This window comes from Cupressus sempervirens, chromosome 10 (genome assembly GCF_028749045.1).
Source record: "Cupressus sempervirens isolate cs-2001-9-10 chromosome 10, ASM2874904v1, whole genome shotgun sequence".
Classification (NCBI taxonomy): Eukaryota; Viridiplantae; Streptophyta; class Pinopsida; order Cupressales; family Cupressaceae; genus Cupressus; species Cupressus sempervirens.
In genome coordinates, this window is record NC_143127.1 from 869,007,126 (window position 1) to 869,079,214 (window position 72,089).

Below are 72,089 nucleotides of genomic sequence, written 5' to 3' on the forward strand. Positions count from 1 at the left end.
ATCTGGCAAATGAATCAGAGTGTACAATAGAAGTGCTACCAAAAATATCATCCTTAATCAAACAAGCTACACCCCCTGAACCCCGCACACCCCCCAAAGTACGAACCTCGTCCCTAAAAATCTATAACCACTGATATCCTGTGATACCTGGCAGAGGACGCACTGGACTCTCGTGAGTTTCAGATATGACCAGAATATTAGCGGAACCCAAAGCATCAAGAAGAAGACCAGGTAAGGACCACAAGGATCCATTACCATTCCAGCAGTTAACAAGAAGGGAGCAAGTGGGGGCCTCCCTCTTGTTCGAATGTTGGTGAGATCGTCATTTGGCCTTGGGGGCCCGCCTGTCTTCCCAACCACTTGGGGCCGAATCTCTAATCACAGCTCTCAAATTTCTGATAACTGCCCATTTTCCATCAAGTCTCGCTTTAGCGACAATACCACGAGCATGTTTAAGCTCTACAACCTGTGTCTTCATGAGATCTTCATCCGAGAAGATCTTTGAAGGAAGAGAGAACAACTTCCTCTTAGCACGGAGAGCTTGAAGCCTGTCTGCAAGTGAAAAGAATCTGATAAAAAGGACATCTCCTTGTCCAAACCAGCACCTATCAAGCTTAATCTCGGAAAGACCAAACCGATCACCAAGGAAAGAGTGGCCCGCGGCGAGAGGATCATGGGTAGAGGGAAGTCCTCGAACCCGCAGGTTGAGCTCGCAGGACCGTCGCGCTCTCTCATCCACAATCTTACCTTGTACAATTTTATCAATGCTGGCTAGAGGTTGAGAATCCAAATTACTACAAAGAGAGGCCCATGTCTTGACTTTCTGTTCTGTTTTCGCAACCATTTCGGTATGTTGATCCTTGATTTTATCCAGTTCAACAAGTTGTTCTATAACTGCCTCAATATTGGATTTCAGCATTGTTGTTTCAGAGATGAAAGTATCTGAGACATGTTGGATATTCGATTCAGTAGACAGTTTGAGATTAGTGAGTTCTGTCGTCATATTCCCAATCTGATCTCTCAATAAGATGTTATCGGCTTCTAACTTGACCACTCTGTCACAAAGTTTCAGAGAGAGTGAGGATGCGTCCACAGCAATACCCTTTAGGGTTGTATTTTCACTCTCTATCATCTTCATACGATCAAGTAGTTTTTGGACTGTGAATGGGTCGGGTTGGGGGTCTGCCATTCTGTCAAACAGTAAACCCACCACGACGCTGCAATATAGATCTACCTAAGATCAATACAGATGACTATAAAGGTTTGACATTCTGTCAAACACTTCCCATGCAGCTAGATAAAAGACACAAGGGCCCGTGTGTAGAAGATAAAATCCGTGTAGACTTCCAGTTAGCAAAGCATTCAGTCAAACACCTGCCAAACACCTAACACTTGTAAGAAATCAACAATGTAACAATGCAATCTCTGGAAAACCCACGACTCACTATTCACGCGGGAAAGCCCTCATCTCACGGCTAAAAGAAGAAGAAGAAACAATGAGGAAAGCCCTGTGCCAAAACACCAAGAACACTGCACACACGGGAAAGCCTTCGCGAACGCACAAAGTGCCCTAGGGTCGCAGGTCTCGAACAAATCAAGCAACAGACGCACTGGAAAACCCACGGCTCACTGCTCAAACCCACAACTCACGACCAGAAGCTCATGATCAGAGGGATTGTCGAATGAAAATCAAATCCTGTTGTCAAACCCATGGCCCACGACTAGATGCTCATGACCATGAGAATCAAACCCTGTTGTCAAACCCACGGCTCATTAAAAAATATCAACATAAGAAACTAAAAAGAAGAAACAACTATTCCAACATAAGATCTGGCAGTGAAAGGTCTGCTCCATCAAATATGAAAATTACTTGCTTCATGGTAGGATAGGGAAAGCTGAAGGATAAGAATTTCTTTATACAAAAATTTAGATTTTTTATCACAACCAGGTTCCAATATCAATGACTTATGAGTTATTTAAAGATGTAAAAGACAAATAAATATATATCGTCTGCATGTGGAAGCAACTATTATTCTAGCCAAAACCTTTTTATGGCCTCATGAGAAAATTTATTAATTTATTATGTATAGCCTTTCATAATTCCCCACCATTTACAACAATGCATCTCTTCTTTTTCGAATTTAGATTTATATTTGCTTTAATCTAAAATTTGTTGATTAAATATGAAACAAAGTAGTATCCCATTTTAAGCTGTAGAGATCTAATTTTAGTTTTAATTGGTGAAAAAAATAGTTGTCTAAAGAGAGTTAAGGTGTTTGTAACAAAGTTGAGGAGAAATCTATAAATAGAAGGCAGTTTCAGTAGAAGCAATTGGTGAGAAATATTTTGTGCACGTTTCCTTTTGAAAGCCACTGGTAAATATTCTATTGTTGGGAATTAAAATACAGTGAACATTAGGAGACACACGTGAAATAGCAAAATGTAAAAATATAGATTCTCCATGTGAAATAGTTCATACTTATGCGTAATGCCACGTCTCCAACAATCAACTTATTTTTTTAACCAATTTTTCAAAGAGAAAATAGGAAAGACTAACATAAAAATAGACTTAAGCCAATAAAGAAAAATTAATTGTAAATTCAATATTCACCAAACAAAATTGTTCAAAGCATAGGATAGAAAAAAAAAAATTTGGTCTTGCACAGTTTTACTTAGGTCATTTGAAAACTATAGTTCAACTTCAATATGTACTTATTTGTGCTTAACCATTTTTCTAAAGTTCTTAGTCCATATTATGTACTACTGTCTAGAATAGGGGAGAAATGTATGGTTTATATACATTTAGCATGACAAATAGAGCTATTGCACTACTTATTTGTTTATGTAGGAATACATGTGTAAGGAATGGGGAGAATTCTTAAGCTTTCAAGTCCCATTTGGCTTAATGATGGAGAATGTTTCTTGAAAAATGTGTTTTAAAATTAAATTTTGTAGGAGCAAGATATGTATGTAGGTTGTAAAACAAATAAAGTTGAAATCATAATTTTGAGAGTTGAGGTCAGAGAAAAGGCTTTTGCAAGGATAGCTCGCCCCCAATTAAAGACTAAAAATAAGGTAGCCTTTTGTGTCGTTGTAGAAAGCTTTAACACTACAAAAAATGTGTTGCTTTTAGAGGCCTATAAAATTACATAAAAAATAAAAGTTGATTTGTAATGGTGGTCTTCCAAAATGAATACACAATAGGACATAAATTTTATGAAGCCTATTTTACTCAATTTGAGTTGTAGTAACAAATTAGAGTGCTACTGTGATGAATTGGACTTGTAATTCTCAAAATATTGGGATCAATATTCACTCATAGTATAATAATTTGTAGGTTTAATGTAAGTGTTCATCACATGTCTACAAAATTATCACAATTTCTTGTTGGCCAGGCAACCCTTGGAATGTCATTGTGCATTGTTAGAGGGCTGCAAAATGAAGTGTAGAATTGAACTTCACCTACTCTTAAATTGGGATCCTGGGGATTTTACAAACAAGTTTTTAGCTACACCCCCCTCAAAATATACACTTTAACAAGTCCCGTGATCTTTATTTATGGGGCTTGTACAATGTGGACCTCAACTCAAGCTTTTTAAATGTATAATGCAAAACTTATGGAATACAACTTTGGGCATTTCCTTGTAGTCAAATAAAATCTGAACAACTCAATTATCTATCGTACATTTGAAATATTAAAGTTTCGTACTTGCTTCTATTTCCTTATGTTGAAGGCTGAAGTGCAAATGTAAATGGGGGAGAGTCTTCCCATAGTCATCTACATTGTTTGAGCTATCAGAGTAGTATTTCTCAATCTTTCCTTTTGGATCACCATTAGTTCATCTTCACTACCATTCATGTCATTAAAATGTAAGTTTGTATGGTGCGCAAACATAGTATCCTTTTTAAAGAAAGATATAAATTGGTGAACATGATAAGGTTGCAAATATGTACATTTCTATAATAAGAAACATGCCAGATATCTATATTTTTCTCAGAAGTAGTAAATTGGCATAACTATTTCCAAATATCTCATTTTGAAGCATAAAACTGAATTAGAGATAATCAAGATTTGCATTTATAAGATTTTGAACTAACTAAATGCTCTCCTGAAAGTGTTTGTAGTGCTTTCAAAATATTCAAATTTGGTAAAGACTTATCATCTTTACTTGAAATAAGGTCCTTTAAAACCACTTTAAGCTATAGGCAAAATAGTCACATAGTCTTAGCTAATGAGAATGCTCGAATTAGATTCAAAGGCACAAAATTTCCAATGAAGCCTACATTGAGATTTGATAGGATCAATTCTTTGAAACCATATTACTTTGTCTACCATCAAGATTAATGATGAGATTGGTTATGATCCCTTGTAGGATATCAAATCACAATATGTGGTGGGAATTGCAAATTAATAATTGATTACCATGCAAACTAATTTTTCAATGCTTCAAGCATCCCTCCGAGAAGCTCAAACAAATCCATGGATCAATGCAATCAACCCTCTGTTAAATAATCTTCAAGCTTCAATGGTAGGAGAAAGAAAGAGATCCAAACATATAGAACCATTTATCACTAATCATGGAGGCATTTACCAATTAGGGTTGCACGGGCTACCAAAAAAAAAAAAGTCATCAATGTACATGCCCACCTTGAATTACTAGAGATCACTTAAACTCTTCTGATATTTTGCCTATTGTTGCTGAAATAGGACATTATAATTGAAAAACATATGTCAATGTCACATATATGTAGAAACAAATGGCTAGGCCCGCTAATAGCTTATTAGTACAAGGTTTTGTGGAATTTGCACATTTTCCTAAGAACGGATTAATAACAAAAAGCTACATGAAAAGGAAAATTATAGTCCTCCACCTAAAGGTAGGGACTAATAATGGTTAAATAATTTTCCTAAGAACATATTAATAACAGAAAGCCATAGGAAAAGGAAAACTATAGTCCTCCACCTAAAAGCAGGGATTAATAATAGTTTAAAAAATTATTTGATGTAATTTTATATTTTTCTATATATATTGAAAAAATATTTTTCAATTAGTTTGATGCTTATTTAAGATCAACAAAAGATAACATATGCTATATTTCTAATATTTATCAAATTTAATAAAATAGTCATATGTGAATTATATTATGTTCTTAATGTAAACTAAAAATATTTATATTCTAAAATCTTATTATTTCTTGAATTTACTTCTAAATAGATTATAAACTAATTTTTACATATATACTAATTATATTAATAAAAGAATTATATTTTATATATCTTCAACTAAATTAATTATATATTTATATATAATCTTTAAATTTGTTATTATATAATTCAATCAAGCATAATTCAAACTATTTTTAAAAAGAATGAAAATTCTTTATTTAAAATAAAAGTACTTATGAAATAATTTAAAAAGTTTTCAACTTTAATTATAGACATTTTAGCATATTTTTATAATAGAATTTCTTAAAGGCAAATTTATAATATAAAGGAATGAATGTCTTCCCAAAGATCCTAAATATAACAAAGGCACTTTTAAATAATCTCAATATGCCCCTTTAAACTGTGTATTAATGTATAGAACCTTTGTTCTTTTTTTTAATTCTTTCTTCTATTAATATAATTAATATGACTTCTTTTATGGATTAAATAAATTACTAATATCATAAAAATATTTTAAAATAAAACATATAAACATTATTTAATTTATTAAAAAAATTAATTGAATGAAAAATTCCTCAAAAATTTAAGATACAAAAATTAGATTTTACAATTTATAAGAATCATTTTGCATAATTTAAAACAATATCAAACCTATCAGCTATTGTTGCCAAATACGGCCCATCGCATGAAACGTTGGCTTGGATACATCTAAATTATACATCTTTTATCTTCTTTATAATAAAAAAATTGGATACCATATTACTAAGTATGCACAAATCATACTCGTCCTTTCGAATCGGTCATGACTTTAGGTACATCATGATTGATAGCTGTGACAACTATTTCATTTATTAAGATTCCGTGACATAAATGATATTCCACATTTTAAAGCGATGGTAATATTTTTTTGGAATTAAAATTGTAGAATATTATCAATTATCAAACTATACCACATATAAATAGGTTTAAAAATTCTGAAATTTGATTGAACAAAAAATAAATATAGATGGGCGTAATGAATCCAATAGTTACCTGCCTTAGACAGGAACTAACAAGTGTTTTGTATACATCCAACGGAATTGGAGTTTATGTTAAATATTTACCATCCTATAGACACACATCACCCCCCAGACACCTGAGCTAAAGACATGGAAGGACCAATAAGAGTTAATTATTTTTAATTTCATTATTTATGTGAGAAATGTGTAATTAATTAATTTTTGAAATGGTTAGTGAGTCCTTCACAGCTTTTGCAATCATGTCATACATAATCCACCGTCTTAAATTTGTTGCAAGAAAGCTTCTCATCTGACAAGAGCCATGGTTCTAAGAGATTGTAACCAAATTTTATCACAATCAAGTGCATGCAAATGCCAAATATGTCACCAAGTTCTTATTGTAACATTTTTGGCACAATGTTCATTACAATGTGCTTGCGGATAGTTTCAGTGTACTTGTCCAGCACTCTATTCAGTGGTAACAATACCCACGAATATCACTCGAGCATTTTGGTTCTTGTATAAAACAATGCCTTGCATTATCCAATAACAGTTTGCTACATCTAGCTTCTGATCTTTCTGTGCGGTGCAAAGAAAATTTGATGATCTTCCCATATGGACGACAGACTTCCATAGCAGTTTATCAAAATCAAATGTAACATGAAAGTACATATAGAAGTACAAGAAAAATAGAATTGTTACAGATAAGATAAGATAAAATTATTAATGTCCACGAAAAACCAAAACGGTGATCTCTCAATTTTAACATTGCTTTCCAACCCAAGTATTTGACAAATAATCGACCGGCTCGCTACATCTACTTTGATAACTTAATGTGATTATTTCTTATAACTGCTGTATCTTCAATTTTACTTCTCTCCTACGGTTCCTTTGTTTAAGCATTTGACAAATAATGGACGGGCTCACAACGTCTAGCTAGATAACTTAATGTGGTTATTTCTTATAATTTATGTATCTTAGATTTCTTATAATTGCTGTATCTTAGATTTAATTTTCAAGATAATTCACCTTCCGTAGATATAGAAGATTAGATGGAGAGTTTGATCAATTTTGGAAAGCAAGATGATAACTTCCTAAACACTATTGTCGATTTACCAAGGCATACCATTCTTCCATTGCAATCAATTAACAAGAGCTCAATTAATTTGAGAAATTTTCTGGTTTTCTTGATTGATTTGTGAATTTGGCACACTGAACAAGCCTTCATACTTTCTTGAAAATAATGCCTCAGTTCTTCAAGCTATACTAGTGATATACAGGATAAATATTACAGCTGAGAAATTACTCGAATTGAGCACAAAGAAAATTTGGATTTTAAATTACATAACATGTCAACAATATGTGATTTATGAAAATGCCCAAAGCTCTTGAGCACTTCCAAAAAACCAGGCAGACGAGATACTTCCATCTGTAATCACTTGGCAACAAACTTTCAATTGTTCAACCAGATAACCCAGCTTTCATAGCAAAAGATACGATAAATAATTCGACCTGCCTACTAAGTACACAACCCCGGCAGATTGGCGCTTACAAATAATATTTTGTTTAATAAACAGAAATGTAACTGTGATCGATTTGTGGCCAGTGAATTTCCAGGAGTAACACACTAATTTTGCACATGTAGGTCATCCTGGACCACAAAAGGCGTGAAGATACATTTACAGGGTGGCATGCAAGTCCTTGCAAGCTTTCTCTTGTTTAACACATTGAAATCGGAGGCTCCCTTCCCATGCTCAAGCCTCAAAACTTGTAGCTTTGTCCCGTTCACTTATCCTATGATATGTATAATGCTCCACAAGAATCTTCAATATGGAAAATGTTAGGCCCCTCCTTAAGTCACCAATCTCATCATCAATTAAGACTACATAACCTATCAGTCTGAATTGAGATGCAAAAATATTACAGGTGCACTAATGTACGGAGCCGTGATGAACCGAAAAATTATACGAATCCACCTCAAAAAGGAGCAGAGTGAAGCCTTCTAAGAGGATCCTTGAGCCTTCTAAGAGGATCCTTCAGATTTAATAGTGATAGAGGTGGCGGCATTTCTGCCATGAACTGTCACAGGAAAAATAATTGTCAATCAAATATCAACTTGTAGAAACAAAATATGAATAATGAAAAACTTATTATATGATCAATAATTTTAATGAACACGTACGCATTGATGTTTCAATGGCAACCCTGAACAAATTGTGATTTTTTCCACCAAGTTACCATGTCTACAGTAAGAGATCACTAACAAATCATAAATGGAGTACCTAAAATTTAAGAAAAATAAAGAAATTACTGGCATATGGATAAAGCACAAATCATATAACTTGAACCAGTCATTACACAGATAAACGGTATAATGATATACAGAGCAATTCCAGATATATTTCTGATAAAAAAAATGAAAAAAAGTTTCCATGGCCATCCATTTTGGCCAATAGTTTAACGTGAACTGTCCTAAAGACCTATAAATCACCACTGCAAAACTGTAGAATCTTCACTATTTTCAAACTGGTGTACCATCCTACTCGCATCAAGATTGAACTTGAGCAATCAAGGCAAGATCGAACCTGAAGTCAAATCCATCGAATATTTCCTCCACCTGTTTATCCTTGTGTAAAACAAACCATGCATCCTCGTGCAATTTTGTAAGCATGTCTTCGAAAATCAAGGATTCAATGATGAGATGATCTTCAAACACTTGTACAGGTATTCCTTCAAATGCCATATCAGATTGTCACACCACCCTGAGTTGTCCTTCATTCTCTTCTTCCACGAGCAATTTGTTCATCATCCTGCACATTCTCTCCATTGGTGCTTGGGGTTTCACCATCTGACATGAGATTGCCAATTGATTTTTCTTTAGGGACATCTTGCAATTCTTCATTTGTATATTTATCAAGCATGGTGTCCTTGAAAAGTAAGGATCACTAAAGTTGATGAATCACGCCACTTGCAACAACTTGTTTGTCTTGAGACATCTTCGGCAATGTTTCCTTTTGTTCTTCTTCCATGAGATCTTTTAGCACGCATCTTATAACTTGGACCAGTCATTAAACGATATAATGATACAGACAGCAATTCCAGGCATATTTCTGAAAAAAAAATCCATGGCCATCCATTTTAGCCAGAGTTTAACATGATGAACTGTCCTAAGGACCTAGAAATCATACTCAGCAAATCTGTAGAATCTTCACTATTTTCAAACTGGATCCCCCTAATTATGGCAGTTTTAGCCAAAGGAGACTCCTAGTATAGGTGTACACTGGCTTGACATGTTTCAACAATTTAAGGTGTTCATTAGATTGCCATCGAATTAAAGATCATCAAATCTGATACTCTTGCAAAAAGCTTCATTTCTAATCCCAATCGTAATTAGAGATGTGAGTATTTAAAAATGCCAGGGCATTCCAATTCCAATCCCCTTAAAACTAATTGATTTAGAAAAAAAAAATCAATGAAGAGCAGTGACTTCCACTTTAACATGGAATAAAGAGGCAAATTGTTACAGTGAAATACAACATGCATGCACCAAACATGTTACTGGTGGAGATGCAGGGACATGACTATGCCATTTTGAACAATGGACAGTTTTGAAATGTAAAATCTAGTTACCAGAACAGACAATGATTGCAACAGAGCACATATCCTTGCAACCAGGTTTCCTTGTGAACTAAAAGAGGGGTAAAAATTTTGTTGAATACCAAAGAGAACAGAACAACAGAGAAAACAAAGAGCACTAAAGAGCTTTATCCTGGTCAACAAGTTTAAGCCAGCTTATGAGATAAATCAGGGGAGAGCATCCTATGATCAACAATGATCCAATCCAGCGCATGCTCGGAGGCCCATTTAGCCAAGCAATCAGCCACACCGTTCCACTTCCAAGGGATATGCATAAAAGACACAGAATCCAGAGAATTGCATAACTGAGTGATCTGTTGAATAACCAGAGCCAAATGTCAGTCCACGTCCACAAGGTTCCGTCTATTCAATAAATTCACAACCACCAGCGAGTCAGTCTCACAGATAATTCTTCTTTGGCCACGTTGACAACATTGTTCCACTGCAACCAAGATAGCAAGGGCTTCCATGAGGTTATTTGTATGGTAACCCTTGTAGATAGAAAACAGAAACTAAACATCACCGGAGCTGTCACGCCCAACTCCCCGACCACTCGGTCCAAGATTTCCCCGAGAAGAGCCATCAGTGTTGATTTTAAGAACTCCAGCCTAGGGAGGAGTCCAATGCCCCCTCACAATCAACAGGCTACCTAGCTCTATTCCCAGAGCATTTGTGGGGGAGAGAGGGAGCACCGCCCTGAAGAGGAAAGGAGAGGCATGAGTAAATACCAACATCTCCAGGGTCCAAACCTCCACCAAAGTCACATTTAGCCAGGAGTGTTCCATGAAGAGAATGAGCAATTTTCCCCCACAGGTGCCTGATCCCCAGCTGCACGTCATGAAAGATCCTCTTATTTCTCTCAAGCCAAACATGCCATAAAATAAGGGGAAGGCCAATAGTCCAAGCAACCTGAAGAAAAGAGCTCTTGGAAGGGGGATGGCCCACACAGTCCCAAAACTCAGACAAGGAAGAAACATGCCAACACATGCATCCCCACACACTCCACCAAAAGTGCCAAATTTGCTTGACAAAGGGGCACTAGAAAAAAAGGTGGGAAATAGTCTCTTCACTATCATGGCATAAGACACAGATGAAGGGGGCCCCTGGAAGCCTCTCTTGCAAAGATTCTCCGAAGTAAGACAGCAATTGTAAACTAGAATCCAGGGGAAAAAGTTACACTTAGGCCAAGAAAAGCTATTCCAAGCTTTCTTCCACCAAGAGACCTCCACCTCCCCGAACAGTTGCTTACTTAGCGCAAGGTACCCTGAAGAAACAAAATACTTGCCAAAAGAAGCATCTCCCCAAGCCAAAACATCGAGTTCTTGCAAAGAGTTGCACTCCCTAGAAGCCAAGATCTGAGAATGCTCCAACCGATCCCTCAGAAAGCCACCCGGCAACCAATTAGAAGAATTCTTCCATCTGTAACCAACAACAAGGAACAGGTTATGAGCCTCCTTATAATGAGCCACCTTATTCCTTCCAGTAGAAAGGAAAAAATCACAAAGAGACTGTAAATGTGGATGAGAGGACAAGAGAGGAGGATGCCCACTCCAGGAATCACTCCAAAACAAAGCCTTTGTGCTTCTGTTACAAATCCAAAATAGACTTCTCTTCACCAAGTGAGCACCAATCTTGAGGGTATTCCACACCATAGAGCCTCTTCCCTCAAGAGGAAACCTGGAAACATCTAAAGGTTCTACACCAAGTAAATACTTGTGTGACAAGATACAGGCCCAAAGCTGAGACTGACTAGAACACCAGCGCCAATAGAGCTTGGCAGCAAGAGCTTGACTGCACAAGATAGTAGAACGAAGGCCGAGGCCTCCTTCCTTTTTTGGCTTGCAAACGGTATCCCAATTGATGAGGCTCCATTTAGTATTTTGCAAATTGCCACTCCAAAGAAATTGGTGAGAAAGTGCATCAAATTCCTTAAGAAAGTACATCAAGGCACCCTGAACCATGCTTCTATATATGGGAAGGGCCTAAATCACAGATTGCAAGAGAGTCACCCTGTCAGTAGTAGAGAGCCACCTATGAGTCCAATGATTGACTTTTTGCCAAAGCTTGTCAAGCAAGCTCTGCCAAAAGAGCCTAGGCTGTCTTTCCACCACAATAGGGACCCCCAAGTAAGTCAGAGGGAGAGACTCAATCTGAAATCTCAAGATATTAACAATCCTCCGTTGGATAGGCTCAAAAGTGTTGAAGAAAAAAATAAAGGATTTGTGGTCGTTGATTTTATGAACAAAGGCAGCCAAATAAGTATCCAAGGTGAGCCCAAAGGCTTCAGCTTCCCGAATCTGAGCTCTCTCGACAAGGGTCGTACGATCAACAAACTAGAGGTGGGAAAGAGTGCATAGACCATTTCCCCATGCCATCCCTAAATCAGATTTTGGGAAACATGAGACTTAATAAGTCTGCCAAGTCCCTCAACCATAATGATAAACAAATAAGGAGAAAGGGGATCTCCCTGACAAAGAACCCTAGAGGCTCCAACAATTCACCATTAAGGATCGAGAAGGAGGGAGTAGTAACACAGCTCAAAACCCAACTAACCTATTTCTGACTGAAGCCAAAAGCTAAAAGAACTTTCCACAAGAAACCCTGATTGACTCCATCATAAGCCTTAGCCATATCAAGCTTGATGAACATGGCACATTCTCTAGAAGTACACATAGAGTGAATGGCTTCAGAAGCAATAACCACCCCATCCAAAATTTGTTTTACAACGACAAAACCCCCTTGTTCCTCAAAAATAACCATGGGAAGCCAAACTTTAAGCCTCTCTGCTAGGAGCTTAGTAATGATTTTATAGACCACATTACAAAGAGCAATGGGCCTAAAGAAGTCCAGTTGATTAGCCTCTTCCTTCTTCGGAATAAGGACTAGGAAAGTAGCATTCAAAGCCCGGAGCATATCTTTGTTGGAATAGAACTCCTAAACCACATCCAAAAGGTCATGATTGATAATATCCCAAAATTCTTAGAAGAATTCAACAGGGAAGCCATCAAGCCCTAGAGCTTTACCCTTACACAAGCTGAAGACCACCTCCTCCAAGTTTGACATACAAATCAACCGCATAAGAGTCATTCATCTCCCTGGTCACAATAGAGGGAATACAAGACAAGATCATATTCTCCTTAATCTCCGTTGGAGGCAAGTCATCTGAAAAGAGGGTAGAGTAAAACTGAATAGCTTCCCTAGACACAGCTTGAGAGAAGGTCAGATGCGTCCCATCAAAAGTAACAAGAGAAGAAATGTAACTCATGTTACGTCAAACCTGCACAGATTTTTGGAAAAATGCGGTGTTCTTGTCCCCTTCTTGAAGCCAGTCAACTCGAGCCTTCTGTTTCAAATAAATTTCTTTTCTAAGATCCCACTCTGCTAAATCACTAGAAGCTTGGGATTCCACTATGCCAAGAGCTTCAGATAAATCCAAATCTGCCTAGTAATAACATCAAGACGATCTTGAGCCCTCTTCTTCATAATGTGAAGACTACCAAAACAATTCTTGTTCCAATTCTTCAACTTCCTTTTGACATATTGTAAATTTTTAGAGGAGAACATAGCACTTTCATAGGCAAGGCCTCCCTGTCGCCACCAGTGAGCCATTAAATCATGGAGAGAAGAGTCTCGAAGCCACATCAACTGGAACTTAAAGGGAGGCTTCTTCGGGACAGCAACATAACTAGCCGTGAGCTTGATAGGCCAGTGGTCAGAGCCTCTCCAACCATCCTTATCAGGACCAATAGTATTGGATGGCCCTTGCCCCTGACTTGAAGTGTTCATTTGAGCTTTCCCTTTACTAGTACTATCAATCTGAACTTTCTCTTTTCCAGTACTAACAGTTTGACCAATCCCCTTACCATCATTTGCCATCTTTGGGCCTCAGAACCCGCCAAGGGTGCCATTGCCTTTAGAGGCTTGAGGGCATTGACGCTATAAATGACCATACGCATGACAAATGTGGCATCGGAAGGGAAGGGATTCATAGTCTGGCTGTTGAATCCAAGAAGAAGGGCCTAGGCAGATTTCCAAAGAATCTGGCAAAGGATTATTTAAATCAATTTCAACACAAATACAGGCATAAGAAATTATCTTTTTATCCAATGATTGATGTGCTATAGCAATCAGCTTCCCAAGGACAGTGGCAATCTGTTGAAGGATATCCTCTCGCCAAAACTCCGAAGGAAGCCGCAACAAGAGGACCCAAACAGGAACTCTTGAAGGGAGATCCTTAGCGGAATTGAACCCCATATGCCAAGGTTTGACAAGAAGACCCACACAGTCCTAAAAATATGGGCCTCCCTCAAAGACTCGGTTCCGATCTGACATGCAAGAGAAAGCCACCAAAAAGTAGCTATTACCAGCCAGCGTAATATCCATATCACCTTCCACCTACCAAAAACGACGAATCCAAGCTTCCAGAGCCAACAAGGAAATCCAGATACCAAGAAACTTGCATATCAATGCATGTGTGGCCAAATAGTCCACATCTTCCATTACTGCCTCCAGAGGGATAACCAACACAGGCCGATCCTGACTATATGGAAGGCAGCCATTAACTTTATTTAACTTTGAGCATTTGCAAACATAAAATGTCTCCTCCTCCTGTGAACTCACCCCAGGAGAAGATCCACCACAAGTTGAGGCTCCAGCAAGAATGAGACTCTTGGTGACCCCGCTCGCGGCCATAAGAGCCCAGCAAACAAACTCCCTCACAACTAATCCCAACGGTAGCACTCAGCCCTCACAAACCTCTAAACACTCCCACGCACGCACACAGCCACACGGAATAGACCGTCCAAGTATTGTTACATTGTTGTTATACAACTTCATTATATTTGGGAGTCTCCATTACAGTCTTACTCTATAAATGTTTGTAGAATGAAGGCTTGCTAAATTTGTCAACCAAGTTTCCTTGTGACTATGATGTGGGTTCACTATTTTTGACATATAGGAGCATGTGCTACTAATATATCGGGAATGTTAAATTAAAAATTAAAATTAAATCATTTTATTTATTTACAGGTCTTCATATTCCAAACTTGTATAAAAAATATCAGGAAACATCATATTAAAAATAAAATGCTTTAAATTTACAAGCCTTCGTATTGCAAACTGTTCTTACATGTTCCAAAAAAGCAACTAACCTATTTTAACTTTAACAGTTCTTTGTTCACCTGGTCACTATCTCTCATAAATCAAGGTAAACAAGCTTTGATGCAGCCATCGTCACACTATTTTTTATTGGATGAAAATTACTTTGTTAACTGAAATATGCATCTCATGCAAACAAATAGACTATCCCATTTAGTATCTCATACTACGAATACCTAAGCAGCTCCCTCCATTTCTTCTGGAATCGCACCAAAAGTCACCATCACAAACCTTCTGATTGATGCTTTTATGCCAAACAGCAAGCTACCAATTCCATTTGTCCAATCCTGCATGGTCCCCAATGGCCCTTATAATCACATGATCTCCACTGTATTCTAATCACCTGAATCCTAAAACTTCGCATTTGTGTGTATGTATCCCTCTGCTTCCTAGCTTAACAGTTAGTTATCTCTTCCCCTTAGAGTTGCTAATAAAGCTCAATCACTACCACTAATCAAAAAGGACTAACATTAATCAAAGGAATTTATAATTCCACTAATACGTCTCAAACAGGATTAAAAAGGAGGGGTGATTAGAAAAAGCCTTGCAATTTCAAATGTTCATATGAAGTATAATTTAGACCATATCCCACTATACCACCCACATATCTCAATATATGCTTTGCTGCAACAAGATGAATCTGTCTAGGCTCATACATTAACTGACTGAGACTGTTAACAGCATAACATATATCAGGCCTAGTATTGACTAGATACATGTAACGTCCCCTCTTTAGTACGACATGGCATTGTTCGTGGATTTGCCTATTACAGACTCTTGTAGGCAGATGGGATTGATGAGAGTCATTGTGGCATTTATTTGGTGATTGGATGGCTCATTATGTTCTTGGAGATCTTATTTTATTATCATTTTTTATATGGGACCTACATGTTATAATTCTAAGTTGAGTTGCACTTTTTTTTATATATAAAAGTGCATTATAATGGATTTTACAATAGATGTTTCTAGAAGTTCTTAGTATCTTCTTAGAAAAGGATGCTTCTAGAAATTCTTCGTAACTTCTTAGAAAAGTAAATAAATAGAGGTCTTTGCCTCTCATTTGGACACTGGAATTGATGATTTTACTACCTTTCTCTATGAGCATTTGTGGCACCATCTAGGTCTGCAAATATTCAGCATAATCCTTGAGAACAATACCTCTCAAAAGATTGCATAACTGAGGAAGTGAAAGACCTTTTGAAGGGTTGTACATTGGATGTGGTAATCAGCCATTTCATGTTGAACTTCATTGGTGTATTCAGTTTTGGACAGAGACTTGATTTAGGGTTTGTGATTTGTGTTGCAAGAGGACTTGTGTTTCATTTATTCATCGAGAAGATCATTTTGGGAGCAATTTGGAAGGAAATCAGGGCATTTTTGAGGAGTTTTTGACAGGGCCTGTTATGCAATGGAGACACACATTTTTGCTCATAACTACCAATCAGCTGCGAGCCTGATTTTATAATTTTGGGGGCACATTCTTCTAACCTAGGCACCCCTTTTCTTGGCATTTTCGGCAGCTAAAACCCCAGCATTTATTTTTGTTAGAGGCCGTACAGTTAGTACAGGTACGGCTGCACCTGCTGGTCGTACAGGGACTGGTTTGGGAGCAGTTACGGGCTGCAGCACTGTTGTTTCATCATCAGCATTCGACCACAGCATTTTGAAAGTAATCAGGTTCCATTTTGATTGCACTTGATTATGAAAATTGCATATATTATATTCAGATATAAGGGTCTGAAAATTCAGTCAATGTGTAATAGTCTTTGCACAAATACAGTCATTTTGTATTCAGTTAGAACTATTGTGTGAGACAAGGAAATCCTAATCAGTCCATTCAATAAGGACTCTTAGCGTTGCATATTTTGTAATAGTTCAAGTGTAAAAAATCTGAAGCTGTAATTGACATCTATATTGAATGCATATATATATATTGGTACTGTTATTTGCATCATTGTAATGTGTGGATTTGGCATCAACAATTTCTACAATCAGTTATTTACTAACAGCAGTAGAGTTGCGTGCATGCCAAGTGTTTGACGGAATTTTCATAGTACATATTCAGTTTCATTCTTCAGCAGTACAGTCCAGATTGCATGCCAAGTGTTTGACAAAATTCCATACTTCAGCATTGGTAAGTCCTAGTGACTTTTTAGCAAGGGTCCTTACAATACATCAATGATCCAATCAATTGTCTATACATAGTGGGATCTACTAAATCTGAACTGGCTGCATGCTCATGTAACTTTTTCAGATTTGCTTCCGTATGAGTTAATATAGACTTGCAATAAAGCATACAATATCTCTTCAAAATGTCATTTCCCCTGACTCAGAATAATCTCATTAGGTCTTTGCCACACTTCTAATCCAAGAAAGTAACACATAAGAAGAGATCTTTCATCTCAAACATTTGGCAATGAGATTATCTTCTCCAGTAAGAAACAGATCATCAACATAAAGAACTAAAATCAATGCTTTATCATCAATTACCTTGAAGTAGAAACCCAAGCTCAATAATAACGATCAATCCTTTAATACCATGCAGACGGAGCTTGTTTACAGTCATCCAAAGTCTTTTTTCAATCATACATGTCATTCCTTCTCATGAATCACAAAACCATATGGCTACTCAATAAATACATCTTTGATTACACCATTCAAGAATGTGGTAGATTTGGATCTACATTTTTTTAAGAAACCCAGCTCAATAAATAGTGATCAATCCTTTAATACCATGCACACGGAGCTTGTTTACAGTCATCCAAAGTCTTTTTTCAATCATACATGTCATTCCTTCTCATGAATCACAAAACCATATGGCTACTCAATAAATACATCTTTGATTACACCATTCAAGAATGTGGTAGATTTGGATCTACATTTTTTTAAGAAACCCAGCTCAATAAATAGTGATCAATCCTTTAATACCATGCACACGGAGCTTGTTTAATGCCATACAAAGCTTTTTTCTATCTACATACATGTCATTTCTTCTCATGAATTCACAAAACCATATGGCCTCTTCTTCACTTACAGTATCAAGAATGTTGTCTTTGCATCCATTTAATGTAATTTCCAACTTTTAACAGTTGCAATAACAATGATAGTTCTGATAGAAGTATACCGAGCTACAAGAGCAAATGTCTCCTTGTAGTCTCCACCTTCCTTTTGTGTAAACCCTCTTGCCACATATCTAGCTTTATATTTTTCAACACTTCCAACAGTTGCATGCTTAATTTGAACAGCCACTTAGAAGATAGAACAAACTTTTCTCAAGGCCTTGGGACAATATCCAAAACATCATTCTTGATGATAGACTGATACTCTTCTATCATGGCATCTTTCCAACCTAGATGATTTGAAGTCTCTCAAAACTTGAAGGCTCAAATTCAATAATATGACTCATTAAAGCACAATAACCTACAAACTTACGAGGTCTTTCACTTTCTCTGTAAATACCACGAGGTGCTGCATATTTTTCAACCTCTTGCATAGTATGTCAAGCCCACAAAGGTCTCTTTTTGTCAAATGAAACATTACTTGGTCCAACAGCAGGATCATTAGGATCTCCTAATTCGAAAGTCTCCCTCTAAATCTCAGAAGGGGAATCAAGGGCAGCAATATCAATATCTTAAAAAGTCTCTGGATCTCCTCCTTTGTTCTCTATCAATTTCCATGAAAGTTTATTTAGATCTTTTGAAAGCTACATCTTCAAATTACACATCTTTGCTAATTTCAATTTACTTTTGTCATAGAATGTAGACCTTGTAGGCTTTGGAAGACTCCCTATACCCAACAAAAGTTACCTTCCTGTCTGAAGGTTCTAACTTAGACCTTCTATCTTTAGGTACATGAATGAAAACTGGACACCCAGAAATTCTGAAATGACTAACTTCTAGTTTGATACCTACGAATGCCTCTTTCTGAGTCATATTATCTAAAATTTGATGTGGACTATAATGTTAAAAGATAAAAAGTTGTTCTTTAAGATTCTGCCCAGATAAAGGTTTCTAGACCTTCATATGGATCATGGCTTTCGTTGCATTTTCGAAAGACACCAGAAGTATATTCCAATGTTAAGACTTGGATCTTTTTTTCAGAGAATTTCTCAACTTGAGCTTCGAACTATTTAAATCTAGACAGCACTTCGTCAGACTATTCAGATTCCAGGAAATAAATCCCAGGTCTTGCGTGAAAAGTCATCAATAAATGTTGTTTTTTCAAGAACTGTTGCAAATGTACTAAGCACTGCCATCATGTTTGGTATGTGTTTTCCAAATGGCAGCGACCTGTTATTTATAATGAGCAAAGGCTAAGAAGAGACATGTCCCTTCATGGGATATATATATATATATATATATATCCCTCATATAATAAACTTATATCTCATATGTAATTTTATATAGTCATAGGTTTATCCGACTAAAGCTACCAAACATCAAAACTCTCTTAGCTAGGGATGATATACACATGACACGTATTACACCATTGGTAATATTAGGTATGGCAAATTTTAAAGATATCTTTGATCAGAAGATAATCACCATTTTGATATCACACATGATATCAAGAGTATTGGCCTTCAGAATATCAACATATTATATTCACCAAAACTTTGAGTAATGGTCTCCAGATTATCAACACTTGATATTCACCATGTACTCAATAAGGCAATGGTCTCTAGGATATCAACATATGATATTCACCATTTTGATATCACATTTGAGTACTAGTCTCCAAAATAACAATATATGATATTCACCAAATACTCTTTGAGTAATGGCCTTCAAAATGTTGAGATGCAAGATATTCACCAAGTACTATGAGTAATGGTGTCCAAAACATCAAGTTGCATGATATTCACCAAGTACTCTGTGTAATGGCCTCTGGAACATCAATTTGCATTACATTCACCATTTACTCAAAAATGTTTATAAGGTATGTGCACACGCATTCTCATAATGCTTACCATATAAACATCCAACATGCAAAGTATAATCTATCATGATCTACATAGCTATCGAAAGATATCCTTCGTAATAGAAAATTAAGTTATTGCAAAAGCATCACCTTTCAATATCTGCTGCAAATACAAGTGGCGCCATTTGGAAGTCACCACTTCCTCATGATGTACACAAGGGGTAGGCCCATTAAAATCACATACAACATTTTATTGATCACTAGAGAATCCATCTCAACATGGTTTACTCCCTTTGAATCAATAAGACCGAGATCACCGAAGGTTGACTGAATCACATCCTCTAAACGCTCCCTCTCTTTCAAAGTTGCCTCTAATGAAATGCCAAGCTCCCTCTAAATCTCAATCTCCCTCTTCTTGCAGTAATATTCTCGGAGGAAAAAATCAAGGCACATAGCTCATATAGAAATATGGATAAGAGATAATACTCCAGGATAATAATTTTGCATAATAATATAAGACCATCCCAATCTAATATAGATAAATGTATACACTTTGAGCATATATCTTTCATTTTCTATATATATACAATGATCTATATTTTCAATATATTATTTCCTTTATTATTATCACATATAAAACTCTAAGGTAACCAATTTCATTTATATTCATAACATATTATTTAGAAAATATATTTAGCTTTTATACGAATATAGTCACCATATATTTTCCATTACACTATCTCATATAATATAACTAAGAAATAATTATTAATGATGACACATCCCTTAAACAATATTCTAAAAATCCAATAATGAAAGGAACAAACATATACTTACCTTAATGGGATCGGCACCCAAAACCGATAACTAACCCTTGTCTATCTTATGCACCACTTTATTATTACCATGTTCATTGTCCTTTAATGAGACGATGACCCTTCTCATTGTAAGATTTAATATATCTTTTCCATATTTTCCTTTCGAGACCAATAACATGCCTTTTATCTTCCTTTGACCATTTATGTGTATATTCTTCAGTGTCGATGGAGTTCTATCGTCAATATTTCTCAACTCTATCAGCACAATGGCCCACATAATTATATATCAGAATTTTGAAGCGTTTTGTATGCCACCAACCACGGTAAAGTCCAGATTATTGGACATGACAGTCGTGACTATAAATACATACACTTGAAGTTGTTTTGGCAATTGTCAACAACCAATGGATGAATTATGAGAGTTGTGGCCACCTTTGTCACACAAACTGGTATTGCTTTGATTTTAGCCATTGATAAAATCTTCAGCTCCCATCAACTTGATAATACATGTCAATGAACAAAAATAAGGTAACTTTCAATATTCAAAACCATCAATGGTTATGCCGATTCGATCACCAATTTCACGTAGATTCTCTCTCATTAATGTATTTACCATATTGTTTTCTTCCTATATAATTTTTCGTGTAAATCCTTATCCACTTTATCAAATCTCGCTAAATCCCTAATCTTACAAGCATGGTTTGGTCATAAATTACTAATTACAATCATGTCATTTCCAATAGCAATCCCTCCTGCCAAATTCGTGATGGATCTCATTGCCATGAACGGCTTGTTCTCACTCTTGCATGCCATTGCAGCTCCAACACTTGTATATCGATGGAGACCACATTCAGCTGGTCATGAGGGAAGTTTCTTGTTAATAATTTAAAAACCTATTTCCTAGGTCTTTGAATCACATATTACAATGATATCATTTTCTTCCCTCTTATGTCATGTGGGTTTGTGAGGGAACCAATCAATTCAGACGCCCGTCACGGTGAACATGCACGTCTTCACATACTCATTGTGGATCACCTCCTACACAAATCCCATGGAAAAGACTTGGAGCATCCACACAAACTTAAACAAAGGCATCAAAGACATGAAACACAATCGTGGACAAGGACATAGATCATCTCACAAAAGCGACTCCACCAAAACTGCAATCCAACCTTCAGCACCACTCAACCCGAGCTGAAACTTCAAAAATCACTGCAGAACTTGATACATGCAACAACCTGTACAAAAACCTTGACCCACCATTGTTGAGCACTATGTAACCACCGATCTATCGTCCATTTTTTAATTCTTTATAGATTAGCAACCTATGATTCCCCAAACACAACTTACATTAAGTTGACCTTCCCTCCACTCACAAAGTATGTGATACCAAATATTTGTTGCATAATAGTGCAACTTGCTTGGCCCCATCAGAGATCGTAATTGTTGAAGCTCATATAAGACATATAGTCCGTCAAAAACTGAAATTCTGACAAGAATAGGATGTGATTCATATTACCCAATATATTGCATAGGAAGATGTATTCCACACTTGAGCAAGATTCGCAAATATTGCAAGCTTGTTAGTATAGCTTAATCGTGTCACAATTGTATTGTGGCTCAGATTCCATTAAAGTTTGTAATTTGTTCATTCATGAACAAGCTTGGATCATCCTTCAACACATCCTATTACCACATTGGAAGCTAAAGGCATTGTTCAATTAAATTATATAATTCTTTCAAATATTCTCAACAAACGACCTGCTCTGATACCATGTTTTTTCAAGGACACTTGTAAATGTACTAAGCACTGCCATCATGTTTGGTATGTGTTTTCCAAATGGCAGCGACCTCTTATTTATAATGAGCAAAGGCTAAGAAGAGAAATGTCCCCTCATGGGACATGTCTATTCGTCAATTTGACAATTAATATAATAATAAATATAATCATAGTTATATTTATACATATGTATCATTATTATATTAAATTCTCTCATATAATAAACTTATATCTCATATGTAATTTTAATAAGTCATAGGTTCATCCGACTGAAGCTACCAAACATCAACAATAAAAGTAAACTAGTATCAAAAACCATAGATGTACTACTGGCGGGGTACTCTCCTAGTTGCAAAAATTGACCGAGTTTTCTGGCTTGGCGAGTTTTTATGACTTTTACTAGCACCAAAAACTTGCAAAATTTTTGGCAAGAACTTGTCTAGTACTTGCTGAGTTTTTGTTTAGTCGTAGTTTTATAACAACAGTTAAAGGCAAAAAAACGGCCCAAATCAGTTTCATTTCTCATTTCTTCACTTGTATTGTGTTGAGCGGGCAAAAGTCTTCCAAACACTTGCAAACTGATTTCGATCAATTTGAAGTGAACTGAGGCGGGTTTGAAGCACATTTGCAGCATGTTTGGAGCGGATGACATCAATGATTTGAAGAGGTAGGCTATGGAGGACATTGAGTTGAATGAGTAGTAACTGCTAATGCCAGGAGACGCCAGCGGCAGAGCTATATCTAGGATTAAGGACAAGCCACAAACTGAGTTAGACATACTGAGCAAGAAGGAAATCATGGCCAGCGCAGACTTCTAAGATCAGACCCTCTAGTTCTATCTCTCCCTTAGTTTTTATTAGAACTGAGAAGAGGAAGATGTAATTGAAATGATGTATTTATTTTTAGTTTTACATAAATTATTTACTATTTTGCTTCCAGCCATGAGTCTTCCTCAGGAGAATGCAATTTTGTACCTACTTTGTGTTTAAATATATCTAGACTAAGCTTGTTAGTTTTGTGTTCTCATTTATTGACTCATTGGATGTATCTTCTCATTGAATTTTACAAAAAAATGCATTTCTAATTAAATTTAAGCAATTTTTTAAGTTGCCGAGCTTTTGCTGAAAACTGGCCGAGTTTCCCCTTATTTTTCAGACCTTGGGAAGTTTTTGGCTTTTGCGAGTTTGCCAACTATGCCAAAAACCACTTAAAGAAGCGACAGACATAGGTCCATAAGTCAGAATAAATCAGCTCTAAAAAATTATTTTCCTCTACTTCCACAATTGTGAGGACTATTAACATTCTTACCTAGATAACATCATGTTCTTGATTGAGTGTAGAATAATTTGAAGCTTAAAGGGTTCTCGTTCTGGATCTTTTCCTTAGACCTGCTCTGATACCAGGTAAAATTTAGAACCAGAAGAACATATAGATGCAATAAGCAGTAACTCTAAAAAACACAAAGATCAAAACAACACTACAATTTTATCCTGGGAATACCTTCCAGCCTGGGGGAAAAAGCCCAGCTACATTCAAAGTAGCTCTTTTATTGAATAATCAAGTGATTCAATACAAAGCTTCACAAGCTTAGTCAGAAGAATGACTTCTTCACCAAGACTGTTATCACATAACGGACACTAGCATTGTGTCATACGATTAGACATCTCCAGAAAATAAACTGCTCTTTTTGAATCAAAGATAACATATACAAAACTAGTACCAAGATGATTTCACATAACATTATACTGCTGAATAACATTAGCAAAACTATCCTTTACTCCAGACAGAATAGATGCATGATGATCAAATCAAATCGTTTTTCCAATCAATCCGAATTCCAGAATCAAGACTGGCATACACAATACTCACAATAGAGAGGCCCCACGCATACTGAACTTGAGCATTTCAATTCCAAAAAAAGGGAATACCAATCAGATTCATTAACCACACAATGCTTGCACTCCAAACAACATTAGAATGGTTGGCAATGGTTACAGAATTGTCTCATTACATCTTCAAGACATCTGAAGCATCAAATGCGAAGACTCCCGCAATGAAGTGGAGGACAGGGTGGTATTATGTGTTGGCAACAGCAATACAGCTGCTCCATGAACACGAACATTAAGGCATAACAAAAATCCACTCCAACTACAGCATCAAAGGTTACAGATAATATTAGAACCATACAGCTTAACCTTTGCAGGAAGCAGGAAATGAAAGCACGGTTCAGCATAACCATAGCATACAACAGAGGATTGAAGAACAGTTCATTGTCATTCTGCAAACACAAACTTATAAACAAAAGCAACATCAACAAGAAAGAGATTACGAAGTTTGATACACACAACCATTGATGTAACAATTGCAGCAACCAAAACACTATCAGGCTTGACCCTTAAGTAGGCATGACTTGCTCTAAAAGTTGCTCAAACCCATCTCATTGACCTGGAACTTATAGAATGACTACCAGACTTAGGCTATCTGAGGGAATTACTACTCAATCGTAAGCAAAAAGTGGGGGTTCTCATTTGTAATAGGCCACATGTGCTTGTCCCCATTTGTAATGGGGCATGTGTGCTTTCACAAGACAACATTACCCTCCTAGTCAAAGAGGAATTAAAAGAAATTAGGGCAGGCTTCATCAACACCATCAATTAGTTTCATTAGATCTCCAACATTGGAATAGTCGACAAAGCAAAGGGTTCCGAGTGCCCACATACCACAAGGATGATCCCTTCCTTGCCCAATATGGACATCATAGTCAAGTCTAAAACAAGACAAATGCATTCTTCAAATACAATCAAATCCAAATAGCACCTCAAGATTTTAAAAAAAAAATTGAAAAATCCATAGTAACATGGAGACGTGTCCCCCCCCCGCCTTTTTGCTCCATCCCCAACGATGCCACCATATTTTGCCACCTCCGCCAAGGATGGGGGGACATCCTAGTGTTAAGTATTTGCTGATTTGACTATTTATGTTCAATGTTCGATGTTCCAATATTGCAATACGTCTTTTCATATCTAGCATTTTAAGTACCATATGTATAGGATATACAACCCCCTTGGATCCTCTGCCACCGTCCCCAAATTAAGGCCCATTTGTCCCCATGTCCCAGAAACTTGTCCCCTCGTTTTGTCATCCTCCAATCCCCCAGGGCAGTGTAACTATGAACAAATCATAAAGTACATTGTGTTATCAAGTTATGCCCTTCAAGTTGAAGGGCATAAGAGGCACCTTTCGAACATCTATGACATCATCATTCATACATACTCCATTATTATATCACTATATATATATATATATATATATATATATATAACATATGACATATTGGTCAAGGCTAGAATGAGCTAAACATCCTACAATTTCATAATGTTCAAGAACTCAAAGAATATAAGGTTCACTTGAATTCAAAGAAGTGTGTTTCTTAGTAGATTCTAACAAACTACTACGATGCAGTGTCTCTTTGACCATGTATTGAGGTTGATTCTACAAAAGTCAATGCTGTCATTGTAATGTCCTTATCCTCAAAAAACCAGAAATATTATTCAGATCTGAAAAACTAATTTAAAAATGTTAAACCATGCAAGGAAAACATTTAGCTAACTAGTTAACTCTACATAAACATTATTGTATTGATTTCTGGCATGGAACAACATTATTGGTTCTTTTTTTTTCCCTGCTTTGTGGCCTTCTAGGTATTTTCTCCTCCTCCCCATTGTCCCCATCTTGTTTTTCCCTCCTTCAGCCTACTTGCTTTGCATGTACCCTATCCTTCTCTTGCTCTGTTTATCCTAGCTAGATCTGCAACTAGTTACTTCCCTTCTGGAGCTCTCTTACCGTGGTTCTTCATCCTGATGATGGATCACACTGTGTGATCCGAAATGTTGATTCAAAAATTTGACACAATTGAAAACAGAAACACTAAAAATAAATCAAATGGAATGTGGAAAACTGATATTCTTAATATAAGAGGTCTGAAAATCAGATTTATAACAGCAAACCAGATAATAGCTTCACACATCAAACTTCTAGACCCAACTCGCCAAACTATGCCAAAATAACAATACCCCATCTACTCCTAACTTTTCCAACTGAAATAGTTTGGTCATCAAATCAAAATAATAATACATAGTCCTGATTACAGACTCAATAACAGCAGCATACTGCTGTAACATGTCCATAAGCCTCACACAATATACATATCAGGAAACTGTGCTTGAAAAGCAATCTAAACAACACCCTAAGTAAACTTGGAAACTGGATAGGAAGCAACCAACAATCTACCTAGTTTCCTTCACTCAAATGCAATCTCTAAAAGGGAATGCTCTATAAGAACAAGGGTTTCTGTCCTTTGCTCATACAATGCTCATGAGTTTCCGTCCACAAGCTTTCTCTAACAGGATTTCATGCACTCAGAAGCTTCTTACAAATCTGCCCATGTAGAGAAGAAAATTGAAAATCAGCAAACTCCAAAATTACCAAAATTGCAATATTTGTATCCATCATGCATGCAATGTTTTGGCGCCCAAATTTGAACTGTCTCCTTTAAATTCCTGCTCATTTAATGATATGACAATCGCAAAAAGCTTGTAACTGACTTATTGAAGATTCTCTGCCACTTGTAACAATAGAAACTTTCTAAAATTCATTCGGTAACAACTTTCCCAAAATGGCATAAGTTCAAATTCAAACTCCCTCCTTTTAAATTCCTCCTAATTTGATTATTACAGTTTCCAAAATGTCATTATGTTATCAAAGCTTCTCCTCCAATTGTAACAGTAGAAACTTTCTAAAATTCATCCTCAAATAAATTTCCCAAAATGAAACAAATTCGAATAACCTACTATGTGATTCTAAAAATTTAATTTCATATCCAAATGTCCTTTCAGTATATACTATTAATTACTAATTTTCCTTAACCTTGTCCAATTAACCCATGGATGAATAAATGGATTCATGTTCTCCAAAATCCAATTTTAATCAAAAGGGGACATGACAATCATGGAAATACTTCTCCCTTGCAACCTCCAACAACTCAAAGCCTACAAGTCAAGCTAAAGCTTTTGAGTGTTTCATCACTCCGCTCAATGATAAGTGAAATTGCATATCTTTGTAATTTCCCATTGTATTTTGTGCTCACTTTGGCATTTGCTTCTTTAGTGCCAATGGTATACTATCACACTTGTGTTGCTTCTCCTCCTTCTGTGTTCCAAGAGTCTTGTTCATGCTTAACTGTTTAAATCTAACATATCATACAGAGCGTTTCAAATTTTTGTTTAGCCTGAATTTTCCTAACCCCAGCACTTTGCGAGGACCTTTGTGCAACACACTTAGCCTCCCATGATGATTCAAATTTAGTTTATAGTTTATGAGTGGGTTTCAAATTTCATAATTCCTTGGCTTTCTGGCAGCTCAACTTCTTGAAGGATTCAATGCAGCTACCCGCACCTTTGATTCCCTCTTTGACTCAATTCAAACCTCTATTCTTCCATTCTAGTACTACCTAGGCAATTTTTCTAACCTTCCAAGTTCTCTGTTACAGATATCTAACGAAGTTCTTGAACCTTCATTGTTATCAACTTATTCCTAGTAATATGAAGACTGCCATTTTGCTCTTCCGTTTCATTAAAGTCTAATAGCAGCATTCCAGAAAGCAATTGAGTCTTCTCTGGCTCCAACACAGCTCCAATGAGATTAAAACGTTCTTGAAACTAGCTCCAACTTAATAGCATTAGAAATATTAATGCTGAAAATTGAAAATAATCTACTGCTGTCTTGCAGATTAGCCTGTCAAACTTAAACAAACAACTTATCCATTTTAACAATCCAAGCATTAATTCCTAAGTTATATATCAAGTCTCTAGTTCAGACAGCAGCAACTGCACTGAAAACTATTAAGATCAAGTTTCAACAAATATAAAACTAACCAGCAAATTGATAAAACAATATTACCCAACTACATGGCAAGATGTCTGTAAGAAATCAACTAATATTATCAAAGTAACCAATCCCTAATGTTGTATGGTTACACAGAAATGAGAAAAAAAAATTAATACTGGATAGGCACATCCTCGAGATATAAATAGCAGCACTAACTTAAAGGTGTAGCCTACCTAAAATTGGTCAAAAATACAATAAAATATTTCATACTAAAATCTCAACAAAATTTACATTCTAAAATCATCTTAGTATAATGCTCATAATTTGTCACAAACCAAAATCTAACACTTGACACAAATTTTGAATATCACACCAAGCTGTAAAATATTTTTAAAATACCACAACCAAAATAAGTGAAACTGGAAACATCTGCAAACCAACTGAAACCTGGAATTTCTGAATTTGTTAAGAACAGAATGAATATTGCATTAACAATGAACTCTTAAATAGAGTTTACAAACATTAATAATAACAATAACAAAGTTGTCTAAATAAAAACAACATCTAAATATAGGCTATATTAAGAAAACTAAAAAGATAGCCTAAATGACAATTAACTAAGATTCTAGAACTGGCTAAAAATAGCAAGAACCTAGGATGCTAAAAATATTCAAATATTCTAATACCCCTACTTAATGGTCACATTCTATAAACTACACCAAGTTGCCACCTAAACTTGAGAAACTTTTCTGGATTGAAAGACTTAAATGACAATTAACTAAGATTCTAGAACTGGCTAAAAATAGCAAGAACCTAGGATGCTAAAAATATTCAAATATTCTAATACCCCTACTTAATGGTCACATTCTATAAACTACACCAAGTTGCCACCTAAACTTGAGAAACTTTTCTGGATTGAAAGACTTAGTGAGGATGTCTGCAGTGCTGTTCTCAATGCGTAAATATAGAAACATCATGTTTCCATCTTCAACAAGCTAGCAGATGAAGTGACAATGAAAGTCTACATGCTTTTTCCATTTATGGAAGACTGGATTTCTTGGCTAACTTCAAAACTCCCTCATTATCATAGAACAGGGGAGTAGGGCATGCTTGAGGCATATACAAATAAGCAAGCATCTGTTGAAGCCAAATTGCCTCACAAGCGGCCTTAATTGTTCCTTTGTATTCAGCTTTAGTAGATGAGAGTGATACTACCCGTTGCTTCTTGGTGGTCCCATGTGATTGCACCTGTGCCCAAACTGCAACCATACCTAGAAAGAGGTTTCCAATCATCAATAAAACCTCCCCAATCTAAGTCTGTAACCAATGAGCTGAGGATCTTGATTTCTGCAATACAGAATGCAAAACTCAGGAGTGCCCTTCACATATCACGGCACATGATTCGCAATAACCCAAAGTTCAAGCTTAAGGGTTGTCATGAATCGAGAAATGTGACTAACGGCATAGCTGGTGTTAGGTGTAGTGGCGGTGAGATAGACAAGGCTGCTCACTAGTTGCCTAAATGTTGACTCATTCTCCACTGGTCAATCTGAATTAGCTGAGACCCTTTCTATAGAGGTGTAGAGATGGGATTGCATTCCTGCATCTAAAATTTGTCTAACAAAGTTTTGGCATACTTTGACTGAGATATGAAAATGGAAGTATCTGTCTACCGAACTTCTACACCAAGACAATAATGGAGAAGTCCCAAATTCATTATGTCAAATGTCTGGCACAAATTTCTATTTGGCGAGCTCAACCAAATATGTTTCACTACAGTAATGATCAATAATCAGCATACATAACAAGAACAAGAATCTCACTGCTAGCATGCCTGACATAAAAATTAGAACCAGAACGGTTGCGCTGAAACCCTTGATCAATCAAAAACTTATCAATCTTGATGTACCATGCACAGGGTACCTATTTGTGGCCATAGAGAACTTTCACCAATTTGCAGACTTGATATTCCTTACCTGAATGCTGAAAACCTAGAGGTTGTGTCATGTACACCTCTTCCTACAAATCACCAAAAAAGCACTGTTGGCATCTATCCGATGGATGCACCAAACAAACTGAGCTGAAAGGGCTAGGACAAGACGAATGGTACTCTTTTTGGCAGTAGTCAATGCCTTGCCTTTGTGATAACCCTTTAGCTACCAACCGTCCATTGTACTTATCAAGTGTACCATCACCCTTATACTAGACCTTATAGACCCATTTGCAGCCAATGAGTTTCTTCCTTGGTGGAAGATCAAACAAAACCCTAAGTGTTGTTTTGCATGAGACTTTGATGTTTAATATTCAGCTGTCATTGCTTGTTCCTACTCGAGTATATTGACCTTTGAATAAGTATGGGGCACAAAAATGCCATGAATACTGGTCATAAGAGCAAAATTCAATGTGGTATGTTGCTTGCTCTTATTTCAGGAAAATCTACCCTCAACTAACTCATCATCATGAAGATCACCAATGGTCTTGGCCCACCACTTTAACCGAAGTGTAGAAGAACCAAAATCTGTTGCAATAGGAACAATAGGATGGGACCTGGAATCACAAGATGTAAATTTGAATATCTTGTGAAGGAGCTGGTTGCAAATTGTCAACTAAATCCCTCCTTTCAAGAGAACCAAATGAAAGACAAACATCCATCTTTGTAGCCTGTGGAGATTGATCTTTTGGACTAGAAAATGGAGGTCAAAATGGACCTTGGTCTTCGTCAAACACATCTCAACTGAATATGAGACAATCTATGTCAACATCAATCAATCAATAACCCTTGTGTATCACTACATCCTGTGAACATCAATCGTTGAGTTTTGAAATCCAAATTGGTGTGCTTCGCATCCAAAATCCAAACATATGGTATAGAGCCAAAAACCTTCAGATTACTGATTTTGGGCTTTGGTCCAAACCAAGGTTCCTCTAGAGTCATCTTCTTAAACAAATTTGTAAGGGAGACAAATTTAGACAATAAACAGTTGTAAAAATTGTGACTACCCAAAACTTCTTTGGAACATTGTAATGCTCCAACATTAATCGAGCCATCTCAATCATTGTACGATTCCTAAGCTGAAAAAACCATTTTATTGTGTGGTGTAAGGTGTAGTAAGTTGATGCTTAATCCTATGTGATACAAAGATATCAAAAACCTCAAAGGAACAAAATTCTCCAACATTGTTAGACCTAAGAGTGACAATCTAACAATTGGACTCTTTTTCCACTAAGGCCTTGAACTTCTAAAACACACTGAAAACCTCTAATTTATGTTGAAAAAAAAACACCCACATTTTCCAGCTAAAATCATCAACAAGCAAGAGAAATGCATGCGTCCTATAACTGATGGAGTATTTATGGGTCCACAAACATCTACATGGTAACTACAAGGCTCGAATGCCCTCCAACCATCACCATCTGAAAAAGAGTCTGATGATGCTTCCCAACCTGACATGCTTCGCAAACCTCATAATTTTGTGTCTCACACATAGGTAGGCCAACAACTAGTGTATCTCTCACCAACTGAGCAAGATAGGGGATATTTATACACCCATATTGTTAATGCCAAAGATTGTTTATGGAAGTACTTTTAGCTTCCATGGCCTGGTCTAGAGAATCACCTATATCAATGAGTTTGTATAGACCATGATCCTCAAGACCAACTACAATTGTAATATGACTCTTATCAACAATAGTACATTTGTGCGCACTAAAAACAATATCCCGCTGAGGTGAGTTAAACATTATCTAACTGACTAACAATAGAATGAGCTTCATGCTTGGAACAAAGTACACATTGAGAAATGTCATATCCCTCCCACAAAATGAAATTTGTACACTTCCTTTACCAAAAACTATATACTCCTCTACTCTTCCCAAAATAATTGAATCAAAGAAAGGTTTGAACTATGTGAACCAATCCCAACGATGTGTGACATGTCAAGAGGCACCAGGGTTAATGTACCAAGTTAAGGATGTGTCATGATTTGATGGGCATTTAGCCATGAACACATAGGAGGTAAGCTGTTTCTAATCAAAATACAAAGCAACTTGGGCTGAAAGCTGAGACCCTTTTTTGTGAAGACTAGGCAATGGCCAACCACTTCTTGCAATCTATCTTCAGGTGACTATACTGGTGACAATAATTGGACTTCACACTCTTCTTCTTAAAAGAAGTCAAAGGTTTACCTGACCCTTTCTATTGGGTTGATTGAGGCTTACCTTTATTCTTGTTGGAGGCTTTAGCAGTAAAGGCCACCTATTCAAAAGAGGAGCTAGCATGACTTCCAAATAATTGCTTCCATCTATACCGCTGCAAAAGCTTGTTGCAAAGATCACAGAAGGTTTGGGCAACACTAGTAGAAATGATATTGAGCGTATCTATGCAAGTACTCATAGGATCAGGCTAGGTTTTTCATCGTGGTCACTATCATATCTTCTTCCTCCATCTTGCAACCAATGACCTCTAGGTCACATAGATCCTTAAACTATAGCATATTTGCTTGGAGATGTCTTCTCATCCATCATGATAGAAGACAACAAATTCTTCATAAAGAAAGCACAGCACTTCTCGAACATCTCATAAACATCGTTCAAGATGTCCCAAGATTTCTTTAGCTATTTTACTAGAAGGCACCTGAGGGAGCTAATCATATGTACTAGAAAGCTTGACTAGCATGACAACTTCCCAATTAAGTCCATCCCATTTGTCCTAAATTGTCTAAACTTGAGTAGGACGTGCCTCTATACCCAAAACGATATTTATCAAGACAACAATATTCAAATGTCGCCATCATGCACTACTTCTAGGTTTTGCAACTATGGCCTTTAAATCATTGATTCCCTTCCAACATAATGTTGCTCAAGTTACCATCACAAATATGAAGGTTGCAGGTCAACCTAGTGAAGGCTTGGAAATTAAGGCGAATAGAACACACTGGAAAAAAGTAAAATTGGATGAACTTTTAGAACTAACTCAAAAACTGAGGCAAATAGAACACATTGCAAAAAAAAAAAAAATGGGATGAACTTGCAAAATAATCATTTTTTTTAAAATATCATAAAACCCTAATCAAAGTTAGGGTTAAAAACTTAGGGACATAAAACTCAAAAAAATGGAGTAGGGCTTGATTGGAAAAATATCAAAAATTAATTTCATAAAGAGCAATTTTGACGAATGTCAAAAAAATCATCAAATTACTCTATAACAAATAATGCCTAATAAGATTGCTGAATTGTGGGCTTGAAACAAAAAAAAATCGTTTGTCTTTTGTGGTTGTGGTTGCTAAGTTGGCACAAATTGGGTGCAAGTTACAAATTGGGTGTTGGGCTTTTTTCGATAGAAAATACCACTAATGTGGCAGGGTTTTTTTGTTTTCACAAACGTCACTTCCCAATTCACAATGTTGTTGACATAGCCAAAAAAAGGCAAGGAAACTTGGGTCTCACCTGCTTTGCTAAGAGACAACAATAGGGAGCGCAAGTTGAAAATTATGCATTCTTTATTGTCGAAAATCACGGTTGTGAGTTGAATACATGGCACCAAAATACGTGAACATACAAGGAAAAACTTGCGTGAGTTTAAGTCACGAATTTAGACACCCACAGATTTTGCAATTAAGCCCTAATAGAGTTTATTGACAAACTCCAAAAATATAGTGATTAAAATAAAATTTAAATTTTCAACCCTCAAAGAAATTCGCCCAAAACCCTCACCACTCTAATACCATGAAATTGTTTAAAAAGAAATGAATATTGCATTAACATGAAACCCTTAAATATGTTAAGTTTGTAGTTACAGTTAGATTGATTCGATCATGAGATAATTATTGATGGTAAATCATCATTAGATATATATTATAATATATATATATAATATTTATTTATTTTGATAAGTAACATTTTGTATCATATTGATAAAAAGAGAGTTACAGTAAATTCGTATGGCTACATGCATTTCTACCTTAACTACCCATAACCTAGCCATACCCATGCCATTAAACAAAAATTCAGAGTATGTACACTCTGAAGAAGATAAGACCACCCATCCCATATACTAAGATGGACAAAATAGACAAAACAGGACATCTGCTTGTATGCACCAACATCACCACCGTCTGGTATTTGTTACTCCTTGAACCAACGGGTAGCTTCCTCTCGAGTAAAGGTTGGTGTTGAATGGTCGTCCATCAAATTCCCCTGCCTCCGTCGACGACATTTTCCACTTCCCTCCCCTTCTTCGACGAGCAACGAGGCATCCACCCAAACTCCTTTGATGTGGACACTCCCTCCTTCAAGTGGCTCTTCTTTGCTATTTGGTGGCGTAATTGTTGCCCTGGAGCAAGCGTGCTCTTTCTCGATGTGGCCTTCATGAAGCCTTGTTCATTCTCCACCGATGCCCAAATTTTCTCAGTCGAGAGCTACACTACCTTTTTCTACCCTTGTTCTACTTTGGGGATATGGGCACCTTACAGATTTGAGGAAAGCCACACAACCAATGGTTGAGTTGAAGAGTCCCCTCCACCAATTAGCCTCCAAGGCTCTATTCCCATCTCAATACTACACCTAGAACAGCTCTCTCAATTATGTCCTCCAAGCCCAGAAGCCACTGCCTACACACATGCAACAACAACACGGCAGACCTCTTCCTTTGATTCCCTAACCATCAACGCGAGCGCAACAAACACCAATGCCACATCCAGATTTGATCTCCTCTTCTAGAATACGTTCAAGTATTCTGGCCCTAACATTTGTTGCACTCCCTCCATAAAGGCCAAGTCGTCAAAAACTAATATGTGTTTAAGACGCCGCGTGGTAATCTTGCCTTTGTAGCTCTGCATCTAAGAATCCAAGCCCAAAGCGAAGTTTGCCTCCATTTCTGTCACAATAGGAAACAAATGAACTTTACCTGCTTTCTAATTGAAATCATTTGCCTTAGAACTCTCTGGAACAACGTACCATGGCAGGAAAACACTCAAGCTGACATGCACGAGGGATTGAGCAGGAGATTGGAAATCTTTGCATACTGTGGAATGATTTAATGTCATCGGAACTCTGAATCATGATGCCTTCCCCTTAAAATAATCCGGTATGATAAGTACCATGTGAGAATTAATGTGTCTAATGGCCAAACAATAATACTCTCTTTGGTCTAATCCAGGTAACGTAGGTCCTCAAAGATTTCATTTTGTGGACCCAATGCTACATTAGCACCCATGTTGGCTAACATGTCCACCACCCTGTTCCCTTCCCGAAATGAGTGAGAAACCTTAAAGTCATCGAATTCCAAAAGCAATTCTTTTATTTGCTGGATAAATTTATCAAGGTGTCATGTCTCCATCTTCCCTCTCTTAATGCCATTTATGATGATCTCTGAATCTCCTTCCAAATGAATTCGTTTCCAACCAATTTTTGCTCCTAAGACCAAAACCTCTCTAGCTACAGAACATTTTGCAGTATTATTTGTACCATCCTGCAAACGTTTGGCTGCAAGAGCGAGAATGTTGCCCTTGTGGTCTCTTGCCACACACCCACACCCTGAAACACTCGTGTTTCCCTTGGCTGCCCCATCAAAGTTAATCTTAATCCACCCAACCTCTAGAGGTGCCCAAAACATCATTGCCCTCTTCAAAGTTTGATTAACCCCAACAGGCCCATGAATGGGCCATATATATATATATTACATTTATTATATTATATATAATAATATATATTATACATATGGTTATTTATATATTATATTATATATATGGTTATTTATGTAATTAATATATTAACTAATGATGATTAACTATAGAGACATGTCTCATGAAGAGATACGCCTCCTCCTCTCATATTTATGAGTCTTCAAATCTGCATTTAGAAGACACAATTACATTGGCAATGTTAGTACATTTGCAAAAAACGGTCCATGTTACTCAACATGTTATCGAAGCTAGTTTGTGACTGCAAATGTAAGTAAGAAGAGAGAAAATGATAATGCAAAGGCAATAACAAGAACTAATAAATTGAGAAGGGAATTAAGAGGTCACCCAAGGTGTGAAGTACCTCTGGTTCGACAATGTAGATGAAGGCAACTACTCCAATTGCAGAGCCTGCAGAGATACCATTACAAGTTGACCATAGCTGGGAAGGAAATAACTCGGCAGGCACAATGAAAGCTATTGTGTTGGGTCCAAAGCTTCCAAATGAATAGAATGAAAGATTTCATATATTCAGATGAAACCAAATAAACAGCTTGAGCCACGAATGTACAAAACATGGATTCAGTTTTTTTAATTAATTAAGTAGACGAAATCTTACAATTGTCGCAGAACATATGAGATGAATGTTAAGGTGCCAATTTTTAAAAGCAAAGCTCTATTTTTATGCACAGTGGAACATCTTGTTTTAGGGAAGATTACCTAAATAAGTTGATGCATTAAACGATAGAAGTGTTGCGCTAAAGTTTATTTTTGGTTGTGCGTGGTCGTGTGTTCATTACATTATGCTGATGAGCGCTTTAAGAGAATAAAATATTCTTCTAAAATGAAGTTGTACAATGATATTAGGAAGTTGAATACGATTTTCTATGTTTGGAGGATATGTGTTATGAGCAGAGTCATTTGGCCATATCCACAAAGGTTGGCAAATAACAAAATATGAATTGGTACAAATGGAATATGCCAAACACGATCTTCATGTTATTTGCCAAGTGGATTCCCACATAGAAATACAGTTTCAATGGAGCAATCAAAGAAATAAGGAAAGTGGACTACATAGCGAACATGGAAACACAATCTTCATGTTATGTGCCAAGTGGATTCCCACATAGGAATACAATTTCGATGGAGCAATCGAAGAAATAAGGATAGTGGACTGGATAGCGAACACGGAGGAAGACATCGATCAAAAAACAAGAGTGATCGTAAACCAATTTCCATTATATGTGGCATTTGCAAACTCGAATGCAAGTGGTTGAGGTGTCCAGTTGGACGGACCTAGCAAAGGCATACTATTGGAGGGATTGAAAGAAAATTACGCAGAGATAACAACACTAGGATTGGCCTACATAACGAAGGAGGAACTCGAGTCATAAAGAGTCTCTAGTGCAAAGACAGTAAAACTAAAGGATCGAATGGCATCGAACGACATTTCATATTTGGAAGGAGTTACATACTTTAACGGTGATTGCCTTTAAAAGTGAATAAACCAAACCACAACAACACAAGTGAAGTTGTATGAATCAAAATAAAGAGTAGTTCAATTTCTAAAGTTCTCAACATACTTCAATAGATGTTCTTATCATGGTATAAGGGAAGCCTAAGATATTATGATAAATATTAAAGAATAACTAGCAATTAGTAAATAATGCTTGCAAAAGATATAAATTTAAGAGAACTTATTAAAGTAGTTGAAGAAATAAGAGCACTGTTAAAGTGGATCAAGTATTTTCTGAAAGACGTCATTCTTTGACTATATGAGAGCTTGGTTTGATAAAAATTTCTTGTGCAGTTCAGTGCCTCCTTTGAAGGTATGATCAATAAATGCAATTTATTAGTTTGAAAGATCTGAACATGGGTCAATTTGTCAATTTGAAAGATCTAAACATGGGCTACACATAACCAATTGCCACACGATCAGTTACTATCGAAATCTACTAACGAGTTACTAAAGATGGATACCAAGCATAACAATGGTTTGAAGAAGATAAATCGCAACCTTAAATTAGCATAGTGGAAGAGAATGGAGTCATTGGACTTAAATGGTTTCCCATCGTTCACGAGATAGCCACTGAAGTCCAAACGCTTGAACATTTTCGGATTTATCATTCTTGCAAAGCTGAGCCATCCACAGGTGAAGGGATTCTCTTTCATTGAGCATCATCTTACACATGCATTTAGAATCTCTGTAATGCATTATGATATTGCTATCAGGATTTAACTGTGTACTTTTTGAGTCAAACTCATTGACCCATATTTCATGAGTAGTGATTCAGCACGAATCCATCTCTCATGAGAATTAATGGAACACTTAGCACTCATTGGATCTAGGTGATGCTCACAAAGGTGAAGCATCGGGACTTCCCAGTCAGTCACCCATCCCAGTAATACTCCAACTTGAACGTGCTTAACTACAAAGTTTCCTCCATGGTTAAACCCACTCTGCTTGCAACCCCATTTGCAAAACCTTCACCAAGTGTGTGCCTTATGAACCATTCATTAGAAAGCCCCTTAAGCTCATCAATTGATAAGTAGGAGATAATTCACCAAGTGTTGTAATGTATGTCAGAATTCCATTTGGCATGTGTGTGATGGCACCCTGATTCACAACTATGTCTTATGTTTGAGAAACCTACAAATTTAATTGTACACATGAAATTCTGACAATGGGATGCATAATAAGGCTTCCCACCAATTTATGGTTTTCATAGCCCAAATTCATAATAATTAGGCTTTCCAACGATTCAACTTACTCACACCCAGCAACCTAGGGAATTTATAGCTTGAACTCGCACTATCATTTGTCAAGGAAGCCTGTGACTCATAGACGAGCTTAGAATGACATTTGAAGATATAATCTAGAGGAATTGGAAATAATAGATTTCACAACTCCCAACTCCTTTTGATGATTAATCTTCAGTTTTCCAAAGAGATGGCATGTGTGACTTCATCATCAATATTAGCACTACACAAAATGACAACAAGATTCAAGTTGTGACCACCATGATTTTAAAGAAATTCAATAAATCTACTAGCATAATGAATCTTAGTGGAATTTTTTTTAAATGTTCTCCATCCATTGTCAAAATAAGATGGCATGATATATATTTCAATATGCTTGAGAGAACTTTATTCCAATTCATATTTTATGGGCCCTATTTGATTCTTTGACGCTTTGTGCCATCATTTTGAAATCAAGAATGGTCATAACTAAAGTTGGGCAATGTATTATATATGTACCTTGGTCATGCCCTTTGTATTGACAAATTGGTGCAGTTGTCACAAAAACTCATGCAAAGTTTAATTAATCAAGAGTCAATCCAATACATTATTATAGCCACATGGAAATATAGAATAGGAACTTCACATTGTGGGGAGGGAAAATGACAAACAATGTTCCATTCCCACTTGAACCATCATTAGTGGGGAGATGTTCTATCTATGTGCAGATAAGTATTTCATTTATCTGAGTATTACATTTATCTATTTGTGTTTCTATACATATTAGCTATTTGCCTTGATCTTTTCCTTTATGTCTGGAATGTTCTTGCAGGAAAAGAAGGTTGCTACTTTACACATGCCATTAAACAATCTGCAGACACAAAGAAGCTTTGATCCAGAATTCATTAGGTTGGATAAAGTGAGACTCTTGAAGCAAATATCCTTGATGATTGAGATAATGAGTATTCTATCATTAAGAGGGAGTTTGGCTCTTCTTCAAAGGCAATGTAGGAGCTCAAAAGATTGATATTCAATGGGAGTCTAAAAATACATGTGTATGACTACGTGATTTGATGGGCCGATTTGTCATCTTAAGGTTGAAAGATTAATATCAGATTCAAAGGGAGTCTGAGAGGCATCCTTGGGTGAAGAGAGTCTCAAAGGGAGTAACTACACGACATGAATTCCCAAGATCATTATTCAAAGGGAGAATTTTTTAGGTGCAATCCTTTGTGAACGATATCTTCTCTATGAGGAGAAGTTCTAAGTGAAATTCCTTGTAATGCATTCTTCTCTCTTAGAGAGAAATTTGAGGTGAAAGCCTTCGTACCATCCTCTAACTTGGTTCGAGGTGGTTACTATTTCACATATGATATGTAATGAAAGGTGACAATCTTTCATTGATATATATAAACAGAAGGTAACCATTGTAAGGTGATGATCTTATAAATCATATAGACCTATTATCATGACAGACCTCATTAAGTTGTCCCAAAGTGCTAGAAATCATGATAACGAACGTATCATGTTAGACTTCATTAAGTTGTTGTCCCAGAGCGTCGAAGATCATGATAGAGACCATGACATTGTAATTTCTTGTTATCTAATAGACTATATTAAATTGTTGTCCCAGAGTGTCGAAAATCAGATAACTCATATCCTTCTAGGATATAACATATTCTTTTGGTAGGCATCAAGGATTTGATGCCAGGCACATACCAAAAGAATATACATATAATGAATATCATATGATTGATATTTCTAGTTGAATCATACTTCTAATTATATTGAAATATAACATCTAAGTTGATGAATTCATGTTGATATCCTTAAATATGTCATTCCAAGAATATCATACTGAGATGATCTCTTCATATACACAAGAGCATAATGTGTTCCAATATCAGTCCTCCCTAACTAAGATGGAGTGTTAAGTTTGTAGATGCAGTCAGATTGATTCGATCATGAGATACATTGTTGATGGTAAATCATCATTAGATAAATATTCTTATATATATGTCTCTATGTGTGTGTGTGTGTGTGTGTGTGTGGTTATTTATATAATCAATATATTAACTAATGATGATTAACTATAGAGACGTGTCTCTTACTCTCATATGTACGAGTCTTCAAATCTGCATTTGGAAGACATCAATTACATTGGCAATAATAGTACATTTGTAGAAAACGATCCATGTTACTAGGTAAAATAGAGTTTACATATGCTAATAATAGCAAGAATAAAGTTGTATTCATTTCCAAATCCAATCTATAAACCAAGAGCATATTGATCAACATATGGAGTCGTATCTTAGAGAATGGGGTTTTGCTAACCATATAAGGTTTGCACAACTCTTCTTTTTATAGATATTTGAAGTGATTTAATATTATTCTCTTTTTCATTTCTAACTATTGCATAAAAGTTACATTTTGTACGACATAAGTTAAACCGTTAAAATATTTTCTTAGCTCAAAAATTGAACATGAGATCCATTATACCACGCTACATCTCATTTGTATCACAACATGTCACCTTGATCCTTATATCTTGTGCATGTTGTTATGTGCTTTGTCAAAAAAAACTACTAGGCACATTTGAAATCTCCTCAATGGGATCTACACATGTACCTAGAAACACAAATGTTAACTATCGTCACAAAATCATAATCAGCATCAAACCGTCATAATGCCAATAACCATGATAAAATCCTTGTCATCACAACATACAATACACCATCACGCATATCATCACATAATATTCATCACAAATCATCCTAATTCTCCCCATATTTTCTCCATCTAGTGACACGATTTATGATTCCAAACCATCATGCACCTAATCAGCCTCCCCCTCCCTCTTCCTCAATCTCTTCACACATACACACACACCCATCTTTTCTATATCTCTCCAAACCTAACTCTTTTCAAAAGAGAATCCAGGGCATATCAACCCACCAATTCTCTCAAGGGGACGTTATTAATCCACTTTCTAGTTTCTTTTGTTTCAGCTAATTGTGGCATCCCGCCACCTGATCAAATGCCTATATTATTTTTTAAACAACTCTATTTTTCTTAATCATATAATGCAAATCTCAAAATGGCACAAAATGTACTCTTAAAATTCAGCTTTACACTTCAATAAATTCTTGTCATTAATCTTCACCACCACCATGATAAAATCCCTGTCATCACATCACAAAATCCACTAGCACACATATCATCACATAATATTCATCACATATCATCCTAATTCTCCCCACAATTTCTCCATCTACTCACAAGCTTTATGATCCCAAACCATCATGCACCTAATCAACCTCCCCCCTCCCCCCTCCCCCTTCCTCAATCTCTCCAAACCTACTTCTTTTCAAAAAAGCACCTAGGATCTACCAACCCACCGATTCTCTCCAAAAGGTATTATTAATCCACTTTCAAATTTCTTTTGTTTCAGCTAATTGTGGCATCACACCGCCTCACCAAATGCCTATATTATTTTTTAAACATCTCGACTTTTTTATTCATATGATGCTATCTAAAACTGGAACAAAATGTACACATTAAAATTTAGCTTTATACTTCCAATTTAACAAATCAAATTATTTAGTTATGTCCACCATAATTTAAAATATATATTTGTTCAAAATCGACAACATCAATTTACCTAGTTTAAATTTCCTAAAAATTGTTAAATTGAGTCAACATTTCATCTTAATCATGCAAATCATCTAGCTAATCCTAGCAATCAAATTACAACTACAAATCAATCAATTAAGAATTAATTTTAAATACATAATGCCCAATTCAAATTAAAAGTAGCATTTAGTCCTCAACGCAATCAAGCAAAACCTAGCCATCCATTTCAAATACCTATATTCCAAATTCAAATTAACTTCCAATCTTAACCATCCACTTAATCCAAAACAATCCAAACTCTCCATGCGCCTACTCCCTTCATTTAATCCCCTCACCATCAAATTCAAATGCAAATAAAATTCTCCAATTGCCTAAACCATTGGCTAATAACTTCATTCAATAAAAGGAACGTCATAAGTTTGAAAAGAGCCAAATGAAAACATTAACAATTTTGCAAGTGAAATTTGCGAGGGTTATTTATCAACTTGGGGATTGGCAACATAGTGTAACTTAAAAGTCAAATTAACCAGTGGTGCGAGATTCACAAATTGAAAATACCACCTTGCAAGTATCAGGAATTTTGTCCATGATACATCCAAACTAGGTTGTTGTATACTTACTCTCCCCAACCCGGATACCTCTAGCTATATAGTGGACCAAATAAGGATCCAATGCTCCCACGTATGGTAAAGATACTATATCCAAGTATTTCACCACGTCATCTTATGCCACATCCAGTTTAAGAGTTCCAAAAAAACATTCAAAAATAGTGAGAAAAAAAATTTAAATTGTTCACATACATATTGTTATTCAAAAAATTTAATCACTAAAGGCATAATTATAGTATATGCATACGATAAATGATTATTTAAAATGTTAAGATATATAAATCACAATATATATAATTTTAGTGTAAATGTTCTATAAATATGAATTTTTGTGTTATGTTCAATAAAATATTTTTAGTATCCCTATCCCTATCCATTTTCATGCAATTTTGATTGAAACCCATGCAAGTAACTCATCATGTGAATGTTAATTTGAGGTCAATATTTCTCAGTTCAAATAAATCATCTTTATAAGGGTCACAAACTTTCACAATTACCACCCTTCGAAAGGGTCACAACCCTTCATCATTGCTCTGACTTTTTGAAAGAGTCGCTTCCCTATCTTCTCCCCATTCCTTTTTTTTCTTGTTAATGCTTCCTTAATTCCTTTTGCTCGCTTCTTTCTTCCTTCCTCTATCCCCCCTTTCAAGAGAACTCTTCTCCCTTTTAAATATGTTGAGGGAGTCACAACTATTCATTGCATACCTCCTGACCTTTCATTAAACATAATTAACTTGTAATTATATAAAATGAAATTTTTTTATTTTTTATTATTTGTTGTTTTATTATTATTATTTATCATTGCATCCTATTTCAAAAAAGGGATAAAACACACCTACATAGTCACAAAAAGTAATCCAAATAATGCTTCAGCTAGATGATCTAAGATGAGCAAACATTCCAATATTTCTTGGACACTTTATGCAGCAACCTGCTATTAGAAACAATAGTCCACCAAGATAACTGGGGGGGGGGGGGGGGGGTGTGAATCAGTTATCCAACAGTTAAAACATTTATCCTCTTTAAACAAACTTAACCATTCAACCAAAGCAAACAGCAACCATACAAAGATGCACATAAACATAAACATAAACAATTACACCAGATATGTTGACTAGGGAAACCCTTGACCCTGGTAGGAATGATGCCCACAAGATGATGTACTAATATAAATATTCCTTGTTAGAGGATGGACCCTGTTAGGAGTCTATTAAAACATTTAGTAGAAAGAGTCCCTGTTAGAAGACTTTGAATCCTTGTTAGGAGATTCCAACCCTGTTAGGAGTTATGGAAGACAGCTGAACCCACTGTTCAAACAGCTTCAGGATCAAATCAATGAACCCACTGTCCAATTGACCTCGGTACTATTCCTTTCAGAATAATAGATGTGAAACAAGCTTCTACTTCTTCCTCTGTACAGTACGTCAAACAACTTTTCCTTTAGACCATGCAATCAGATTTGGAACTCAGTTCTCAATAATAATAACCCTTAAGGTCACTTACACGCATAGGTAAATCACTCTACTTCTTTAGCGCTCTGCTTGCTCAATAGTTCGCAAGTCTCATATGCTCTCTATATCTTAAACACCGAAAAACATCTTTCCTTTATACCATGCCCAATAATAAATCCTTGAGTCAGCTTTCCACTTAATTATAATACGTCAATTAAACGAATACACATTTAATTAATGCTGTCGGCTCACAATCATAAGCAGACTTTTGCTCATGCAACTTTCGTACATGCGCATTCTCTAATGTCCTCACCAGCCAGTATACTGTCTCCAGTTAACTACAGAATATTTCATTACATTTGGATTGAACTGCAACAATCACACAATACGAACTGCTTTCCTAATATTTTGTTTCCATACGGTTCTCTGTATATCAATAATATCTTCCGTATACTGTCAATTCAGGTTCCGCACACTTACCCTTGTAACAAACACATACTGTTGTGTACTTTGAAAACTACGCATCAATAGATGAGTGCTATATCGTTCTTAATACAAAGATCATAGTCTACTGCTCTGTCAGTATTCACAAATTTACAACTATGTTGGCATCAATGACAAACACAGTCATGAATACATCATATCAATGTTCTGCAATGCTCCCTCATAGTGATAGCATTAGCATTCATGCTAACACCTACTTGCATCTTCACAGACCAATACTCATACATTACAATAGAAAGTAATGCTATACTTGTCAAATTACAAAAAAGTAAGTCATGTACCCGTCGTGACCTCCCAAAAAGGTAATGCATATTCTAAGTGCCAAGTATTTGTAGAAGAAGGCTCCAGTTGTGGAGCTTGTGAAATGATAAAAAATATTCTAGGGATGAATCATTTGTCGAAGAAGGCCCTAGTTGTCACCTTGTGAAGATTAGCAGAAGAGAAAATGAGCTCCAGACAATGTGATCAGAATGAAAATTGTGTAAAGCCTTCCATGGGACGGCCTTGCAAGAAATGATGAAAGTGATATTAATGCCTTTATTTTTAAGGATGTCCTATCATTTCTAACATAATGCCTATAAGGACCATTTTAAATTAATTAAGTTAAAAAGTAGGATATCATTACACTTAAGAAGTTTACTTAGCAAACAGTCATTATGTTGAAATTGTTAAAAAGTAGCTTTACAGTTCATAAACTTCCTTATCACACATTGGACTCTCTTATTGCAAATCCAATGGAGTAGTACATAAGATTAAGTATGCAGAATCAGTCACCAGGTTTTAAAATTCAATTGCTCGGATGGTCAAAAAACATTGTATGTACAGGATTTTTATAAACCAATTGGTTCAATTTTTTAAGGAATTGAAAAGTCCAGGCTTGGCTGGATGTGAAACAGATCTGTCCAGATTTGGTAACTATGTACAGAAGCTTCTTGTGTGATGGGTAGCTTAAAATTCCTGATATAATACAAGGATTGAGAAGTAAATCCTTCCAAAAAGAAAACACGGTGAAAGGTTATGGTAATATTGATGGAAGTTAAGCATTATACTTATTTTCACGCTATAATATAGCTGATTCTTTTTAAATATTTATAATGTAATAAATCTAAATTTTGAGTTTTTTAATTTTTAGTTATACAGCTGAAATCAAATTTCCTGCTGACATATGGCTCAGATATACTTGAGAGAATTAATCCAAGATGCAAAGCATTTCTGAGAAAAAAGATTGTGAAAAGGCAATAGCTACAACCTGTTTTGGTAAGTAATAAAACTTGAAATCATAAAGAGTTCTCCACATTGGGGTTCATCATGCAACGTGATAGTCAAGTGATTGCATTGTCAATGGTGCAGCCAATGTGCAAATTCCCACAAGGCTCAGATGGCATTTATGCCGGGGCCAAGCTCTCTTGGTGGACATGTCGCTGGTGGACACGAAGGAGGAGGAAAGTAATAAGGAGACAATGCCAGGAAGAGCTTGAGAGGAGTGATAAGGAGGTAGAAAGCAACAGAATAACTAACTGCAGGAGTCAGATCAGGGAGGTGTTAAAGTCTCAGCATGTTCCGAGAGATTGACCCGCCATTGCGACCCCGCTGATTTGTAACTCCAGCCTATAGCAACCACTGATCAAAAAAATGAGTTCTCCACATCATCAATGGTGAGGGTGATTTCATTATAATTTCTTAATTTAGTCAAATCTTATCTATTAGTTATGAATCCACAAATTATCAGTAATAAAACAACAGTTTCCAGTACCAGTCATTTCCCTTATATACTCTTAGGTCCAGATCCTGTGTGCTGTCCCCAGAAATGTAGGGAATTCTAAGGGCATCACCAATATGCATCCCAACTACTGCCACTCTGATCGTCCTTAGAGCTTTAAAGAATATCATGGAACTTATCAAGTATAGTACAGTTGATCGCAATTTAATAATTTATAGACCAAAGAAGACTTCCAAAAAAAAGAATAAAATAATTGTTTCTTCTAGGGAAATAGTTCCTGGATGTGACATGGATTTTGATCAAACAAACCCTGCATATACACCTTTAGACATAAAAGCATATAAAATATTTCGCAATGTAGCATACACAGAATTGTGCCTTTCCCAAAGCACAGAGCAATTAAGTAGACCCCTGTACATCCATTAGGAAAAAGAAACATATTTACCAGATAACAAACATAAAGGAAAATATCTACTACCTTCTCCTGCATTTTGAGCCTCGAATTCTCCTCTTTGAGCTGTTGTACTTCATTCTCCAGCTCTTGTTGATATGCCTGCAAAGCAATACAAATAATCAAAGGCACAATGAGAAAAAGAAACAAGAAGTGCCATGCAATTAAAGCGGCAAAAACTCTCTTAAATCAGTGTGTCATGTCCTGCTAGGCTACAGTGGTCACAATGATGATCACCCAGGCTCCATGTGTTAAAATGACCCTAACACGGGAAGAAAGTTTGGGCCCTTAAAAGCGGGTTAAGCTGAAATGTCATTTAAAATCAATAGTTCATCGTTGGTAATCAGTCAATGGCAGATGAGTATTACAATTTTAGCATGCGGACTTAAGCCATTTAACTTTCAAGCAGTAGAGGCCCATCAAATGCAGTTAGCATAGAAATGTTTTAATCTTAATAGGGCAGTCGCGGTAATCAGCTACATGACCAAATTAGAGATAAAAGACGCCCAATCTTGGCATGGAAGCTTTTTATCTTTCAGTAAAGTAAATAAATATCAGTGCAGTCTCTAACTGGAAAGAAGTTGAAAGCCTAATGAGGCGTTTGTAAAAGGGATTCAGTTGATGGGGGGTTGAGAATTTCAATAAACTCAATTTTAACACCCAAGCTTTAACCTTTGGTGGAGTACCAAAACATAAACGAAACGCTTTTGAAGTCTGATGAGGCATTAGATAGAAATGTTTTATAAAATGCAGGGGCAATGTCACAATGTACCTATTAGAAACTCAAATGGCTAAGAATGAAACCAAAAAAAGACAAGATATTATACCTGTTTTCTTGCCCTGGATCTTGCTGCAGACTCACGGTTCTTGATCATTCTCTTCTGTCTACGCTCTACAGTCCTTTCCATTATACTCTCAGGTGTCCCCCTCTTCCTTCCAGGAGTCTGTGAATCAGAAGATGTGCCACCCAACATTGGCGATGAAAGCGCAAGCTGATTGTCGCCATACCCACCCTCCATGAGGGAATTCCCGGGGATCGTCAACGGCAAGTTCTGCCGCATTCCCCGCTTGGAATTGTAAGTCGCCATCATACTCTGCTGCTGCTGCTGATGTTGCTGGGCTGCCACTGCTGGGTTGAATTGGTACTGCATCCATTCCGCAGGCTGGAAGTTCTGTGCCATGGCCACATCCATCGTGGGGGTCATTGCGCCGACAGGCATTGCTACCTGCGAGCTATCCGCCATGTTTGGAGACATAACAAGAGTACTATTGCTCATAGTGCTGTTGCTGTTGTTATTGCCATTGTTATTGTTGTTGGTGGTGGTGTTGTTAATACCATTATTACAATTATTATCCTCCCTCACAACCCCAGCCTTCACAAGGAAATCCTCAAGAGTCATCTCCCCAAGCGTAGGCTGTCTATGCTGCTGCTTAGTTTTTTCGCTTCCCTTCATCTGCTGCCCCTGCTGAATATCTTTCCACACTTCATCCACAGTCTTACGGCTAAGCGTTCTTGGCAGCGTAAGGCTCCCCTGGTGCTGCAACCCGCTGCCGCTGTTCTCATTTAGGTCAACATTTCCATTATTATTATTATTATTATTATTGTCAGTCGCCGCGGAGAAGGCCTGGCTATCCTCCGCCGTCCAAATGTTGCGTAAAAGCTCGTCCATATTCATACTGCTGAGCGGCTTCCCCACATCCTGGAGTTGATTCTGCACCTCCTCCAGCGTCAAATTATAAAGCGAGTTCTGCCGAGCCAATTGCTGGAACTGCGAGCTTCGACCGCCGTTAGACGAAAACATAGTACGAGACCCCATAAACTCCCCCCACCCCCACGCCTAAACAACTCAACGTAGACAGCCTCAAATCCGCGACCGGCGCCTGCGATTGCGTGTAACCCTAACCCAATTTCCCTGCACACCAGCCCACTAAATTCCCAATCTTTCTCCCCCCTTAAAGCCACAAAATGTATCAAATCTCCTAGGGTTCTAGTACCCCACCCAAATTCGACTTCAATCCTCACACTAATTATCACTCAGTCTTCTCCACTTCAGAAGGGTTCGAACTCATGACCTGACGCCGATTATCTTGACTCTCTCACTCTCTCTCCCTATCCTTTCTGCGAATCGAACTCGGCCTGTGATACATAATAAATTAAATTTAAGAGGCTTTACAGAAAACAACGGAGAAATAAATGAGACTGTAACCAAATTCCTTTCAGCTTTTCTCTAGCGTATACAAAAGTAAACTCGTCCTCTGCGGCGCCTCATAATGAAGCAAAAAAATAAAAATCTCTAACTATGGCACTCGGCCAGAATCGAACTCCTGACCACTCAGAGCTTCCGTTATTTTATAAACAAAACGATTCGAAGGATGTTTACATTCAGGGCACAATTTCCCAAGGCTGTTCCAAGAAATGGCTCCAAGAAAAACAAAAACCTGAAACCGGTACAAATATCTATTTCACCGGCTATAGCCCGTGCACTCCCCCGTCAATTCAGAACTGTGGAGGCTGATCATCTCAGTCTCTTATCGTTGTATGTTTCAATTGACGGCTTGTGCTTAGCTCCCCATCCACCGCCACTTCGGGTTACTTTTTCAACAAGCTCTTTGAAAGCCAAACAAAAAATAATTAAAAACTCGAAAATGTTATCTTCTACACATCTACCTCCCCCATATGCACTCTCCACTATGATTAATAAAACCCTTAAAATTACCATCTTGATAAGGATGATATTATTTGTTTGTTTCTAAGTTCTCAAAGATGATGTTACTTTCTAGGTTCTAAGATGATATTATTATTATTATTTTTATTTTATGTTTTTTAGTGAAGTCTTTAAAGAAGTAAGGGCTCCTCAACTCATAATCTATTATAGTCTCACCATTGGGTCCATGTTAAACAAAGAGTGACCATTGGATCCATCTTAGTCTTGCTATTGGATCTATCTTACACAAGATTGGTTATTGGATCTATGTCAAATAAGACTGGTTGGGTTATTGGATCATCTTAAATGAGATTAAACTTTTGGAATTTGGATATATTTTTAATGAGGTCAGTTAAAATTGATTTTTATAAGTTTTGTTGACAGGTTATATAAAGGCAAGTGGAACAATTTTGAATATATTATAACTTATTTGTTTAATGTATCATATATTTATGTGATGATTTTTCCTTGTATTTATAGCTAGTGGATGCTATTGTTCAAAGAATATGTTATCTTTTAAGTTTCTAAAGAATTTAGAATTTTGATTTGACAATCTATTGTGATCTTTCTATTGGATCCATGTTAAACAAGATTAAAACTTTCTAGTGCTAGATCCACCCTAAGTCACATTAGTTATAATTGATTTGTACGAGTTTCGAGGAGAGCTCATGTACTGGAATAATTTAGTTATGGTTTAATTGTTTAATGTGTCATAGGTTTATGTGATGATGATTTTGTTTGTATTTCTAAGTAGTGGATGTCATTGCCTAGGTATTTAAAAGGATCAAGGATTTTCATCATGAGTTAGTATATTTTTTAATGATATTTTGGCTGCTTGTATTTAATATATAGTAATTTAAGGTTTTTTTATTTCAACAATGGTAAAATTATGGGGGTTTGTCCTCATTTAAATGATTAGGAGGGTTGTGTTAAGGTTTTGGGTTATTTTCATATAGGTCCAATATTCAACTCTCATTGGTTAGGTTTACCTTTTGTTGCCCTGATTGAGCCATGTTTTTAGTTTGTAGGAGTCGCTCATCTTATCTTGAGCAATAGTACAAGGTGAACTCCAAGTAAAGCTCTAAGTTTTTGGAACGTCCTTATTGATTATCATTCCTTGAAAAGTAACATCAAGTGTGTTTTGTAATGAAATTCAATCGGTAGTGTGATGATTTTAGTCATAGTATCAATTTCAAAATATGAATTTTGATCATTAGGGGAAAGGACTTGATGGTGGAGAAGGCATCTATCATAGAGATGGGAATTGACCATTTGGGCCCCACATTTTGATAGTTTAAAATATTATGTTCAAGATATTTCTTATATTTTTAACATATGGTAATAACTTTCTTTTATTCAAATGAACAATTATTGACAAAAGATCATAATAAAATCATTTGTGTATGGAATGATCCTTTATAATTTATAGTCATTCTTATTTATGAACTAGTTACATGACAAAAGATGCATTTCCCTAGTTATAACTAGTTCTTATAACAAGTCTTGTTTTGAACTTTTTAGTATATATATGTAATGGCTCACTTAATACAAACTAAATTGGATATTTAGACACTAGTTTTATGATGAGTTATTTCACATCTATTGGTCAAAGTGTACCTAGAAGTTAATTTCTCATGAAATTGTGATAGGTTGATACAAATTCACATGTAATGACTTTTTTTATAAAGGAGATCAATCACAAACACAAAATTATTTTACTTATATAAAAAGTATTATATAGCCACTTGTGGAGAAATGAATTTTGTACCCTCGAGATTGATGGAACCTCAAGGGACGAATTGGTCGAGCACTGCCTCACATCTATTAGGGCTTTGATGAGCTGTAATGCCCCACTCAAGAACCCAAGAGAAATAAACCTAACATGTTACAATGTTTATTGAACTTTTTTTAATTAAAGTTTAAACAACATCAAAGTAACAATGCGGAAGTAATACACTTATGCACATCAATCACACATATACAGATATAATACTGAATTTATTCCTTGAGGGTTCCTTCATGTTGAGTCACATTTGAGCAGTTTATTTTAATTAGTTTAAATCTCAAGTACAATGTTCTTGATCGCAAGGAAATAACAGATACATCATCTCATGAGAAAATGCATGAATACAACTGATACCATGAAATACATCTAACGAATAACATACACTGCACATATCACAAGGTATGTAAGAATAAATACAAGTACATCAAAATACAAGATACGTGTAAATATATATACATCAACTAGATAGAAGTCTACAAGAATAGGGATGATAATGGTACAACTGCATCAGTGGACATATGACATCTGTCAAACTGAGGTGGACCCAAATGATAAGAAGTCACTACCTCCTAACCGCGTGGTCACCTAATTAGGCTCTCACTCCCACCATGTAGGGAAGATAATAAATGATCCACATACAAATAATCAAACCATAAAATAATACTAGGCAAGGAATCTTAGTAGCCAAAACTACCTCAAGGGTACACAACTACTGAAGAAGAAAATATGGTTAAAATTGAAAGGACATTTAATCTAATACCAACATCACATACCAAGTCAACAATATAAACTAAGTATCATCAATCAAGAGACAAAATCAATGAAAAATATCCACTTCAACTCAAAAGCCACATGTTAGAGTATAATAACTATCAATGCACTAACTACCATCAATGAAGTAAATCATCAACAATGAATACATCCAACAAATAAAAAACCACTAGAGGAAAATACAAAATTTATGAAGGAGACTCAGGCTATATATTAGGTGTTAGGATTAAACCTCGAACTGAAATAACAATTACATGCAAATATAACCAATAACAAAAAAACAATAGATCACACAGAAAAGAACATAGGACACCAAGATTTAACGTGGTTCACCTGATCCTTGGGCTACATCCACCAAATAGCAAGTACAATATTATTATGATCCAGTGATTACAACCTGATTATAATGTGTAATCCCTTGCAGCTCAATACCGCTGCAAGAACCAATTTTTGCATCGCTCACAATGAAATAATCCCCAACCCTAAGCCCTTTTATACATGTATTTTTTCCGCTTTAGGGTTACAACATGTCAGCCATAAATTGGTGAATACTAACCCAAACTTGAGTGGGAAATTGGCGAATAGTACCAAAAAAAAATTTCAAGAATTTATGAAGTATGTAAAATACTTCCCTAATCAGTCGCCACAAACTAACATTACGAAGTGTCATCACATGGTCAAACTATTTGAGCTACCCTGGACTGATCTCTCATTAGACCACAAACCCTCAAGCGTTGAGTTACCCTGGACTAGTCACTTTGGACCCAGGACCCTCAATGTGACACATGTGGAACCAAAATACCCTCTCATGAAGATGAGGAAAACTAGTCATACCTCTCACTAGATATCATCCCATTCCCATCCTTAGCCTGTACAAGTACTCAAGACATGGGTGAGGCAATATCTCTCACTTATCATTTTAGTGTGTTTCCCAATTATTAATTACTAGATTATCACTTATTACATAAATTACAATAATTTACCCTGGAAATGACCACTTTAAGTCTCGAACCCCTATTGCAAGCCACTCTCAAAGACATACCTTCTTAAAAACTCACAAATCACAATTGTGTCACATACCACAAAAAGCAATAAAGATCAAATTTGGTTCCATGATAGGCAACCCAAAAATAACGTTGGTTCTCAAAACCTGCGTTCTCATAAGTACTCATCAAAATAAAACTCATAAAGTAAATCTCAATTTGAATCATAAAATACAACATGACATACAATCAAACAATCATCATAAAAGAAAACTCAAAGATGCCCATGGTACACATCCTAACTTAGCCAACTAAACAATCCACAAAGAAAACCATCATAAAAATAGCCCATGCACTTCCTCGTCAATTCAGAATTGGGGAGGCTGATCATCTCAATCTCTTATCCTTGTATGTTTGTACACACAACTTGTGCTTATCTCCCCATCCACTGCCTCTTTGAGTTATTTTTTCAACAAGGTCTTGGAAAGCCAAAAAATTAATAAAAAACTCAAAAGTGTTATCTTCTATACATCTACCTTCTCCATATGTACTCTCCACTATAGTGATTAATAAAACTCTTAAAATTACCATCTTGATAAGGATGATATTATTTGTTTCTAAGTTATAAAGGATGATGTTATTTTCTAGGTTCTAAGATGATATTATTATTATTATTTATTTTTTAACGAAGTCTTTAAAGAACTAAGGGTTCTTCAACTCATAATCTATTCTAGTCGTACTATTGGGTCCATGTTAAACAATTGGATCCATCTTATCTTGTTATTGGATCTATCTTAAACAAGATTTGTTATTGGATCTATGTCAAATAAGATTGGTTGGGCTATTGGATCATCTTAAATGAGATTAAACTTTTTGGAATTTGGATATATTTTAAATGAGGTTAGTTAAAATTGATTTGTATAAGTTTTGTTGAGAGTTTATATAAAGGCAACTGGAACAATTTTGAATGTATTATATTTTATTTGTTTAATGTATCATAGATTTTTGTGATTATTTTTACTTGTATTTATAGATAGTGGATGTCATTGTTCAAAGAATATGTTATCTTTTAAGTTTCTAAAGAATTTAGAATTTTGATTTGACAATCTATTGTGGTCTTTCTATTAGATCCATGTTAAACAAGATTAAAACTTTCTAGTGTTAGATCCACCTTAAGTCAAATTAGTTATAATTGATGTATACAAGTTTTGAGGAGAGTTCATTATTGGAATAATTTAGTTATGGTTTAATTGTTTACTGTGTCATAGGTTTATGTGATGATGATTTTGTTTGTATTTCTAAGTAGTGGATGTCATTGCCTAGGTATTTAAAAGGATCGAGGATTTTCATCATGAGTTAGTATATTTTGTAATGATATTTTTGCTTCTTGTATTTAATATATAGTAATTTTAGGTTTTTTTATTTCGACAAAGGTAAAATTATGGGGGTTTGTCCTCATTTAAATGATTAGGAGGGTTGTGTTAAGTTTTTGGGTATTTTTCATATAGGTCCAAGATTCAACTCTCATTGGTTGGGTTTACCTTTTGTTGCCCTAACTGAGCCATGTTTTTAGTTTGTAGGAGTCACTCATCTTATCTTGAGCAATAGTGCAAGGTGAACTCCAACTAAAGCTCTAAGTTTTTGGAACGTCCTTATTGATTCACATTCATTGAAAAGTAACATTAAGTGTGTTTTGTAATAAAATTTAATCAATAGTATGATGATTTTAGTCATAGTATCAATTTCAAAATATGAATTTTGATCATTAGGGGAAAGGACTTGATGGTGGCGAAGGCATCTATCGTAGAGATGGGAGTTGACCATTTGGGCCCCACATTTTGGCAATTTAAAATATTATGTTCAAGATATTTCTTATATTTTCAACATGTGGTAATAACTTTCTTTTATTCAAATGAACAATTATCGACAAAAGATGATAATAAAATCATTTATGTGTATGGAATGATCCTTTATAATTTATGGTCATTTTTTATGAACTAGTTACATGACAAGTTATAAGTAGTTCTTATAACAAGTCTTGTTTTGAACTTTTTAGTATATGTATGTAATGGCTCACTTAATACAAACTGAATTGGATATTTAGAATGAATTTTTACACTAGTTTTATGATGAGTTATTTCACATTTATTGGTCAGAGTGTACATAGAAGTTAATTTCTCATGAAATTGTGATAAGTTGATACAAATTCACATGTAATGGCTTTTTTTTATAAAGGAGATCAATTGCAAACACAAAATTAATTTAGTTATATAATAAAAGGATTCTATGCCACTTAGGGGGAAAGGAATTCTATACCCTCAAGAGTGATGGAACCTCGAGGGATGAATTGGCCAAGTACTACCTCACATCTATTAGGACTCTGATGAGTTGTAATGCCCCACTCAAGAACCCAAAAGAAATAAACCTAACATGCTACAATGTTTATTGACCTGTTTTTTTATTATTAAAGTTTAAACAACATCAAAGCAATAATGCAGAAGTAATACACTCATACACATCAATCACACATATACAAATACAATACATAATTTATTCCTCAAGGGTTCCTTCATATTGAGTCACATTTAAGAAGTTTATATTAATTAGTTTAAATCTCAAGTGCAATGTTTATGATCACAAGGAAATAATAGATACGTTATCTCATGAGAAAATGCATGAATACAACTGATACCATGAGATACATCTAATGAATAACATACACTGCACATATCGTAGGGTATGCAAGAATAGATACAAGTACATCAAAATATAAGATACATGTAAATATATATATACATTAACTAGATAGAAGTCTCCAAGATAAGAATAGGGATGATAATGGTACAACTGTGTCAATGAACATATGGCATCTGTTAAACTGAGGTGGACCCAAATGTTAAGAAGTCACTACCTCCTGATCATGTGGTCACCTAATCAGGCTCTCACTCCCACCATGCAGGGAAGATAATGAATGATTTGCATACGAATAATCAAACCATAAACAATCCTAGGCAAGGAATCCTAGTAGCCAACACTACCTCAAGGGTACACAATTATTAAAGAAAAATAGATGGTCAAGTCCAATACCAACATCACATACCAAGTCAACAGTATAAACTAAGTATCGTCAATCAAGAGACAAAATCAATGAAAAATATCCATTTCAAGTCAAAAGCCACATGTCAACGTATAATAACTATTAATACACCAATTTCCATCAATGAAAATAAGTCATCAACATAAATACATCCAAAAAATAAAAAACCACCAAAGGAAAATATAAAATCTACAAAGGAAACTCAGGCTACATGCTAGGGAGTGACATCACACGGTCAAACTACTTGAGTTACCCTAGACTGGTCACTCTGGACCCCAAACCCTCAATGCGACACATGTTGAACCAGAATACCCTCTCATGAAAATGAGGAAAACCAGTCATACCTCTCACTAGATATTGTCGCATTCCCATCCTTAGCCTATACAAGCACTCAAGACATGGGCAAGGCAATATCTCTAACTTATCATTTTAGTGTGTTTCCTAAAATATTAATTACTAGATTATCACTTAAAACATTACTTACTATAGTTTACCCTGATACTGACCACTTTGGGTCCCAGACCCCTATTGCAAGCCACTCCCAAAGATATGCACCTAGACTACCTTCCCAAAAACTCAGAAATCACAATTTTGTCCCATATCACAAAAGCAATAAAGATAAAATTTGGTTCCATGATAGGAAACCCAAAAATAGCATTGGTTCTCAAAACCCAAGTTCTCATAAATACTCATCAAAATAAAACTTATAAAGTAAATCTCAATTTGAATAATAAAATACATTATGGCATACAATCAAATAATCATCATAAAAGAAAACTCAAAGATGCCTCTAGTGCACATCCTAACTTGGCCAACTAAACAATCCACGAAGAAAACCATCACAAAAATAAACATCAAAAGACTATAAAGAAAATATAAGAAAACACATAGTGCTTAAAGCCATATGGTTTAATTTCATCATTTTCTATGTTTAGATTGAGCCACGAGGATGTGTTTAGCAATAACGTAAGCATATGTACATGTTTACATAAATTGTTAAGTTAATATACTTATTTAAATGCCAAATCTCTTTGTGCATATAAAATATCATGCAGTATTATCATGTCATTAATTTAAGTAAATCTTAAATCATACGTGACTTATATTATTAGATTAAAAAATAATATGAAAGTCATTTTTAAAATATTCATTTGACTTCAACTTAAGTCCAATATTAATATTTACTTTTTAAAAATTCATAATGCAACTACAAATGACTCAAACTTGAAATTGTAATTTTAATTAAATTATTTGTAATTTATCTCATAATAATAAATAGTCTTAACTAGATGATTGCATGGTGAGCTCCACCACAACCTCTCTTAGTATGTATAAAAATCATAAATACCTATTTATTAACTTCCCACTTGCATTAATAAATATATAATCACTTATATGCAACTAATAGTTTAACTAGACTTCAAATATCAATTAATACTAGCATCCACTTTACAAATAAATGTTATCAGGAACATTGTACTTGAGATTTAAACTAATTAATATAATCTTCTTAAACATGTCTCAACATGAAGGAACCCTTGAGGAATAAAATATGTATTGTATTTGCATATGTGTGATTGATGTGTATGAGTGTATTACTTTCGCATTGTTACGTTGATTCTGCATTATTACTTTGATGTTGTTTGAACTTTAATAATAATAAAATAGTTCAATAAATATTGAAACATATTAGGTTATTTCTCTTAGATTCTCAAGTGAGGTGTTGCATGAACTATGGAGAATAATTAATTACGAGGAATTAAACTTATTATGAATGCAAAACAATAGATGGAAATAATTCTATGGCATGAAAAGATAAAACTATTAGAATTGCTTTTAGAATAACTGAGAGGGGGGTGAATCAGTTATTTAAGGTCCAGATGTCCTATTCAAACTTTTCTCTTAATGCAGTGAACTAATCCAAGCATTCACTCTTCCAAACTTTAACTTGTCTAATTAGCAAGTTACTATAAATTAACATGCAAGTACGACACACAAGAAATCAACACATAACACAATGATTTACGTGGAAACCCAATTTGGGAAAAAACACCAGTAACATGCTACTCAATTCTCACCCTTTTGAAGTAATGCCCTGTGAAAGGCCTGCCCTGTTAAAGGCTTACAACACACACTGTTAAATGTGACCTTGTTAGAGGATTTAACCACCCTGTTAGAAGTGGTCTTGGTAAAAGGACTTTAGAACATTCACTTGGAATGCCACCTTGTTAAAGGATTTACAAATGGCTGCTAGGCCAACTTAAGTCCATAGGATTTTCAGATCTAATACAATTGCTAAAGAGTATTAGAAAATCTTGACTTGACTACAACATACAACTTATCTTGCAGATTTCATATCACTTCTCAGCTCATATCCTTGCCTGGCCTTCTATCTCTGCAACTCTTAACTGCTTGCCTTTTCTTTCAAGCTTTGTCTTTTTGAGTCTCCATACTCAATGTACTAGTGCAATCATCTCTTCATGACCACTTGTAGAAGCAAAGCATCTGTGCTTTTCCTTCTCTTAGATGTCTCCTTCTTGACACCCTTTCAATCACTTCATAGATTTTTGGCACTTCTGTAGCAATAGGATCAACAACTCGCTTCTTCTTGGTCTATGACTTCTTAAATAGAAGTCTTGGAGTTCCTTTTCCCACTCGATTCTTCCATTTTTCAATTTCAATTCGCATGGATTAAGTAAGATACATTGTATCTATTCCATAGTCTATTTCCTCTAGAAACTTCTTGAATAATCCTTTAGAATTTGCCCAAAAACAATTTACATAAGATTCTATGCTAACAACTCATCATCCTTATCTTCCAACTTGTTCACAAAATTCAATGCAACCACTATGTCGGCTTAGATTTGGTGAATCTTCATCATTTGAAATAATGCAGCAGCTTGGCACTATTGAAATACTGGTGCTCGGCACATACTATGTTACTCGGCATTAACTATGTTTTTCTTGATGCTCGACACCTGAAGATTACTCGACACATATTGAAAATTTTCTGATGCTCAACACCTGATCTTTACTCGGCACTTGAAGATCACTCGGCATCAACTAAGAATTTGCTTGGCTTCAACTAACTTGCTTGGCACCCACTAATGATCTTGGTTAAAGCCTTGCAGTCATCCTTGTTACAACTTCTTCCTCCAATTTATCTAAGTGTGACCAACCTTTATATCTTTGAGTTTGTCATCAATACATTAGTTGACCATTGTCTTAACTGATTCTTGCACTTCATTACAATATCATAACTCAACCTTTCCCTTAGGTGTTCTTGTTACATCTTGTTGATCAAATCCTCTTCATCAATCAACTAAGTGATAGTGCATGAATCTTGCAAGCGAATATCATCCCTACATATAGCAGGTTTGACATCAATGGCAAAACAATGATTGAAAACAATCTTTTACAACAATCTCCCTCTTTGATCTTCAACAACAATGAGCTTTTCAATCAAATTTCCAACAAAATCATCTAGTTTACTAGAAGTGAAGGCATAATCCAAACATTGGAGTGGATTTTCCTCCATGTTTGAAACCACTCTATGGTTTTACTTTGTGACTTTCAAATTCATAAACGAATTGGTACTCTTGGAAAATAGTCTATTTGACTTTTCCAAGTGTGTTTGTATTTATTTTCCTTCTTTTTTTTCAATTTTGACTTCATTCTCAGTTTGATATTGCATCTTGAATACGTGATGGAGGTGTTTAAGAACACATCACAAGCATATTGAGTGTTTCATTTAGGATCTCATGAGGCTTGTACTCTTAGTTTGAGACCAATTGAGTCTCATGTGTGTTTTGGGTTTTATGGTTTTAGTTTTATTGCACTATGTTGTATGCCTTTTGTATAACAAGGCAAATTTATTACTTGGGTGGAGTCGTGGAGTGGTTTCTCACATGTAACTTAGATCATAAGTGGCTCTATCTGATAATGTGTAGAAGTACTTAATAAGTGAAAACATAATCAACTAAATTAGAGATTAAAATTTAATAACAAGAATAAATGACTACCTAGCTACCCGAGGGTGTTGATGTAAGGTAAGCTAGTGTATGGTCTTCTGAGGATGTTGATCAAAGACAAAGTATCTGGCCATCTGAGGGTGTTGTTTGAAGATACATTTTGAGCCTGACCTTCTATGAACATTGATTGAAAACTCAATGTTATTCGGGCTACTAAGATCCAAGTAATAAAACTCCACTAGAGTCCCTATAAGTTAGCCTTTATATCTTTGAGTAGTGATCCTGAGACCTTTGCATTGGGTTTATACTTTGACTATTGCGTTGTCCTTGAGTCATGCATTTTTTTGGATAGTGTAGCCTTCTCAGAGTATGTAGCTGCCTTGTGATTATGGTCAAGTTACTACCTTTATGAATCTAGTGGGGTGGGCCCATGGGTTCCAGATAGTAGGGTGGCATTGCACTTTACCACTACTAATACAAGTGAGTATGTGATAGACTCCTCCATCTACAAGCCTTGGATCTTGCAAGCTAAATTGTATCTCTTCTTTTGTTGGTATTTGTATATGTATTGTTATTGTACATGTATGTTCTTAATTATTAGCCTTATTTCTTTTAGACTTTTATTTATGTATTATGGATGTAATCAAGTGACTATTGCCTTTATATGTTTTTCTTTCTACTAATCCCTAATATGGCTAGTTACTTTCAATCCATATGTTGGAGGTATTATATGTTTTTCTCTTCATTCCTTGCATTTTCAGCCCAAATTCTTAAATTGATGTTTGTGCATGTCAATCAATGTTTGTGTGGATTAGTGTCTCTACCTGTGGATCAATATCTTTGCCCTCTCTATATTAAGACTTTTTCATCTAAAAAAATTTCACTAGTCATGAATAAATGTTTGTCCGATGAGAATCTATGACTACACTTGCTTTTTAGCATGTCTACCTAGTGTTAATTTGCAATCAAATTTGGAAATTAGGTATTTTGTGTAGATTTATGGAATGGGTTCATAAGGGTTCATGGTTTCCATTTAGACCTTATTTATGATCACTTGAGGATCATAGTTCATGTTATTATTACACTCATGGTTATAAAGGAATGGTCTTGTACAGTTGATCATGTAGGAACACTTACCCTGGGCTTTAAAAAAAAAGTGTTGTGGGATAGAACTTGTTAATTGTTTCCATTTTGTTAGCCATGAATTTTTGTTAGCTTAGCCTCTCCTGATCTATAGATGTTGTCCAAATCTAAGAAGTATATTCTTAAGAACATGTGTTCACCATTCCAAGCATGTTTTGGGTTGTCTTGGAACATTTGGAAGTGCTTTTGAAGTCTTTCGCTCATGTTTGATCATGTGATGATCATTAGGCTTCTTTAGCAAGTGGTTTTCAGGTTATGTAATGGTTATGAGTGTTGGCAAGTGAGTGATAAGTGAGTAGTCAAATATTGTCATTGATGGAAACATGTCTCATTTTCTTGATTGCTTGGGTTGAAATTTAGTTATGATATGGTTTGAGTGTGAAAAATGCTCAAGTCCAAGAAGGAAATACAAAATATAGTCAGAAAGTTTTGGTCAACGATAACAACGTAGCTATCAAATGAAGTTGTAATTTTTGAAAATGGTATATATAATGTATATTAACTATTATTAAAGTCTATTGTGTAATATGATGTATAATATGTGTTTTGATTATGCGAAGCAGAGTAGGTCCAAAATGATAGAGCTTCATGATAGATTATGAGATTGGGTATTTTGTCTTAGCAAATTGAATTTTCTTGTGAATTAAATTACTAAGTAATAGTGGGATGACATCTGAAGACTTAAATCTTAACAATGTGGTCCAATTTTATATTGGAAATTAATGGACACATTTTGTTAGAGGACAATTAAGCTAACTAGATTAATAAATCATAAGGATATAAAGGAAATATCTTTTGGCGTGTGATGATATATGTATGGAATGTGATGTGATATTTTTAATGTTAGAGCCTTGACTTTGAATTACTGATCAAAGCATATGCGAGTTGCAATACAATTAATCAGGTATTATGATGCTAAAAATTCATTCTTGATGTAATACTCTTATTGTATTTGGGTAGTGAATCCAAAAGGTTGCTACAGTCATCATTATCAACATGTGTACTTAGTTTGTGATGTCAACTCCTAATAGAGTTGCAGACCTCTAATAAGGTCTTTTCTCTTGATAGGGATTCGTGTACTGAATATTATGTAATTATCTCCTAGCAAATATACTTCCATATTAGTGCATAATCTTGTGGATTTAATCCCCACTGGGATTTTCGCTTGTCCAAGATTTTGTCAACAATAAATCAGTCTTTAGTTTTATGTATTGTTCTTTATGGTTGTATATGGTTAAGTTATATATTATTGAGTTAGATTAAAAGAGTTTCAATATTAATCTTCAAAAATTAATTAGAATGATATAATTTGAATACTCGTCTTGAAAAATTAAAGTTGGAACTTGAATATTCAAGATCTATTGGGAGCTTTAAAAGTATACTAACATGGTTAAGGGAAATATTGGTGAGGAAAATCTACATCTTGAGATAAGCAACAACAAACTTGACGAGCAATTGCAATGGAAAAAAAACCTAAGGGTTACATGATTGGACTTGGTTATTACAATGCTAAAAGATCTAAGATGTCTAAGGAAAGAGTAATGCAAGATCCTATTTAGATGCCTATACAATTTGATAATCATATTCATCAAATCAAGAAGATCCAAGGTAGATGTTATGCATGCAACAAGTATTGACACATGAAGAAAGATTGCAAAGGTAATAATGATACTAAACCTTTCACTGGTTATTTTTTCAATTGTTGGATTTATGGAAATAAGTCACATGAATGTAAAACTAAATAAAATGAGAAGATAAATGAGAGATCTAATGGTAGAAGACCTATTGGAAGTACTAACATCTCTTCTTTTGGAGTTACATGTTATAATTACAATAACTTTGGACATACTACAAGATATTTTAGCTAATTGCAAGTAGGTTGAGGTGGAACAAGGTACAAATATTTAGTTGTTACATGTTACAAGTGCAATAATCGAGGACATACAACTAGATAATGAAAATTTGGTGGTTTTGTGAGCAATAGAAGAGTGCCTAATGTTAGAAGGAACAATTTTAATGGAAGAACAATGGACCTAATTAGATAGATTACAAGAACATAAATTATACATTTGTGAATAAAATAAAGAATGGGAATGAGAGTGTGTGGGAAGAGAAGGATCAAAATGATTCATCAAGAAAAGAAGAACCTCTCAGTCTAATCCTTCTAGTTATAAGCATTAAACCTTCCATATCAACTTGAGCTAGCGAAGCATGGCCTTAATGGAAGTGATTATGCAATAAAATATCCTACCCTTGAATTCACAAAGTTAGTACATGCTAGCATGGATTAATGAGTATCAAGGTTGAGATACATGATATCTCTGATTATAGGCCTTGATGAGTTGATTTGAGACGTCATTATGAAATTTCATGTTTACTATCTCTATAACATATTTTTTCAAAATGTGTCCTAACACATTAATTATAGGATGAATTGGATAATTTCAATTCATTTCTCACCATTTAAGATTTTAAAGTTTTAGCAAAGAGTGACACAAGTGATTGAAGTTCACATGGGGAGGTATAAGGATTTAAGAACAACATGTGGAATAAATTCAACTTGAACCATTGAAGTTGACGTGGGGAGGTATAAGGATTTAAGAACCACATGTGGAATAAATTCAACTTAAATCAATGAATACTCCCTGCTTGAGATCCACATGGAAGCTACATATAAATTAACAAAACCACAAAGAACACAATGCCAAATGCAACATATTTATAGGTTTAATTATTTCATTTCACATAGAAAGAAACCACGACATGCCCAATTGTGAGGCCTTCTAGGTTGTGACCTTATACAAAATAAGAATTATACAATCCTAGAGCCTTAAATTGCATCTTCTATCTTCTATCTTCTATCTTTTATCCTCTACCATTCATACTACTTTCCTACATCTAAGCAAGCTTCTTTTTATAGCCAGCTAAGCCACAAGTTAGCTAATCAAACATTTAATCACAATATAGGTCCATCCTTGGAAGAGTAACCAAGATCCATGCAAAGGACAATATGAAATGGTGTGCACTTAATGGTAGGTCCACACTTGTGTTAGGAGTCAACTCCTAATTATGAAAGATATCATGTAATCAACAAAAACCATGCCAATCAAAACAACACACTTCACAGGATGAAAGCAACAAGAAAATAGGATCGCAAAGAACGATATAGAACTCCAAAAATATAGAACATTAAAATTTGTGCACTTATGAAAAGGGTCTAAGATAGGTCCCTGACACGATGAAAACTACACATAACATGAAAAAATAGCAACAATGACTGCTTCATGAACAAAAGACTAGTACAAAAAATAATAAATATTTTGGTTGATGCAAGATTGCTCAAAGACCCAACATGCTCCTACATCAGACACTTGGGGTTAATAAAGAACTGGTGTCCACATTAAGCATGACTGATATTCTAACCTTAATCATAAAGATCCAACTCATTTGGTGTAATCCATGAGCTATCTTCAACTGGTTTGTCTTTCCACTGAACTAGGTATACCACGTAGTCCTTTCCCCTGGTGCTTTTACTTATTCTGCTATTCAAGATCTTCTCGATGCTATTTGATTTCTTCTTAGGATAATCCAAGTTATTTTTTAGCTCATCATCTAATTCAAAATACTTGAAGATATTTGTAATGTTGAACATAGGTGAAATATCAATATCTTTTGGCAATTCAACTTCAAAAGCATTTCCACTGTCAAAATTTCTCATAATCTTATAAGTACCAAACTTCTTCATCTTCATCTTATCGTAGGTACCAATTGGAATTTTTTTTTTCTTCAAGTGAATCATCACCTCATCACCAACTTCAAAATATTTGTGTCTCCACCTCTTATCAACTCTCTGTTTGTATTCCAAATTACTCTCTTCTAAATTCATTTTAACTTCCTCATGCAAAGCCTTCATGAAATATGAAAATTCTTTAGCCTCAACACTTCTTTTCATCTCAAGGTTTGGATCTCTCAATTCAATAGTTCCCTTAGGATTCATTCTACTAATAATCTCAAAAGGTGTCTTCCTAGTGCTCCTATTCACAAAATTATTGTACACAAAATAAGCTTTTGCCACAATCAAATCTCAATTGGTAGGCTTATCTCTAATCAAACATTTCAACAAGTTTCCCAAAATTTTGTTTACAACTACAGTTTGTCCATTTATTTGCGGATGAAATATAGAACTAGACTTCAACTCTGTATTCAACTTCTTCCAAAGTGTCCTCCATAAATAACTAGTAAACTTACTATCTCTATTTGAAATAATAGTTTTAGGCAATCAATGTAATCTTACCACTGCCTTAAAGAATAATTCAACCACATGTACAACATCAGATGTCTTCTCACAAGGTATGAAATGAATCATCTTTGAAAATATGTCAACTAGTACCAAAATAGAATTATTGTCTCTCTAAGTTCTAGGAAAACCAAGAACAAAATCCATATTAATATCTTCCTAAGGGTTATTAGGTATAAAAAATGGTGAATACAATCCCAAATTACAACTAGTTCCTTTTGTTGTTTGATGAATTTTGCAACTTTTCACCATCCTTTGCACATCCTTATAAATTTGCAACTAAAAGTATCTATCTAAAATCAACTTCACTATCTTATCAATCCCAAAATGTCCAAAAAGTCCACCAATATGCTTCTCCTTTATGATGTTTTCTCTCATAGATCCTCTAGGTATACACAACTGAATTCCCTTAAACATTATATCCTCTTGAATGAAATAATCAATCCACTTATCTATCACCATATGTTCTTTACAATATTTCCTAGATTATGTAAAATCAAGATTAGTTTCATATAAATACGTCATTTCATTAAAATCAAGTACCTCAACTCTCTTTTTTGTCAGCAAATTCCTTCTTCTACTCAAAGCATCAACAACCTTGTTTGATTGTCCACTTATGTTTTAATAAAAAGGAAAAGTTCTGCAAAAACTCAACCCACTTCATATGTCTCTAGTTAAACTTATTCTAACTTCCCAAATACTACAAAGCTTTATGGTCAGTATACAACACAAAATCCTTAGGCATCAAATAATGTCTTCATTTCTTTAAAGCTTGAACAATAACATAGAATTCTTGATCATAAACTGAATATTTATTTTTAACATCATTCTATTTCTTACTAAATCAAGCTATAGGTCTTACTTCTTGGCTCAAAACAACTCCAATAACAATTCCACTAGAATCACATTCAACTTGAAAAACTTTGTTGGAATTAGGAAAAGCAATCGTGGGTAATTTTGCAATCTTCTATTTCAACGTTTCAAAACTCTTTTGTTCTTTATGTGTACACTTGAAATTCTTTTTATCTCCTCTCATAGTCTCATTCATAGCATTACAAATATAACTAAAATTCTGATGAATTTCCTATAAAAACTTGCCAATCCATGAAATGATCTTACCTCTCCAACATTCTCAGGTGTAGGTCAATCAAGTATAACTTTCACCTTTTAAGGATCCATCTTCAAACCATCATCTGAAATAACAAAATCAAGATACACAATTTCTTCCTTCATAAATGATTTTTTTTTAGGTTAATCAATAACTTTTTCTCTTTCAATCTCTACAATACTTGCTTGACATGCTCAAGATGCTCTTCCTCAATCTTATTGAATATCAAAATATCATCTAGATATACAACCGCAAGAATCTCTTCAAAACCTCATTGATAAACCTCATAAAAGTTCTAGGTTCATTAGTTAGACCAAAAGGCATAACCAACCACTCACACAAACCTTCATTAGTCTTAAGAGTAGTTTTCCATTCATCCCCTTATCTAATTATGATTTGATGATAGTCACTTTTCAAATCAATCTCGGTAAAGTACTTCGCTCCACTCAAACTATTCATTATGTCATCCATTCCAGGCAAAGGAAACCTATATTTCATTGTTATCTTTTTATAGCTCTAGAATCATTGCATATTCTCCATTCTCTATTCTTTTTAGGTGTTAGCATAGTAGATACTACACAAGGCTCAAACTTTCTCTAATTAGACACTTCTCAAGAAATTCTTGCACTTGCCTATTTAATTTAACCTTTTCATCAAGTGCCAATCTATGTGGTGCTTTGTTAGGCAAACTAGCCCCAAGTATCAAATCCATACAATGACTTATGTTTCTCATAGGTGGTAAACCACTAGGTACATTATTATAAATAATGTCTTGAAACTTTTCCAACAAGGATTCAATCTTAGATGAATGCTCTAACTCATCTTGTTTCTCAATCTTTTTAGGAATCAAAGGAAAACAAACATTTCTTTCCTTCATATCTCTAGCAAATTATTTACCTTCAATAAAACACAATTTGATTGTGGTACAATGATTCTCCTCAGGTTTCTCTACCAAGGGAAACAATATTTGTTTCTTTCCATCTACCTAAATAGTATATCGGTTCAATCTAGCATCATGCAAAGCTTCTCTATCATATCGCCAAGGTCTACTTAGGAGAATATGATAACAATCCATAGGCATAATATCACACAAGACTTCATAACGATAATTCCCAATTTTGAATTTAACAAGGTATTGCTCACTTATAAGTAATCTATGGTCCTTCTAGATCCAAGCAACATGATATGGTTTAGGATGTCTCAATCTCTGCAACTGCAATTTGTTAACCAACTCCTTAGATGCCAAATTATTAGTTCATCCACTACCAATGATTGCCTTGTAGCATTTTCTAGCTATCCCACATCTAGTTTTGAACAAACTTCTTCTTAAAATAGGTTCTCCATCAACTTCTTCATTCCACATGATTCTTCTTATCATCAGGTTCTCATCATTTTTAGGTTCACTAGGCATTTCAACAACTTCCTCATAAGCCAAAGTGCTTATGCTATTATTGTTAACATTTTTGCCCCCTTCCTATAATTTGAATATCCAGGGTGACAACCATGTCCATGTTCATTGACTTGTCCATTAATTTCCATGCAATCCTAATAGGGATCCACAAAAGTTTTACTTTTCTTTTATTTCACTAAGCCTTATAAAAATTTCATATCGTTGAGGCATTTCAAGTTGCGATGACGTGATTACTTCTTTTTCACTCGGTTGCTCTCGTTTAAGGCTTAACTATTAAAGGGGTCGTGAACATGTGAAATAGTCAAAGTTCAATTAGCACAGCTTCGCAACTTAGAAGGTTAATATTTAGATTCAAGTCATGAAGATGTGACTAATTGTGAATCACATGATCATAGGCAACTTCAGTTTAAGCAGTTTCAAGTTGCGATGGCGTGAAAGCTAACTACAACAATTCAAACTTATGTACTTTCACATCATCGCAAGTGGTCATGACTAACCTAGGGTCACTATAATGATGCAATGAAATACCTTGTTCACTCATTTGACAGGTTAGAAGATGGGTTAAAATTTCAAGTGGCAAAGTTACAAAAAGGTTTTGTTCACACGGTTGCAAGAGGTTCAGAGAAAACTAGGGTTAAGGATGTGAAGCAATGAAATACTCTGAGTGCAACATCATAGGGTTAACATCAAGGTTAATGATTTAAGTTGTGATGGTGTGATGGTAGTCAGTTTGATGGCTTCACATGGTTGCAACAGTTAGTGGAAAGGAGCAACAAGTAGTCGCAACAATGCGAATAGCAATGCTAGCAATTAGGTTCAAGGGTTGTAGCATCGCATGAGGTGAAAGATAGCTTGGAATTAAACCTAGGATGCTATGAAGTGATTTTTTTGCTCATTCATAGGGTTAAGGTTGTGGTTAAAATATTAAGTCATGAAGCTACAAAAAGGTGATGACAGTCAACCTAGCCATGTTCGCAACATCACACAGTTAACACTTGCTTGATGTATGGCAGTTGCAAAGAGGTGGCAAGGGAAAAATGGATGACTTTGCACCATCACACAATTAAAAGATGGTTAGATCCAAACCACGATGAGGGTATGAGAGGCCAGTTTTATGTTGATCACAGGGTCACTGCAGTTAAGGGCTAAAGCAATAATGAGTCGTGAAGCAGTGATTAAGCATAAAACAAGAAGGTTGCGGTTTTACAAGATCAAGCAACTAATGGAGAAAATAAGTTGTGAAGTTGTGAATAGATGTGAGCATAGGTTAATGAGATAGTTAGACTATCAAGCAAGGTGGTAAAAAAATTTGAGGGTGTAGGGCCACGTAGTAGATGGAATGATTGAATTTAGTTGACTTGTTGATGTGGCTGATTTGGCACAATGTAAATGTAATCCATACAACAATTGGAAAGACTAAGGAGAAATCATTTGTTGTATGTAACCATATTTTTTATGTCCTCCACACCATTTCACTCCATGATTCTTAAATGCATATCACGATCGATTTTGTGTTGATTGGATCTCTTGCGACTGACTACACTCTTTTCCTTGTTCTTTATGTCATTCTTGTGGACAGATGCACTTCATGATCATATTTTCTTTTGATTCTCAATTATTTCTCTCATTTGTAATCTAATCTCAAAATCAAGGGAGTTCAGACTCAAGGTTGTATCTAGGTTATGCTTGCACCCTATAAAGGCAAGTTTTGTTGTTGTTCAAAAGATCTCTCTTTTCTAGTCTTCTGTAGATATTCTCTATAAATGTTCTTGCCTCTTATTCGATAGAAGTCACTGTCGTTATATCCATTTTCAACTAGTTAAGTTTGTGCAATTTGTTATGCCTCATTTTCCTGGATGTGTTTCAACAATTGTAATACCATACGATTATGTTCATATCAACTAACTAATCTATTAAGTGAATATGGTTTATTCCTTGCATGGTTATGTTAATTTTCGGTTTCTCTACGGTGTTAAGATTAAAGGAATGCAGATAGTGGTATATCTTGTGGAGTCTATTGGATTTTAGTGCAGTTATTGGAAAGAAGCAGATCAAAATACTATTTGGTGTATCACCTCCTCTAGGTTAGGATATTTTGATTTTCATGCATCTCCTTCTCCCTTTTCTTCTCAAGAAATAGTTAGGTGCACCCTGATAGTAAGGAAGCCAACCTTCTTCAGAGATTCAATCTCTGATTGCAAAGTCCCACACTTTTGACATTGTTTCCATCTTACAAAAGGTTGTCTTTAGGTCCAAACTTTAGGCCAGGGTGAAAACTTTCATGTCAACAATTTTTGGCATGCCCGGTGGGACAAATATTGAAGCATTTCTTAAGTCTACTAGTTCATTGGTGTCAAGAAAAGGACTTCAAATTATGCTGAGAGATAGTGTTGCTCTTAGCATTTCAGCCTTAAGAGGCTCTCATTCAAGCACTTGGAGACTTCATCTCTATATCTTGGTTCTAGACCAAAATTGCTATGATTCGTACCCAAAGCTCAAACAAGGGCATCTTCTAGAGGTACTTTTCAATATACTAATCTTTCATTTTCAAATTCTAGAAGAAAAAGAGGTAGACTCTCTCTATCACCAGTTGAGAGTTTAGAAGTAACACATACACTAGTTACTCCTCTAGTTGATAGGTCACAACCTAGGGTACCATCCTTCCATTTGAATAGACCACTATTTCACATGGCCCTCCCTAGAAATCAGGTTTTTGCCACCTTCAATGGTGGGAGTCCTCTCATTCTAGCCGAAAGATATGATATCCCAATAGCTACTCTCAAAAGTCTACCAGATTTTACTGGTGAGACCTCCATTTCCCCAATAGAGTACATTCAAGAAATTTCAAACATCTACAATATACATGGTATTACAGAGGATAATGTTGTTGTAAGATTATTAGCCTCATCTTTAAAAGGAAAAGATTTGTAGTGGTATAGGGGATTACCACACAATTCTATCAATAACTGGGATGAGTTAGGAGAAAGGCTTTGTAAACATTTTGTAGATAAAAGTGATCACCTATCACTTTTAGAGTAGTTAACTACCATTAAAAGAGCACCCCATGAATATATGACAAACTTTAATTATATATTTCAAAAGACATGGGATAGAATACTTGCTGCAATAAAACCTTCCCTTGGAAATGATTTCTTGTAGTACCTAAGAGCTTTGAATAGTGATATTGCCACTACTTTGTAGGCCATGGGAGGCGACACTTTACTAGCTACCTATGAAATTGATATAAGAACAAAAAACATCTTGATATAAGGAGGGAAGTTAGCTCCAAGGCCTCCAATGTCTTTCTTTCCTGACATGCCCACCCATCAGCAAAGTCCTACAGTTTTGACATTGTTTCCATGTTACATGAGGTTTCCTTTAGGTCTAAAATTTAGGCAAGGGTGCAAACTTTTGTGTCAACCATTTTTGGCACGCCCGGTGGGACAAATACTAAAGCATTTTTGAAGTCTACTGGTTCACTTTTGTCAAGAAAATGACTTCAACTTATGCTAAGAGATAGTGTCTCTCTTAGCATTTTAGCCTTTAGGAGGCTCTCATTCAAGCACTTGGTGACTCCATCTCTCTATCTTGGTTCTAGACTATAATTGTTGTGATTCATGCCCAAAGCTCAAACAAGGGCATCTTCTAGAGGTACTTTTCAATATATTAA

The 72,089-nt window shown here is 35.5% G+C and overlaps 1 protein-coding gene across 1 annotated transcript; it reads right to left on the minus strand.

The window, feature by feature from the left end:
* Positions 1 to 7,476: 7,476 nt before the first annotated feature.
* LOC149536779 (ABSCISIC ACID-INSENSITIVE 5-like protein 2) lies at positions 7,477 to 49,471 on the minus strand. The gene is made up of 3 exons (XM_089803896.1): positions 47,975 to 49,471; positions 47,175 to 47,249; positions 7,477 to 8,244 (listed from the first exon to the last, which is right to left on the minus strand). The coding sequence occupies exons 1-3, from the start codon at positions 48,962 to 48,964 to the stop codon at positions 8,143 to 8,145; spliced, it is 1,167 nt and encodes a 388-aa protein (XP_089660022.1). The 5' UTR covers positions 48,965 to 49,471; the 3' UTR covers positions 7,477 to 8,142.
* Between the last annotated feature and the right edge of the window lie 22,618 nt (positions 49,472 to 72,089).

Bases quoted from the DNA above. Each gene is read 5' to 3' on its own strand.
- LOC149536779 (XM_089803896.1), bottom strand. From the start codon at position 48,964: ATGGGGTCTCGTACTATGTTTTCGTCTAACGGCGGTCGAAGCTCGCAG. The intron at 47,250-47,974 runs GTATAATATCTT...ATTGCTTTGCAG, and splicing joins GATCCAGGGCAAGAAAACAG to GCATATCAACAAGAGCTGGA. The intron at 8,245-47,174 runs GTAGTAGATATT...TTCCTGTGACAG, and splicing joins GGCTCAAAATGCAGGAGAAG to TTCATGGCAGAAATGCCGCC.